The sequence below is a fragment of the Scleropages formosus genome, chromosome 11, assembly GCF_900964775.1.
Source record: "Scleropages formosus chromosome 11, fSclFor1.1, whole genome shotgun sequence".
Classification (NCBI taxonomy): domain Eukaryota; kingdom Metazoa; phylum Chordata; class Actinopteri; order Osteoglossiformes; family Osteoglossidae; genus Scleropages; species Scleropages formosus.
Genome location: NC_041816.1, coordinates 5,492,371 through 5,564,146, shown reverse-complemented (window position 1 = coordinate 5,564,146; position 71,776 = coordinate 5,492,371). Strand labels below are relative to the sequence as shown.

General features: G+C 42.5%; 3 protein-coding genes across 9 annotated transcripts in view; all 3 read right to left on the bottom strand.

Annotated features, from left to right (window-relative positions):
• The window catches only part of gcshb (glycine cleavage system protein H (aminomethyl carrier), b), an 11,544-nt gene extending 6,746 nt beyond the window's left edge, over window positions 1-4,798 (bottom strand). The window contains exons 1-4 of one of the 2 annotated variants that reach the window (XM_018752659.2): window positions 4,586-4,798; window positions 2,622-2,701; window positions 213-276; window positions 1-128 (exon numbers count right to left, since the gene is read on the bottom strand). The exon at window positions 1-128 is cut by the window's left edge and continues 4 nt beyond it. In XM_018752659.2, coding sequence (XP_018608175.1) covers window positions 1-128; window positions 213-276; window positions 2,622-2,701; window positions 4,586-4,712 — 399 coding nt within the window. In that variant the 5' untranslated portion in view covers window positions 4,713-4,798. The remainder of the gene's footprint in view (window positions 129-212; window positions 277-2,621; window positions 2,702-4,585) is intronic. The other variant, XM_018752658.2, reaches the window with a different exon arrangement.
• A 1,060-nt stretch (window positions 4,799-5,858) lies between these two features.
• kars1 (lysyl-tRNA synthetase 1) lies at window positions 5,859-13,320 on the bottom strand. Of its 2 annotated transcripts, XM_018752656.2 has the most exons (15): window positions 13,210-13,285; window positions 11,719-11,904; window positions 11,429-11,573; window positions 10,012-10,177; window positions 9,797-9,890; window positions 9,514-9,700; window positions 9,266-9,391; window positions 8,886-9,005; window positions 8,492-8,654; window positions 8,228-8,401; window positions 7,791-7,876; window positions 7,615-7,700; window positions 7,362-7,488; window positions 6,598-6,741; window positions 5,859-6,400 (listed from the first exon to the last, which is right to left on the bottom strand). In XM_018752656.2, the coding sequence occupies exons 2-15, from the start codon at window positions 11,856-11,858 to the stop codon at window positions 6,326-6,328; spliced, it is 1,833 nt and encodes a 610-aa protein (XP_018608172.1). In that variant the 5' UTR covers window positions 11,859-11,904; window positions 13,210-13,285; the 3' UTR covers window positions 5,859-6,325. The 2 variants fall into 2 exon arrangements, with proteins under 2 accessions (XP_018608172.1, XP_018608173.1); XM_018752657.2 differs by lacking the exon at window positions 11,719-11,904 and having other exon boundaries at window positions 13,210-13,320.
• Window positions 13,321-21,649: 8,329 nt separating this feature from the next.
• On the bottom strand, window positions 21,650-71,521 carry nfat5b (nuclear factor of activated T cells 5b). Of its 5 annotated transcripts, none has more exons than XM_018752677.2 (15): window positions 71,473-71,521; window positions 71,165-71,317; window positions 43,744-43,869; window positions 34,415-35,072; window positions 32,990-33,179; window positions 32,215-32,405; window positions 31,701-31,873; window positions 30,181-30,315; window positions 29,967-30,019; window positions 29,306-29,438; window positions 28,453-28,530; window positions 27,939-28,063; window positions 25,891-27,802; window positions 24,045-24,301; window positions 21,650-23,767 (listed from the first exon to the last, which is right to left on the bottom strand). In XM_018752677.2, exons 2-14 carry the CDS (start codon window positions 71,235-71,237, stop codon window positions 24,063-24,065), a joined length of 4,086 nt encoding a protein of 1,361 aa, XP_018608193.1. In that variant the 5' UTR covers window positions 71,238-71,317; window positions 71,473-71,521; the 3' UTR covers window positions 21,650-23,767; window positions 24,045-24,062. The 5 variants fall into 5 exon arrangements, with proteins under 5 accessions (XP_018608193.1, XP_018608195.1, XP_018608194.1 ...); XM_018752679.2 differs by having other exon boundaries at window positions 25,891-27,706; XM_018752678.2 differs by having other exon boundaries at window positions 71,410-71,509.
• Window positions 71,522-71,776: the final 255 nt, after the last annotated feature.

Here is a 71,776-nt window from a genome sequence, read left to right as displayed (position 1 = left end):
CTTGTAGCAGGATTTGTTTACTAGTCCAGGGTTCTCTGCCAGATCCTGGTTCACTTCTGTCACTTCTCCAGTAAGAGGAGAATAAAGCTCACTTGCAGCCTTTACACTTTCTAGAGCACCAAACTCATCTGAAAGCAGGAAAACCACATGCCATCAACATACAACGCAGGTCCTGTTGCACTGAAAACGATCAAGTGAAAACTGACACTTACCCATTTGGTTAAGTTTGGTCCCAACTTCTGGAAGACTACAGTAAACTACATCTCCCAGTGCTTCCTGATAAACAAACATGGAAAATGTAAAACTGGAACATGATCTTCAGGGCAGTACCGTTATTAACACTTGGTTTAAAGTATGTCTGACAGTATAATTTACAAACTTGGAAGCATTTCCCCATGACAACTTGTGCACTAACAATAAGGCAGCTGAGCGGCATTGCACAGTCGAACTGAGTTGTAGCCATCCGAGTTACAAGAATTCAGCTTTTACAAGGAGTTTCATTTAATACCCCTACTTTGGCTTAGGAGGCATTTATCAGGACCAAATCTGGGTTCTGTGCACCTCCAGATAGCTGAGCAGCACAAGACATCTACATTTATATTATTCACTTAGCAGATGCTTTTCTCCAACACCACTTAGCAATTACTAACAAGTATTTAACTGACACCTTTATGTAAGGGGACTTGCAGTACAATAAATTGACTACAATCAATCCATTAAAACCAAACACACACATCAGACCATTTAGTCAGGAATACATGTAAAGCACATCTTTGGACTGTGCAAGAAAACTCCTGCAAACACAAGGAAGACTTGCAGACTCCACACAGCCCAAGAAATAATCGAACCCACATCCAATCGCAAGGCCCAGGTGCTGAAATACAGCATGTGAACTTGTTCTACGAGTACAAATTCTGTTGTCCCTCTGTTGATGTAATGCACTCATTGCATTTGTCTCAGATGCATGTCACTTTGGAGAAAAGCATCTGGTAAATAAATGTAAATTCACTTTCATCTTTACCATTATGTCATTTATATTAAAGCTTTAACCAATACATATAGTGTCATGTGCACTATGTATGTTTTGGGAATGTTTGTTTTGTGTACAGTACATAAATGAGCTGGACAAGTGTAGACTGACACCCACACAATAATTAAAAGGGAAAAGATCTTGCTAAGTTGTGTTATAGCAACCAAGACTACTGAAACAACACTGTCTATATTAATGGAATTTGGTAATCTTTTAGCATAAATGGGTGTCATTTTTGGGAGCTCAGGAAAACATTTAAAAATTGACACTAATGGTTATTCTGTCTGAATTATGAGAATTCATTTCACGAAGGGTTTGTCAGCAGCGCATTACCTTCATAAGGAGGGGGAAGACTAAAAGAAGACCAAAGGAAAAAATTTGAGCAACTGCAGAAAGTTGTTAATAGTTTGTTACAGTTCCACTATTAAAGAACATGATCACTATTAAAGTTCAAGCAAAACAATGGAGTATAACAGTGCAAACGTACAGTTGACCCTTGAACAATGCAGGGGTTAGGGGCGCTGAAAACCGCATATAACTTTACGCAAGAACTTCACTACTTACAGCCAACTTGAGTGGAAGCCTTATCAATAAGTTAACATATTTTGTATATGTATTATATACTGCATTCTTACAAAAAAACAAGCTAAAGAAAAGATGTTAAGCATATCATAAGAGAAAACACTTTTACAGGACTGTATTTATCGATACAAGTTTATGTTGTGTGTTTACAAGATGAATCGTCTGTGTCAGTACCTACATCAATAGTCTTATGATACAAAACACTTTGAATGGGTCCCATGGTCATATTCAAGGTTTACAGTATTGCACTAAACGCAACGAAAAATACGCGACAAATCACTGCGATACGAAATTTAGAGGAGAGAAACTGCTCACGTGGAGATGATTAGCATCATCCTACAAACCGTGCAGAACCACAGTTCTTCTGTGGACTAACTTTTAAAAAGTTAACTTTATATAATGGATAAGGGTAATTGTTAGTTAATGAGAAAATAGACCAAATGTCAATATTTCATGCATTTATGGCATACAGTATACTGTACTTGACATTTTTTCTTTGGATTCATAGCCCGCTGCACACTGTATGCATTTTACATATGTGCATAAAATTTTGGAAAATGTTTACTTTTTTCTTAAGTGCGTGTAATTTATGGTAGTAAATGATAGTGTACTACTGTAATTTTGTCTATGTACTAGTTAGTTTTATGATTTAATACTGCATCTTTGTTTACATTTCTTGACTGTAAATGGCACCATGTACAGTCTATGTGTGGGTAAGTTGAGAAAATTTTATAATAGGTGTATATTTTATGGTAGTAAATAAGACTAGTATCTACTTTTTTTGCATTCATGACATACCTAACTTTTTAGATATTTCTAGGCTACGCAGTTTGTCTGCAAGTTCTCAAGTTGTCGCAAAAAAAAAAAAAAAGAATTCCAATACATTTATTGAAAGGAAAAAAAACCCTGCATATAAGTGGACCCGTGCAGTTCAAACCCATGTCGTTCAAGGGTCAACTGTACTTAAACGGGGAGAACTGCAGCTCAAAAATGTCGGAGCACTACCTACCTGAGCAAAATTGCTGATGCCAACGGTGCCGACTCCGTCCTCTACTCGTACCCACTCGTGCTTATCTGTGAATTTGAGGGCTGCAGGGAGAAACGGCCACAAGGGTTGAGGTTAGAAAAACACACCAAAGAAAAAAAAACTCAGGATGTGACAAGGGCAGGTTTTACACCAAAAGACAAATGTTGCACAGAACTGCAGACAACTGAGAAAACTTTACTGTAGAAGTACTCCAGTTTAAAAGCAGTACTACTGCCCCGTTCAGGATGAACATCACCTCTGTATTCCAGTGTGGTGTCAGTGACCCTCAGGACAAAAACTGTACTCAGCATTTATATTTGTGTATTTGGCACAACTCACCAAAATTGTGTACCAGAAAGCAGTAAAATACATAACACAATTTTAGGAATGCAGAGGTCCTATGAGGACATGAAGTTGCCAGAAGTCATTCTGCCAAGATCAGACAGAAAAACAAAAACTGTCAAAACAGTTACATTCTGGTAGCAAATTCACAGTTAAAGCTCAGTCACCACTGAAGCTGCAAAAATAATCCAGTTAAAATTTCATCACCATCCTTTTCCTTCTGCCCAAAAGAACCAATGACAGCTCCAACCAGATCTCTAAGCTCAGCCCCAGCACTGCCAAATGCCCCCAAGGGGCAATTAAAATGCCTCAACCGCCTCCCGCCCCTTATTACACCATGCAGAAAAATACAGGTTCAAACCAGATTGAGAACTGGGCCGAACGCTGAACCGCACAGTCTAAAAGAACGGGATCGAGCCGGTCTGGAGAGAGAACAATGATCAAACCGGAGCACGCGAACAACATGTGCTCAGGGTTTTACATTTTCACGCGTTTACCTGGCGGACTTTTCTTCAAGAGAACTTGAATTGATATTTATAATTAAAGCCATTTCTACTGCAGGGCAATTTTTACTGGAGCAATTCATGCCAAGTACCGTGATCACGGGTGCTGGAGCAGCACACAGGTTTTCAGCTTATAACCTCTCCGTCACAAGGAGACAGCTCGAACCACTACGCCACCTGCTGGTCTTGCTAGAGGTACCTCACATAGCTGCCGTGTGTCTGGTTAAATTAAGGACCAGAGGTAATCTGGTGCGATTTTTTTCCTTTTTTTTACCGCCAACACGGTAAGCAACCGCACCAAACCGTCACCTCATCTTAAAAGCCATCTCAGTCCGCACAATTTATTTAACAAAGGAAGAGTTTTGTACAAATAGATACCCGAATCCGTGCGTTATCGTCGAAGAGGAGGCAGACGCCAGCGTGGCGCCCCAGTCCGGCCGCAGCAATTCGCAACCCACTCGTGCGCAATTGGGAAAGAGACATTAAGAGAGAGAAAATAGCAGCAAAGGTGGGCAGCAGGAGGGTGTGGAGGGACACTGCTCGTAGAGACCGCGCACGGCAGACATGCTGAGAAACCTGCAGGTGGCACAGCGGTTAGGACTGTTGTCTTGCACCCTGAGGAGAGGACTTCCACCTCCCGCTCTAGAGCCAGGTAACTTTACCCTGAAGAGATGCAGTAAACTGTAAACTCAGCTGTGTAAATGACTAGACCCATTTTATTTGCCCAACACATCGTCGTACGCGTCCTGAACAAAGAAAACACTTCAGTCAGAATTAGAATAGGCCAATACATATAAAGTAGTTATAGTAAGACATTTTTTTTTTAAGGCAGACATTACAAACGACTCGGCCATGTCCAGGTCGCAGTTCTCGGTCACGCGCGCTAGCGCGCGGCGGTCAGTTAGAGTTAGTTAGCGAGCTGTACTCCACTAACTATATTTAGTAAATGGTGGTGTGAAAAGTGCTAGAGCGACGTGTCCACCGCTCCGTTGTTCTGTTACACGAGCAGGAAGTAAACAAATGAAATGAATTTTCAATTACTCCACCACCACGACGGAGAGTTCTCCTCGCGCTTGGCGGGCTGGACTCCGGTCTTCCTACCTGCGGCCGCGCGGGAAGACGTGCCCAGGGCCCGGCTGTGCGCGCAGACCCTCAGTGGCAGCCGGCGCGGCGTCAGCGCTGAAGGAAAGCTCGCGAGCATGCAGCGGAACGCCACGCGCGTCGCCATCTTCGCGTGCTCTACTGAGGCGTCTGGAAGCAAAGCGAGACCGCGGGGTGGAGCGCGCGCACCAGAAGGCAGCAACACGACCTTATTACGCAGCTGAAACGTCACAGGGCGTCGGTATAATATAATATAATTTAATTTAATTTAATTTAATTTAGTTTAATTTCATTTCATTTACAATAATATAATCACGCGCGTAACGGCATGTAAAAGACATTTTAATCATTAATGAATCACGCTTTCAACTCACTCACTGTGTTCCCTAAAAAGTTAGTTTTTAATAAGTTTTTGTTACGGCGCTATTGCGGTCCTCACTCTCGGTGTTTCTGAAAAATATTACATAAACCAGGCCGTGGCTATCTTTCTGGATTTCTGCAACGATGCCACTGCCCGTTCACCGTATCTGTTCTACAGAGAACATTTTTACATGGAATTGAACGTGTCGTATTGCCTGACAAACTCCAAAGGCTTTCGACCTGTACGAAAGTCAGGCTCGGTTCTTCACACATAGCTGCCACTTCACTGTGCATTATTATCATATCAAAAATAACTTCTGTAGGCCTCAGCCCTGTACACTCGCTGTGAACTTCACTGCTCTCTCACACTGTGACCTCAGGCCTCAGAGTCCAAGCATCCTGCGCGTGACTGCAAGAGCCCTACACTCCTCACTCCATCTGCATGGTAGTCCAGCTCACAAAGAGTCCAAAATTTAAACTTTACTTCGCTTCCTGGATTTGGCTCATATGTGCAACAATGAGCTCCCTCTCCCCCTCAGGGCTGCTGCATCCCTTTCAACAGTCAAGGGCCAGAAACCTCATCTGTCAGATACACTTCTCACCCTGTCTCCTTATGGCTTCACAAATTTGGATCACACCATTGGTCTTGAACAACTTATGTCCCGATTCTACAGGAAGCTGTTAATGTGCACTATCGGTACCAGGCAAACTATGCTTCGGTATTTATGTTTCAAAAGCTTTTCATCAGTTGATGAGCTTTAGTTTACATTGAGTTACACATTGCTTTGGAGAAAAGCATCTCCAAAAGAAAATGTAATTTTAAATTTACACACACACACACACACACACACACACACACACACACCCCAGGTACTGTCTTTTCAAATCAAAAAGACACACAATTTGACTCATGTCTTTTTATTGGACTTTATTAAATCACAAGTGAACCTTCATTTTTGGTCCATCTGTGAGGAAAAACAGCAGGATGAGAGAACTCCACACCAGAGACAACATTCTGCCCCATTGAAACTTCCGAATGTTACCAAACGCTGCATTTTGGTCTGGTGAACAGGGTCGTGTGCCCTTTGTTCCGATTATTATAGTGAAATTTCAGACCAGACAGAACATGAAAAAGATAAATATCGGTATTAAAAATGCACAGATTAATTTTTCCATTTATTTCACTGAAAAAATAGGCTGAAAGTAACAAATCCCTCGCCATTTTAGATATATCAGACCCTGAGCCACGTCCAGAGTGACAAATCGGTTAATGAAGATCAGACAGCGAGCAAGAGAAAAACAGTCAAAGAAACCAACAGGATGTTCCTTGGGCCAGACTCATCGCCCAGCATAGACGACTATCTCCGAAGACCCAGCTGCTTAGACAGAGGTTCCCTCAGCAGGTGCAGATGGCTTGTTCTCTTCCGGTTTCATGGCAGGGAACAGCAGGACCTCCTTAAAAAGCAAAGACCAACCAAAGTTTATATACAAGAAAATTACAATCACAGTGACAAAAGGAAACGAGTCCTTGCTGTTGTGCTGTAAGAAAGATATAAAGCAAGTGAACGATATGTATTCTGTGTTTATACTGGACACGCAAAACATTCAGAGGTGAAAAAAAAATTCTTGTGCGATGTGGCAGAAATTCTAACCTTGATATTGTTGGAGTCAGTGAGGAACATAGTGAGGCGGTCAATGCCCATTCCCCACCCAGCTGTGGGCGGCAGACCATACTCCAGCGCGGTGCAGAAAGTCTCGTCAATGAACATGGCCTCGTCATCGCCTTCGGCTTTGGCCTGCAGGAAGGAGTTGGACACGGTCGATACGTGATAGTTAACACCTCTATGGTCATGAATTTCTACTCAACCCCTTTATAAAGGCAAAACCAGAGCAGAAAACCTGTTTGGATGTAGTACACCAATCCCTCACAGAGCAGGGTTCATTTGTTCCATGTAATCACCCCGTAAGTTACATTTGTGTTCTGACAGGATCACATTACCATTATTTCTGGGAAAAAAATATGAGCTCCAAGACAAAATGTATTTCTATCATCTTTTTTCCATTTTTGCAGCTTTTCCCAATGTCTTTTGCACTTTTCAGTCTTTAAAAGAGACATTTGATCATTTGGTTCATGGATGTTTTGACGTAAAAAAGTTGAACTCTGCAAAGCACATGGACACTATATCATGGTGTTGTCCAGGATGCCTAAAATATTTAATCCTGTACTTTAAATATTTAAAATGCTGTTGTACATAATAAAAAGCCAGTTGTATTAAATACATATTTGTGTTTGTGCTCCGTGTACATGGTAATCAGTGGGACAAAGAATAATACATCATTTCAATTATAGCCTTCGAAAGAGTTTGTCTTGTAACGGCATCGTATCACGCAAATCTGCCACATTAGACACACGGACCTTGGCTTGTTGCTCGAAAAGCTCTCTCTGCCGAATAGGGTCATTCAACTCTGTGTACGCATTGCAGATCTCCTTCTTCATCACAAAGAGCTCAAAACGCTCCGTGAGCCCTTTCTGCGATCGGTGCCTGCAAGCAGAGGTGAAGAACAGTGGGTCCAAGTGGACTTGGGAGCCATACCTTCTCTTGACAGAGAATTGCATGAATTATTAGTTATGGATGGGTGTCATCAGCAGCGATGAAGCGGTAGCTCACCATTTGGCCAAGGGGCTCATAATCTGGGGGTGGTCACAGATGAACGTGGGACTGATACAGGTCACCTCCAGAAAATCACCCACAAGCTTTAAAAAATGGGGGTAGGAGACAAAGGTTGTCATATTTACACTGCTGCAGCTGCCGACTAGACACAACGTATGGATAGTGAAGGGTACCTTGTCCAGGAGGCGTGCTGTGGTTCTGGGTGGAGGACATTCCACTCCCTTTTCAGCACACAGCTCATCAAAGAACTTGCGGGTCTCTGGAAAAAGAACGTCACATGAGCAAGATCAGCGGAAGGCAGGTCACAGGGTAAAGTGACACACGTACTCATGGAAACTGCTTCAAAAATGGATTCTGCTCCTAGAGATTCGAATAAAGAATCATAGGAATGTATCCTTGGCATATATTGAGAACAAGTCCTCAACAATGATTGTGTTCCTTGAGATGCAAGCCCCTGCTTTTAGGACATCTTTTTAAAGTAATCTCTGAAAATGTATTTTGAGCCACAACTTGTTCAGACGTGACAGGAACGGGACAAAACGTCACAGAGCACCAGCGCTCTGGGTCCCAAGAGGTTTTGGTTACTCTCCTCTCGATCTTCTCCACTCACCATCGCTGTCGTAGGTGTCAGGGGAGGGAAACTTCACGCCTACCAGCTTCTCCAAGTCATGAACCATACTGACCCTCTTGAAGGGCGGGGTGAAGTCGATCTCATAGGCCTGACCCTCCGGCCCATCCGGGTGGTAGGTCACCTTGTAGCCACCCGCGATGTGCTTGACCATCCCTAAGGGCAGTGACATGGTGAAGACTTGTGAGAAAACCTACCAAAGCCATGAACAGACCAGGCCCCTTACCGCCACTGCCCACAACTGACCTGAGAGCAGCTTCTCTGTAATTTCCATCAGGTCATTGTAGTCAGCGTAGGCCATGTAGAACTCGCAGGTGGTGAACTCGGGATTGTGCGTGAGGTCGATGCCCTCGTTTCGGAACTGACGCCCGACTTCATAAACGCGGTCAATGCCACCCACCACCAGCATCTAGTTACACAGGGAGGGTCCAACATTTCAACCACGGGATGCAAAAAAACTGAAGAGTGCGATGGTGGTCATTTTGGCACTTTATACTTAAAAATTACACATTGAAAAATTCTAACAATAGATTCACGACTAACGAAAGGGGCAGTTTAGCCCCACGCAACCTTTTCTCCAACCATGGGCCACCAAAATCCCAGCAAGTGTCAAAATGAGTTGGATGTGGGGGCATGTCACCTTGTGGTACAGCTCAGGGGCAATCCTCATGTACAGGTTCATGTCAAGCTCGTTGTGGTAGGTGATGAATGGTCGTGCCACCGCACCCCCTGGGATGAGGTTCATCATTGGTGTCTCAACCTAATAGACAGAGAGATACCCTTCACCTATGCATCCCTTTTCGCAACACGAAATGCAGGGCTGGCAATACATAAAGCTGTGCCTCTTACCAACAAAATCAGTTTGGTTTGATATTTAAAAAACAACAAAAAGTTGTCCTACTACATTCTCCGAGTTCCTCTGCATTGCCCCTCCATGGAGCTTGTCGTAACAGGACAGAGCAAACTACCCTTTTTCCTCCCTTGGTATCTTCTCTGCCCCCTGTTTGGCACTGCTCTCACCTCCAGGAAGCCCAGCTGGTCAAGGAAGCCACGCAGGTATGTGATTATCTTGGCACGGGTCACAAACTTTTGCCGCACGTGGTCATTCAGAATGAGGTCCAGGTAGCGCTGACGGAACCTGGTCTCCTTTGGCGGGTAAACGGCACAGAGATTCCATGTGATCGCATGCGCTACTAAAATATCAACACTCATCTGCAAGAAAACTTGTACAAATTGCCGTGTTTTCAGTACCATCAGCTGAACCTCACCTTGTCCTTCAGGCCAAAATGAAGATGGGGCAGCATGTGGAGGCAAGGAGACAGAAGCGTCATCTCCAGTGGGATGATGCTCAGCTCGCCTTTCTTCGTCTTCCCAGGGTTGCCACGGACACCGATAAGGTCACCTCGGCGCAGCTTGGCATTGATCTTCACAAACTCTTCTTCTGATTTATAGTTTCTGCGTGGGATACAGGACACAGCAAGTACATTAAGACCCGAGATGAGTAAATTCCAATGTGAAAGATCACTGGTAGAGTCACTCAGAAAACCATACCTGGAGTTCGCCATAACTTGCAGCTTGACCCCCTCTCCACGCAGGTCGTAAAAGAGCAGCTTGGCACCCGAAACCCTTTTGGCATGAACGCGACCTATGGAATAGTTTCATAAACACTTTTAGCACAACTATGAGACGAAGAAAAGGACACTGACTGGTGCTGCTTGAATGATTCCAGGGCAATGTGACAACAGGACGGTCCTCAGAGTCCTTACCAGCCACGCTTAGCACGACGTCCGTGAGCTGGTCGCCAGGTTCCAGGTGATTGTACTTCTCGATGAAGTCGGTGAGCGACAGGTCCACGTGGAACTTATGAGGATATGGATCTTCTGCAGTGCCCTTCAGCACCTGAATGGCTTGAGTACGAATCTTGTAGTATTGCTGTATTGGCAAAGTTTTTATAATTGGTATCTTCTCTATACCAACCGTTTACATTTAGACGTTACGCTTAAGCTTCTTACAATTATTTACCCATTTGTACAGCTGGGCAATTTTACGGTAAGTACTATAGCTGGAGGTAGGATTCGAACCTGCAACCTTTGGACCCAAAGGCAACAGCTCTAACGACTATTCTAACAGCTGTCCCTACCCAGTCAAATCAACGTACCCCGATGAGCTTCTGAAACCTTATTTTGGATTAACAACAACAAAACATCAGTTAGGGTCACAATCATGTGAAATGTAAATGAGCTTTTTTTGAGTTTTTAATCTGGGACCAACCATTCGGCAGCGTGATCACAAAGCAAAAACTTTGTGAATAATGTTTAACAATTTATTGTACTGAGAATTCACAGAACACACACTGGCTCCTCATCTGACAAACATAATTGGGACCAAAAATTTGTCTGGAACTTTGTGAGTCCAAAGTCACTTCTAATCCTAACCCGCAATCAATTAAAGTTCAATAAGAGATTTACCTTGATTTATGTGCAGGTTAGGTAAAAAAAAAAGTTTGAGATTTAAGTTTAATACTTTTAATAATAACTTTGATCTACGTTAAAATTGAAGTACATTTAAAGTGAAATAACACAAAAACTTAACGCAAACTAATATTCACCACTGACTATTAATTGATTCGTGTTATGAACAAGTGCAGAATTTCTCTTGTTCCTGATCACAGACACAAGCTGTAAACACTGTGGATTTAAGATGAATTAATGTGGTCCCACACTCCTATTGCATTTGTACAATTACATTTATTCATTTAGCTGACTCTTTTCTCCAGAGCAACTTACAATGTTAAGGTACTTAGAATTATTTACCCATTTATACAGCTGGGTCACTTTTACTCCAGCAATTGAGAATAAGTACCTTGCTTGACGGTACTACAGCTGGAGGTAAGATTCGAAGCTGAAACCTTTGGGTCCAGAGCCAGTAGCTCTACCAGCTGCCCCACTATTCCTGGTACTACAGCCCTATATCAGCTAGATGCAAAAAAACAGTTTGCATTTCTCCACAACCAACTTAAATTCTCAAAAGTAGATAAGGGAAGGAAAACCAAATAAAAATAAACAGGGAAAAATGCATGCATCTTTGAAAATTCCCAACTTGACAGCTGGTAGAATTAGGATCCAGTGTATATGGAATTGATGCCTGCACCACTTCACGCACAACAAAGTGCAAATGACTTACGTTCGGGTCAAGGGTTTCCTCATCTGCGTTGCAGAGGTTCTCTTCCACCTTGTTATTGTGCTCCTTCTTCTGCTCCACCAGCTCCTTGGCCTTGGCCTCCTTCTCCACAGCCTTCTTCTCGGCCTTCATCCGCCTCTTCTGCTCACTAGGGAACACAAGAAGGCCGTGATGAAGACGAGCTTGGCTACAGCCTTTCCGTGCTTGGAGTTACAGAACATCCAGACTGAGTCGTTCACAGCGATGACAAGAGGTTGGTTGTTTTTCTCTGGACCAAGGGAAAAGCCACCAACCTTCTGTCACCTTTCGATCGAGTCCCCTGGGGTAACGACGGGATGGCAGCCGTGCTGGGCAGGGCGAGCTTTGACCTCTCGACCCCAACCCCCATGGCTCGGACCACTTGCTGCCTAGCAGCTCTAACGAGAGTCAGCATGGTGGGGTGAGCTGAGCTACAGAGCTACTGCAGTCAGTGCCCAGACCTAGAGGGACAGACACAGGTTCACTCAGCCAGACGAGAGGCCTTCATCTTTCTGCCCATCGTCTACCACCTTCTACATCCCATGTATCACATCAAAACAATTTGTAAGAGGCCTCAGTTGCAAAAGTACCCCGTTGTTGGTAAATATGTGGGTTGGAGGGGGCAAAGAGTCTTCTGATTTGTGCCACGTACAAAGGTCCTAAACCTTTTCTTGAAAAAATACCTGGTCCAAGAAGACCAGAGGACTATGAAGGTGTAAAGCGGAAAAGGGAAGAAGAGAACGCGAGAGGTTATTTGGCCCATGTTCTCTGGCCAACACAAATTAAAATACAATAAGGACAAGGCCGCTACTTTCACTTTCATTTTCTAGCTATGCTTCAAATAAGTCACCTGATCAAGGGAAAGATGCCGCCAGTTTCCCCAGTTAAATCTATTCTTTTACATGAATTTCATTTATCTATGCTTCCTTTTCTGAAGTATCTGTTCCACATATATCACAAAACTTCTGCTGATATACATGCACAGTTATATCTTAAAATCTTATATGCCTAACATGCCAGTTCAGACGTGACATGTGAATGTATAAATGAAGGTCAACCATCCAACCCTGGAGCAAAGTGATCCAGCCAATGAACCAGCTGCAGGTCCTTCACTCTCCCACAAACACGTATCACCCATTCCACTTCACAACAGTCCTTTTTCAACTGGGGAATGGAATGGAATGCAATGCTCAAAAGGAGGAAAATCAGCACTGGACCAACATCAACAGCTTTTATTTCAACAGGCTAAATGTAGCCCCAAACAACCGGCAATATCCCCAGCGTAGATACAATCCTACAAAACTTAAAGCGTGGTTCTGCCAGTCAGGTGAAGAGACTCTGGGTAACAGAGTCCCGATGTGCTGCCATTTTTACGCAGCAAAACTACAAGTTAAAGTCGCCATATTGATTTTCCATCGCAATGAATCAAGGGAGACGTGGTACATTCTACCGTGTACGACGTTTAAAGACGTGCCAAGACTGGAAATAAAAAACTACAAATCCTATCGTCCCTCAAACGGCGTAGTTACGAGTACGGTGACGGAATATGTAGGCGATTAGGCGGACGGTTCAGACTCGATGAACTCCATATCCCGTCGTCCTAACCTGGACATGATGCAATTTTTGTGGAACGCCATGTTCATTGAGCAGCGGCTTACGAGTTACATGTGATCACGCATGTACGAATGTACACAATTTTGACTCAACACGCTAAGTGTACAATGTAACCTTGAGGTACGTCGGAATGTACAGGTGATCGTACTCACTTTTTGCTGAGTTTGGGCTCGTTATCGGCGAGCGCCGGATCCGCCATGGCCCCGTACGTGCAGAGGTTCCACACACCGCTCTCTGTCGGACGTGTTTCCAGCCCGCTGCGTGAAGACCGGGAAGGGGGGGGTGGAGGAGGAGGAGGAGGAGGAGGAGGAGGAGGAGGAAGAAGGGGGGGGGGGGGGCGGTCTCAGCTCAAAAAAAAAAAACAAAAGTGAGAACGAAAAAAGTGTCGCACTAAGTAAACGGCTCCATCGTCAGTTACTTGCAGAACTGACTCCTCTGTGTCTGTTCTGTAGACACTAAGAAGAATATTTCGTCCGTTGACGCAATTTGGTATTTATTTTTTTTTGCTGTACTCATACAGCTCTGGTGGGACTCGAACCAACACTCTTCCGGCTAGAAATCCACTCCTTTGACAGCTACGTTACGAGCTCTCCCGACACTGACTGTTTATGCAAAATTGGTTCAGTGTGAATATTAAACCTGCAAACTTTGCTTTTGACTGCAGTTATTTTAAATATAACTGATTGGGGGCAGGGGGGGGGGTGTGCAGTGGCACAGCAGGTTTGGCCTGATTCTGCTCTCTGGTGGTTCTCGGGTTCGAGTCCCGCTTGGGGCGCCTTGTAATGGACTGGCGTCCCGCTCTGGGTGTGTCCCCTCCCCCTCCAGCGTTGCGCCCTCTGTTGCCGGGTTAGGCTCCGGCTCTCCGTGGTATCAGTCTGTGTCTGTGTGTGTGTGTGTGTGAGTGAGATTAGCCAAGTTTTTGATGCAGAGCCAGCCATCTGTAGTCTTCTGGGATAGGAGAAAGGGGCTGAAAAAGGTGAAGAAATCCTTTCGTTACCTCCCTTGGACGTCCAGAGTCACTCTGCAAAAGGAATTATTTCTTTCGGAGTGTGGAAGCTGAAGAACCAGATTCAGTTCAGCAGGAAGTTTCTTCTCAAGTGAGCTCCCATCATCACACTTGATCGTCAGCGACGCTTCAGACGTTTCTTTACCTCATGTCTTCGCCAACGTGGTATTTCGGGTGAAGCGACTTTACGGTGGGGTCCCCATTTATGCCGACAGGCTGTTCTTTATCAATTTTGGGTAAGTTCCTTGATCGGGGGGAGCTGAGATTTGAACCAGCAACCTTCCGATTACAAGAAACAAGCTCATATTACTGCGAGAGAACAGTTTACACTTCCCGTTGCTGCGGACTACGGAGCTCACGTACACATGGCTGCCTTGGGCCCCCAGCCGCCAGACACCGGCTCCACCTTGTTTTTACCGTATATCCCTGTCCCTTGTGATATGTCCATATTTCCTCTTCCTTCTCTCCTCATACATACCTTACGATCCTCTATCACAGTGTGGTTTGGAAGTTGCACAGTACAGGATCGTAAGGCGCTACGGCGAGTGGTGAAAGCTGCTCGAACCATCTCTGGAACGTCCTTACCATCACTGGAGAGCCTATACCTGGCCAGAACCATCAGGAGAGCCATTAACATCATCAAGGAGAACAGTCATCCCCAGCACAGCCTTCTCACACCCTTACCATCAGGCAGACGCTACAGGAGTGTTAGAGCCAGAACCTCAAGGTTGAAAAACAGTTTTTACCCACAGGCCATCAAGCTTGTGAACGACACCCATCCACTGCCTTTCCACCCATCACAGCAGACACAGTTCACCCTCTGAGCCTGAGAGGTGTCAACTACCCCCCATCCCCCCCCTCACTAATAGTAATTTTTGTAAATTTGTGATTTACGCCTTGTGTTTTTCTTTCCTTATGTCCTTAGAATTTCGTTGCATGGTGTAACAAACTGTTTACTGCACACATGACAATAAACTCTTGAATCTTGAATCTCTTGAATATACCATGTCCTCATTCTAAGCACTATGTTTCTGAACTAAATCATGTTATGCAAACATACGATCTGACCAGTGGGAAGTTCTTAGTGTGTTACAGACACTCCGGGTGTATTTCAGGAGTGTATTGCTGTTGTTCGGAGACCCTGCCTCCCCAGCGTTGCTTCGAGTGCTGAACTGCCATCCAACGATCTACTAAATAAAACATTATGATTTTTATTTGCTGAGTGGTGTGAAGTGTTAGTAGAATTCCCCAACAGTTTCTTGGCATCATGAGCAGGATCTCAATATCCAGTCCGACGTTCCCCGGAGGTCGCAACCCAGCTGCAGATGGTGGCCGGCCAACAGGTCAACCGGGTCAACTTGGCCGGTAGGTGAAGATTAGGGACATATTTTTGAAAAAGTTCCCATAATGGTCTGCTGCTGTTTTGCTTTGTCCCGAGTACTGCTGGTGTCCAGATTTAGGTTGGATGGGGTCAATGTAAAGTGTTTTTTTAATAGCGTTGTCAGTCATTGAGCAGCTCAGAAACATGGTTTCCTGAGAAACTCAAGAGGGTGGGAAGGGGGTTCGAGTCCCTCAGTCGCTCTGTAAGAGAAGGTAGAAACTGAGGGGTCGCATCCCATTCAGCCTTCTTTTTACAAGGTGGGAAGAGGATCGCAGTCCCTGTGAGTGAAAGGCGGTTTCTTCACCGGGTTACGAGACCCCGGGCGGGTCTGCATGCGGAAGATGAATGACTGTGAGTGTGAATACATTTCAGAACGACTGGAAAATCCTGTCTTTGTCTGACCCTTGTTGTTCTGCAGAAACACATTTATATGTAGTATTACGTTTGACTGACACTTTTCTCCAAAGCGACTGACAACTATTTACCCATTTATACAGCTGGGTAATTTTACTCCAGCAATTCAGGGTAAGTACCTTGCTCAAGGGTCCTACAGCTGGAGGTGTGGATCCAACCTGCAACCTTTGAGTCTAAAGGTAGCAGTGCTAATCACTTCACCATCTGTCCCAAATGGTCAAATAAATGTGGTCAACAGTGTGTTTCCAGGAGGTTGAAATGGGAGAAGTGGACATGGGACACGGGACTGTCCTGCACTGTGGCCCACTGATGGCTCTTTTGACCATCCGCCTGTGGTCATGTTTGACACAGAAAGTGGTAGAAAAAGGAGTAAAGGAGGAATTTGTGTCATGCATTTGGAGAGTATTGGGTCTGGAGGATGGATGTTAGAGGCAGACACACTCGCACACACAGTCTGAAATCGCTTGTCCCAAGCGGGGTCGTGGGGAGCCGGAGCCTAACCCGGCAACACAGGGCGAAAGGCTGGAGGGGGAGGGGGCACACCCAGGACAGGACGCCAGTCCATCGCAAGGCACCCCAAGCAGGACTCGAACCCCAGACTTGCAAGAGAGTGGGACCTGGCCAAACCCGCTGTGCCACCACACCCCCCCACGTCAGAGACAGATTAGTGTAAAATCCTTGGTTGCTTAGCAGGTTATTTTAATTCGCCATGTAAAAGGGAATAAGACACAATGGGTTCTAATGCTAGTAAGCAGAATAAACGGGGTCCAGTTCACCGTGGTGCTCCAGCATGTTGTATACATGCTAAATATAGCTGGTAGTGTAGTGGTTAGAGGGGTTGCCTTTAGCCCTAAAGGTTGCAGGGTTAATCTCCATCTGTAGGACCCTTGAGTAAGGTACTTTACCCTGAAATTGCTCCAGTAAAATTACCCAGCTGTATAAATGGGTAAATAACTGTAGGTAGATTAACACTGTAAGTTACTTCGGTGAAAAGCATCAGCTAAATGAGTAAATATAAGTAAGGGCCTGAAGTGGTTGGATGCAGCTGAACGATGACCACGTAGTGGGAGCTTTGATTGAGTTACTTAGAGTGTTTCCAAAAGGATTTTGGACACAGAGGGAAAGAAAGGGGGAAGGAGTCTCAGTTGCGTGCAGTGAAGATGCGGTAGAGAAGGGGGGTGAGATCGAAGACTAGGTAGAGCAAACGTACCACCTGGTGCCTGTTTTTATTGTAGACGAATGGGTGACTGGGCCAAGGACTGCCCCTTTCCCAGAAGCCAGGGAGAACTTTTCCTCCACGGAGCGCAGCCCCAACAGGCCGCTCAAGCCGCACAAAAAATTTCAAACTTCAGTTATATTAAGATTAAAGTTTATTGATTACAAAAATACCTCTAGTTTTTCTAGTGTCACTTGTACTTTGGAACTTTACAGCCATTGGAAGATTCTAGAAGGCGGCAGAACATTCTAGAAAGCATCAGATCCTAAAAGGTACTGGAACATTCGGCGCTTGGAACCCGGTGCCAAAATTCGTAAATTTCAAGAATGTATAATATTTTTCTAAAAACAGACATACAGTGCAAACTAATGGCAAAAGTATGTTGAACAAAACTGAATGCAAAATGCAAAAAAAAAAAAAAAAAAGAAAAAAAAATCAACAGAAAGTTTTTTTACATTGTGCAATCCTTTTTGGGGAAGCATGTGGTTCTGAATAGGGTGAAGACCGGGAAACATTGATGGTGCAAGACACTCCTCTAACCGAGCCTTATCTCCAGCTTCAAGTAGGAGGTACCAAGCTGCCTTTACTGTACCACCAGTACCACCCTTTACTGTGCTGACTTCCTGGATGCTCCCTCGTCCGGTAAGGTTATGAAAACTACTGCTATTTTCACGACCTTCGTCCCGTGGTTTACACACCTCCTACCGACCAGCTGGTAAAAGTCAGGGCGGATGGCAGTGTGCCTGATCTTCTACAGGAAGACCTTTCTGCGGTTCCCTCGTGTCTGTGGAATGCCCATAATGATGATTTCAGGGCAATGTGTTCCGCCACTCCTGTAAGTATCAGCGTCGACCCCTCTAATCCTTTACCCTGGAAACCGCAATACCCCCCCGAGTCCCGAGGCCAGAAATGGCATAGCTCCGGTTATCTGAGCCCTTGTTGGCACAATAGATCTCTGCTCTGCATTCTTTTCCATTCCAATCCAGCCAGACTCCCAACTTCCCCACCCAGTTGAAACTCCTTTTCTCCGTCCACCGACTCAACATCTCCCTGCCTCTCGTACATCCGCATATGAATTTATTTCGCTCACGACCCCTAACCTCTCCATTAAACGTTGCTCTCCTTCCAACTCCGAAATAATGGTGAAACCAACGATCGGGTTACTTGCTACTGACACGGCGCTAAAACCACGTATTCATTCATCACACCAGCCCCCCCCCAAACTCTGACCTTGTTTCGTCTCTGGTTCTTCCTCTCGTTCCCTTCCTGGTGCTTCAGATGCTGGTAACGCTCTATGCACCCTTTAAAACGCACTCGAGGCTGCCCGTGCACCTGATACATGCTCCACCCAGCAAGCTGAACAACTTCCACTCAACCGTGCCTGTATTTTAGCTTGGGATCCGTCCGCCACGATTTACCCCGATTCCCGTTATGGCTATGGTGTTCAACACAATTTTGGGATGCTTTGGAAACAATGTGGTTTCCTTACTGGTGCCGCTACTCCTATGTTCCACCATGTACTTCATGACGATCAGAACCTTCTCACTGCTGTAGTTATGCCCTCTTGCATTGCAGTTGTTCAGTATGCGACCCGTACTAACCTCTCTGATGTCTCTTGAAGGACTGCGCGTGCAGATGCGGCGGCCAAGGCTGCAGCCCGCCTCCTTAACCTTATCTTAGTGTTTTGCCACACGTCCCTGGGCGCCGGAAGGCAATGTCCTTCCCATCTTTCCCCGTAACGCCCACCCACACCTTCGGACTGCTCCAGATGGCCGTTTTGTTGCCCCATCCTCCCTTGTCTTGCACGCATGGAGTGTACCACGCTTCCAAAAGGGGATCAGCAGAAGCGTTTTGTCCTAGTGGTATGCCCCGAAAAAAAACGTGCTGCAGCGAAAGCTTAATGTAATGCATGTCAGATTTGCCAAAAGCATAACGTGATCTAGTCTGAGAAGACTGTAGAGACAGTACAGCCCGCATCCAAGGGCGCTTTCTTTAATCTGCAGATGGACTTCGATGTGCCGACTGGACCCAGGCATATACCGATGAGACAAGAGTACCCAAGTGACTATTGACCAAGTCCCTAGAATTGGGATACCGACTTAACCGTCTAGTGATCAAAGGTCCCCACTTGACTGGACAGGTAGTGCAAGAAATGTGCAAGGCACTCCAAATTGGGGGGCAATGCAGTCCCTGGTCATCAGCCTTAATCTGCAGGAGCTGTTCAAAAACACAACAGCACACAAGATCTGTGCCAGCACAGGACTTGCAGTGAGTGGTCAGATGCCCCGTCATTAGTATTACTAGCCACGAGAAACACTCCAGATCGATGGCATGGACAAGCACCTTTTGAAATTTTTAACGGGCAGACATATGCAACTTCCTCATTCATCTGGACTAAGTGAAGGAAGTGGACAGCGGACAAAATGGATGATGACCGGATTTGCCTATTGCCTAGGGCTGACCTGAACCCTGGCATGGTTTCACGCTTAGGTCCGCTGTCCTTAAGTGGTGCATCAAATTTGATTATTTGCCGAGTGGCGGTGTTACTAGCATCCCTGACACTACTGTGCAAGAGTTAAGTCTAGCAGAGCTGAAAAATAAAACTGCTGTGGTGGCCATTAACAACACAAGATGAAAAGGAAAACTTAAAATCTATTTTATTGATATAGATAGCAGCAAGTATACAGAAATATAATTGCAAGAGTATACAAATGCCCTGACAAAAGCAAAATACATTTGTTTTTCAAATTTAATAATTAGTTGTTCACCTAAGTAGACAAAAATACATAGGTAAACTGTTCTCCCCAGACTCTTCCTACATCAGTGCCGAAGCCCAGAAACAAAAGGAGACACGCAGAGGTCACGAAGCTGAATTTCACGTGAAAACGACAAGCGAACACATTAAAGGGACACACAATGAAGACGCTGTGCAAAGCTGACTGGTATTACTTCAAAGAAAAAAAAAATATATACATTGAACAAAACTACATGAACCCACTAGGCAATGGGTGTGCTATGAATTAAATAACATCAGTCGAGTCGCCTCCATCAAAGACGAGCCCTTTTCACAGAAACACACCTACCTCTGTGGTGCAAAAAAAAAAAAAAAAAAAAAAAAGGAAAAAAAAAAAGCCCAAACAAACAACAAAGCTGACGCAGTTCTAGTTTCCCCTTCTTCTAGTAATGAAGAATCACAATTGTCAAAGAAGAAAGTAACAGGTAAAATACAGAATCAAGCTGCATAGCAGTTTGACACGAGACTTCAGTTGCTGTGAAATGTCAGGACATCAATGAGATTGTTTAGTAAAAATGAAGAATGCAATAAAAATTCACAGAAAAAAAAAGCCATTTTGGGTCACAGAGCTTCAGGGTTTGGTCAGCTAGTGTGCCACAGTTATCTGATGCTGTGCCACACCAGTCATTACTCATCAGCAAAAGGTAAAATCCACTGTGCACTACACTGTCATACAGAAAGAGGCAGTACAAGAAATATGTCTGATTAAAAATACAAGCTTTGTCAAGGCACACACGTCTCAAATGATGTTCTCACCGATACTCCTGCTTCCGCCTGCTTCACATTTCGAAATACAAAAGACTTACACAACCTCGCAGTGTAGATTGTTAAATCATTTAAACATCGTCAGGTGCACGTACACAAACGTGTCTCGCATGTTTAAATCATGGTTCCATATAAACATCCAATAAGGCCATCAAGGCGAAAGAAAAATTGTTGACAAAAAAAAAAAAAAAAATTGGCCCCCTAACACACAAAATTCAATGTCTTGTAACATTGTAAGATCTATAAACACAATTTACTGTGAGCTCGAGTCTGGAAAAAATAATTTAACTGGGTTTATTTTGTAACAAAATGTAGCAAATCCTGCTGCCAAAATATTCTATGAATAAGAATATATAAAGAATGTGTTTTAATTGGTCCTGTGTCAGGCATTGGAGCAACAACCTACACCTTTTATGAGGTAATGTACAAAATGTACATAATGCACACATCTCAAAATTATCCTCTGAAATCAGAGCTTTAATAGACCATGCTGAATGGCTTGTATGGCTTCGTTTGTCACTGCTGTTCCGCAACTTGTGAAAATCAGTGCTTTCTGCTCTCAGGAGGCTTGCACAAGTTCCACACGTTGCAGCGTATGGTAGAATGAGACAAACATTATTGATTCTTCTTTGGGAAACATGACAATTGATCTCCACCAAGTATAAACAATTTATATCGAGCAAAAAAGTATGTGTACCTGTACATTGTACGAGGTACGTTTGAGATTTTCATGGAAATAGTAATACAGTTATCTTGCCATTACATGAACATAGAGGAAAAACAAAATGTCGTTCTACGCAGGAACTGCAAAGCTAAATCTTGTTTTAATCAGGAAAAAATATGGACACAGTATAGAAGAGATATGAACGAAACCCTTGGAGATGAAGGCTTATGTACCAAAAGTATTGCTGTACAATGCTGTCAGTCTTTAAAAGAATGTATCTGGCTTTCTGAAAAGGTGACCATGGCCAAGAATTAAATCAGTTACAAAAGAGATTTTTTTTTTTTTAAAAAAAAAAAAAAAAAAAAAATAAAATAAAATGTTTTTTTAAAAACTCCATAACAGGAAAAAGTGCCAGTATTTCACGAGTTGGGAAAAGCGTAATACAAGTAATTTCCTTCAAGACACATTCGCAGCTCATCCTTCTGCAGTAGGTCCCTTTAAATATGTAAAACAGGTTACTGACTGAGAAATGGGGGAGCGCGGAGGACGTGCAATTCCTCACCGGTTACCGTCATACGAGAAGATAGGTTACGCACCCTACAAATAAAGCTTATTTTTAAAACTAGTGAAAGTGTGATGACACTAGTTGAAAAAGGGCAATGACAACAATTACACGGACACACAAGCAACGAGGAGGCCCGGAGGCTTCACCGAGCAGCTCTCGTAGTGAGGGAGACCAGTCCCCTGGGTTTAGCAGAGGCTCAACTGCGTGGTGTAACCACGGTCAAACTACAGCCCTAGTGCTGTCTGGTGGGCATGTGCCACAGGCGTCTGCGTGGAAAAGAAAAAGACGCTCGTTTTGGCAGCTTCGCAAAAAACGCCTCACGCGTTGAGATTTACGGCTTCATACACAACCGAGAGTCCGGAAGAAAACAAACAAACAAAAAAAAAAAAAAAAAAAAAAAAAAAAGAAAAAACAAACTGATCATTTATACTCTCCCCCTCTCAAAAAAGCCCAGACTAACAAATGCAGATGTACGCCCACTCAGGCCATAAAATTGGCAGCGTACTGAAGTGGGGTATAAAGTGGCGACTGACTGTAGCCTGACGTGAGATGTGGCCTGGACTCCTGAGATCCTGACATCCGCTGGCCATCCAGCTGCACACAGAGTCAGCACAAGGCGAAGGCGTTTTAATTTTTACAGTAAATATTAATACAAATGACAACATGATTAAAAATTCCTCATCCCTCCTGTGTGTAGCACCACGTGGCAAGATAAACTGACAAAGGGTGAAATGAGATTGAGCGGCGAGAGACGCTGCCTTCCAGTCACGTCACGAGGGAACTACAAGAGGCTGGACCCTCCCAGGACTTCAACATCTATTCATCTATCAATAATACACACATCAGACACTGATCATCACAACACCCACCTCAGACACGACACTAAAAATAAAGTATATACACATGTACACACAGTACAATGAACAATATACACCAAATCATTCCAAAGAGACGCACACACAATTTATGTATATACTGTTATATATGACCATGAATATGTATTCATGTAGACACACATTCACATCAAAATATCACACTATATATTATGAATGACCTAAATTCTGGCCTATGCGTTTTCCCCCTCAATCTCTGCAGCCCCCTTGTCTTCATCTGCTTTCTGATTCAGCTTGAGTGACCAGAGAAAAAAAGGTAATATTACTTTAAACTTTGGGTAAAATGGTGAAAAAACGTTTGGGGTAAGGTGGGTTAATGAAACAACCTCATAAGAAAATTCAGGTTACAAAAAACATGCATGAGTAAGAAAATACATGGGTAAAGGTATTCAAATATCAATGAAAAGACTTACATTTTCTAAAAATGGCAATAAATAGCTGACAGCTGAACCCATGAGGAGACAGGGAGAGCACTGTAGGTCAGTACACAGAGTATCTTGTCACAAAGGAAAGTGTTATAAAGTGCTGAAAGTCTAATGTCAAAAATATACAATTTCTCTTTTTTAGATGTCTTTTTTGCTATCTTTTACCTAAAAGTTATTTTAAAAAGAGAAAAAAGTGTTAAGGAGTCACAACCGCACACAGGTGATGCTGTAGAGCCTGTAGGATTTAAAACACCAGTGCGGGAACCATCTAATCTTTGAGGGCTGCGCAGAGTGCCGCACACATCACGTCCAACACATCCCCCCGTGATATGTGCTCACAGCTGTAACACAACACAACAGAGCTATTCAACAAAGAATTGTGACATGTCTGGGGAGCCTTTTGTTAAACTACAAGGGTAAAATAAGCTCACTGTACAACCCCCAAAGTCCAGTCTGAACGAAGAATGAATCTAGAGCCATGGACAGGCGAAGCCTTGATGAGACTTGTAGTTGATACAGGATCCCGCTGGTGTTCTTTCAACATCCTCTTCAACGGGGCGTCTACTGGGCTACTGTTCTCCAGGGTCCTGGGTGGAAAGGTACCAAGGACACAACAGAAATGACTAGCTTGGCAGGAGCACCACCTTGTATAGAAACAGAAGCATTTATATGGAAATAAAAATGTTGGAAAATGAAACAAGTAAAATGATGGGGCACCCTCTCCACAACATCAAGCTATATGGCAAATCTGGTTCTCAGGGGAAGCCATAACTCAAGAACCACATTTAGACACAACATGTGCTTTCTGGCCATTTTGAGCAGTGGTACATCACAAAACCTTGAGCAGCTTTCTTGATCCTCTACCTGTATCCAAAGGTGTTTCTAGTAGGAGCGCGACAGGTTGTTGCCCTGCTCCTGAAGGCTCACGAGAAGGTCGTCGATTTTCTCCATGTTCTGAGAGGTTGTCATGCTGTTCTGCATGTTCCCAGACTCAGACATGGTCTGGTTAAGCAGTGACTGGATCTGAGCGTCGTTCTCACGCTGGCCTTGGCCCGACTGGCTCAGGGCAATCAGTTGTTCGGACAGCATGGGCCCAGGGGAGTCCATGAGCTGACCGCATTCTGGGAGGAAAGACAGGACGGCAAGTCAGGCACCAGTATCAACGGCTCAACACCCTCATCGAGATTAAGGCCACTTACTCTTACGTCATGGGGAAATAAGACTATCCTTTTAAATTTGACAACAGGAATGAATAGGTTAAAGTGCTGATGTTACCTGTAGGGTCAGTATTCTGGAGTCTACAAGTTATATAACTTGATTTTTACTTGGGATCGTTAATAATTAAATGATACGGCACAGTATCAGTACAAAAAAAATGTAGCAGTATCATTAATGGTATTAATGTATACCTTATGCATAACATATTAAATACTTGATACTAATAATGAAACAAACTGAACAAGCAAATGTGTTTTGTTACATTTAAGCAGGACAAGTTAATGTGTTTTCAGTTTTAGTTACTGCAAATATTTAATCTGCATTTTTGAAGTGTGAATTAATGCCATGGTTAAATCAAATGAGTATCATTTTTAATATCAAAACCCACAGGCTTCCTCGGTTGGTGTCAACTGACTGGGAGTTTTGTACTTCTGGATTAAACCGCTTCGTGTGGGACATTGGTTCCAACGTTTCGCTTCTCCTGTTGGAAGCGTCGTCAGGGAGCTGCGACATCTTGTAAAGGTTGGCTCCCTGACGACGCTTGTAAAGGTTGGCTCCCTGACGACGCTTCCAACAGGAGAAGTGAAACGTTGGAACCAATGTCACATACGACGAGGTTTAATCCAGGAGAATCATTTTGGTCACGTGATTGTAGATTGCCATCTTAAATAAGCATGAATTTATAAAATTTAACAAATATCCTCTATTTTGTAAAATTTTCTTTTGTTGGGAGAACAATATAGAAAATAAAGATTTGTTGGGCTAAAATACCGAAATTTTTACTGGAAATGCATGAAATGGGCATTTACAAGTATAAATTAAAACTGTAAATGATATAATACTGGATACTGGTGTGCAGCCATACTGAAAAATAAATGTTCTGTAACCACAATGTCACTGTGCAAGGCTCCAAACAACAGCATCAACTTCGAGAACAAAATGCAACAAACAAATTTGCTCTGGGGGGGGAATCGGAGATAGAAGTAGACATCTCCATTCTAGCAGAAATATGTTTGTCCTTCTGTAAACAACTGGATTCAATCTTTGCTACATAATCATTACTGCATGTCAACTAAACTGTGCATATAAAACAGTAGGTAGCCATGACAACTTTAACTCCTTACAACCACAAACCTCATTTAAAACACATTCAAAAGCATGTGGAAAAAGCTGGTGGCAGCTGCAAGAGAGCGAGCTCATATGAATGCATTATAATTATTCTAAGTAACACTTATGACAGCTGTTATAACATGGCATGATCTGTTTAAGGCCTACATGCTATGTTTATAAAAAGTGTTATGAAGGCATTACACTTTGGGCTTAAATAATTCTAAAAAAAGGGATGGGATGGAATGAACGTATTAGTCTAAGTTTCTGATTATTTCTGATTTCTGTTTTGGTTATATGGTTATCATTAGCATTTTGACTTGCAAATATGTATGAATGAACCTGCTTCTATTCTCTGCTCACATCCCATTCAAACGGGTCTCACCGTTCTGGATGCTGAAGAGAAACATGCCCGGCTGTTGCTCTTGGCTAATGGCACTGCTCACGGCTGTCTGGAAGAGTGAGCCAGGCTGCTGCACAGGGGAGGAGCTGGTGGTCTGCAGGCTCCCATTTTGCGTAGCAAAGATGGAGGCCTGGGGCAGCTCTTGGGAGCCAACCCCTCCCTGCAGAGCTGTCATGGTTGCCTGCGGCATGAAAATGGTGATAGGCTGCTCGGCACCGCTGCCGGAGGCAGACACCAGCTGCATGGGCTGCGGGTCCTGGAAGAGTCCCTGCTTGGGCGGCTCCACTGGGGATTGGGTCTCTACCACAGAGCTCTGGTCTTGGAAAGACATGGGCTCTGATGGCTCCTGCTGGCTCAAAGACTGGGGAAACAAGAGCGAGGAATTCTGGGATTCCTGCGAGCCGAGGCTCCTGCTGCTCAGCTGGGCCTGGTTGCTGAAGAGTAGGGCTGGGGGCTGTTCTGGGGGGTTTAGCGAATTGCTGCAGTACAACAGGCCAGCCTGCTGCTGCTGCGCTGCCTGCTGTTGCTGCTGGCTTGGCGAGAGAGTGCCACCAGGGGCATGGGGGGACAGACTCTGGAACAAGGAGCTCTGTGGTTGCTGGGGCGACTGCTGCTGCTCCATAGGGGTGCTCTGCTGCAGACCAGCCAGCTGGGGCTGAGACTGGAACACAGAGACTGACTGTGGCTCCCCAGGTGATGCCTGCATGGATGTGAGGAAGGCAAGCTGCTGCTGCTGCTGCTGATTAGTGTCAGCAGTGAGCTGGCCAGGTAGAGCACTCTGGGAAAGGAAAAGGCTGGATGCAGCAGGCTGTTGCTCCTGGGACAGAGAGGAGCCTGTAAGCACAGTCAGGGTGTTCTGGAATAAGGCTGCTTGGACTTGCTCCTGGGTGGGCTGACCCTTTGGGGAGTGGAAGAGAGACCGCTGTGGATCTTGCCCATCGGGCAATGGGCTGGGGGTATGGAACAGCTGCTGGGTGGGGGAGGGGTGAGAGGGAGTTTGCTGAAGAAAACTAGATGTCTGGATGGACAGGAGCTCTCCTGCTTGCTGGAAAAGTGCCACCTGTTGCTGCTGCTGTCGCTGCTGCTGAGAGGCACTACTCATCAAGTCTTCGGGCGACTGGAAGAGAGAGTTGTGGCCCTGCACCATGGGCTGTGGGGAATTCTGCTGTTCAGAGGTCTCATTTTGGGAGGTTCCCTGGAAAATGCTGCACTGCATGGAGATCTGAGGCTGGAAGAGCTCCGACTGGAGCTGCTGCAGGTTCTCTAGGACTTGCTGCTGATGCTGCTCTTGTTGCTGCTGTGGCTTGGCAAGCTGCCCGCTGGATGGCTGTAGCTGTAGACCAGTCATAGTGTCCTGGACCTGCTGTTGCACACTTTCTGTGGAGGGGGCTGGGCTATACAGCACAGAGTTGAGCTGCTGTTGTGCAGCCACCTCCAGAACCTGCTGTACCAGGCTGTCGCTTGCTGAGCCCCCTGCTGAGAAGCCACCAGCCTGGAGGTGACGCACTGCCCTCTCGAGCTGGGCAACCCCGTCTTGTGGGAAAATTGAGAGTTGAGGTTGTTGGGCTTGCGCCTGTTGTACTTCCACTATTTGAGCCAGGCCCACTACACTGCCACCAGCCCCCTCCCGTGACAGCCCATCCCCGGCCTCTAAAAGGAATGGCTGGGACACCTGTTGGAGCAGGGATTCCCCTGAGACCGGAAAGGAGCCACCAGCAGTGATGTCCTGCTTCTGTATCGTGCCCATGGACTCAGTGCCAGTGTAGACAGTGGACTGCTGTTGATCCGGCTCCCCCTGCTGGTGAGTCATGGTGCCAGAGAAAGACCCACTGTTAATGGGGATGCTGGAGCGCACATCCATTGCCTGCTGCTCTGCTGTGATGGCATCTGACGTCTGACAGGTCCCCACCAACCCCCCCCCCCAAAAAAAAGAGAGGTAAATTATGTGGGTTTGTCCATCAGATTAAACTGTTTGGATGGACTGAATCCAACACAGTTGGAAGAACGTGTTTGTCATTGAGTTCCTTTACCTTGAAGGCAGCAGCTTCTGAGATATTGGTTGAGACCTCCATGGGGGTTGCCTCCTCCCTCTTCACCAGGGGCATCATCGGGGCCATCAGGGTGTTCTCCAGGGTGCAGTTTCCACTTTGTATTACTGTGGGTGTCCCAAAACACAGAGAAACAAAAACAACAAGTTAAAAACAATAACAAAAGCAAAATCTACACTTAAAAAACCAAAGACAAACCCACAGGAAAACCAAGCAATGGTGATATGCAATTTGGTTATTTTCCTTTCTTTCACTACGCCAGTGAGATGTTGGCTCTCAACGACTGAGTTTAAAGTAATCAGTGTCCTTACTATGAAATTAACATTACAAATATATTGCAGTACAGTAATATTTTACTTGTATTATTTAGCATTTTTAATTTTCAAAATAAAAACTAGTTAAAAATTACGTCACTATATCTTTCAAAGCTCATGTAGCAAAGGAGAAAAAAAAAAGATTAAAACCGAAAAATGCAGGTTTCCAGTGTTCAAAATACCTTTCATCTGTTCTTTAAAAGAGCAAGGTTTGGCTGGAGATGATGTCTCTTTCTTAACAGGCATGTCGGCCGCTTTCACTGCACAGACAAAGGGACACAGTCACAAGACCTGACATTAGGACCACATTTACACTTACTCATTTAGCTGATGCTATTCTCCAAAGCAACTTAAAACGTTAAGCTACTTACAATTATTTACCTATGTATACATCTGGGTAATTTTACTGAACCAATTCAGGGTAAATACCTTGCTCAAGGGAACTACAGCAATAATTGAGATTGGAACTGGCAACTTTCAGCTCCAAAGGCTGCAGCTCTAACCACTACACTCTGAGACCACATATCATCCACCTCTCATGTTGTCAAGTACTTTGCATCAGTTATTCTTATTGTCCAGGGCAGTGAAGAATAAGCAACTGTGGTTAAAAATCTTGCCTTAGGAAGTAACAGTGACTGTGTCATAGGATGTAACTAAATCCTTCACAATTTCAGCTCCACCAACTATAAACTACTTCCTGCCAATTCCTCATTTTGTTTCATCTGAATCATTAAACATTCAGCCTTGGTCTCATGTTGAACCTGTACTGGATAAACTGGTATTCAATATTTTGTGTCTGTTCAGAGAACTCAAAATTAACTGTTCTTGGTTAAGATCAAGGAGAAGGAAGAACTAACTAACTAACTAACTAACTAACATATACAACAGCATAAAAAGTCTTTCATCAGAGGCACCTTGGTTGTAGAATACATGTAGTGAATGGATAAAGCGGTGTAAGTATGGGTAAGAGAACCCCAATTCTGGACCAGGAGGATGATAACTAACAGAAGCAGGCGCTGCAGCACAGGTGCATACCTGGTTCTGGAGTATAGGTGAAAGGCTGGATGTCATGGGATCGCCCAGCATTGGTCACCACATAGATCCCCACAGACACTGGAGTGGAGATGGCCAGGTTCTGATATGGTGGGACTTTCACAATTAAATGATTCTGAATAAAACCCAAAGAGGAATAAAAGATTAAATTTAACTGAGGGATTTGTATGGTCTTGCCCTTCTGGTTAAGGTACTCTGATAAAGAGAGAGCAAACAGACCGCGATACAACATAGGAAAGACACTAATTTTTGTGTAAGACCAGGTTAGTGTTGAACCATTTTTAATTTGACCATTTCACAAAACAAGTGGATAAAGGGGGGGGGGATTTAACAGGGGTGTAATAAAATGTCAGGAAAGTACTCATGGTTCAAAACATACCTTTGCATTTAAAAACATCAATGTGGGTTTAGCAGAATATCAATTTCAAACAAAGCCCTGCAGATTCCCCGCCTGACAGAAGTTTGCAGAGTGGCTTGTGGGCTAGGGACCCAGTCCCATCAGCATGGGAGAGGTTCCAGCACAATGAGCATAATCAAATACAGAATGATCAACATATCAGGAAAAATATCGATCCAAGACGAGCAAAAGCTACTTGTTTTTAATACTTAAATTGAACAGTTCCATTCAAAATGAACTACATACCTGATGAAACAGTTCCATGTCAATCTCAGCCTCCGCTTTCCAAGAATTTTCATCTTAAAAAGAAATTCAAACCATTTGTCATCCCACAGGCTTGATATATATATATATAAAAAACTAATAACTGAATGGTAATGATATTAAAAAAGTGCACTGAAAATGTGAAGAGTGTAAGATGAGAATTTAATCCTCAATTTATGTCGGTCCCTGCCTCTACCTGACGCATTTTCCTGGAAAATCACTTTGGTTCCTTTTAGGAAGTTCTTCCCAATGAGGAAGACCTCCTGGCCTCCCACTGCAGGGCAGCTGTGTAGACTCTTCTTCAGAATCTCAGGCACACCTGCTGGCTGGGCTGTATTAAGACCACAGGAGACCAAAAAAAATGAATGAAAGCCTTCAGAAAAGGCCAGGAGTGTGGCACATGGGCATCCCAACAGAAAATAAGTAAAATTAATTGAGCATGTGAGGAGTATGCAGGCTGATGCCTTGCAAAACAACTCAAAGAAATTAACACATTCAGTACAAGTTCTGACATTAAGGAGCTTCATTTAAATGGTACTTATAAAAATGCTAAGACATTTTGCATGGTTATAGACACAGACTTCTTTTGGGTGCAGGTGACTTTACCAAGTTCCCACTTGAACCCATTCCTTCTCAAAATGCTGTGCAAATGTTGACAAACCATCATGATTCTTGTTTTATGATTCCACTCTTCATTTACCAACAGTATTCCAATGAAATGTACTACTCAGGGTTTACAGAAGTGTATTTCTCAGTAAAAGACTTTAGACACGCAATCACAGAATACTAGGATAATATCCTACAGAGTTGAAAATCAGACAGGAAATATGAAGATAATCATGAGACAGGGTATGATGCTCATTTATGAATCAGAAAGGTCCAAAAGAGATGTGTTCTAAGACCCTGCTTGAATGCAGAAGGGGGTTCAGCAGTTCTGAGGGAGAGAGGGAACTCATTCCTCATTGCTGACAGCACTGAACTTCGGTAGGCCAAAAAAAAAAAAAAAAAAAAAAAAAAAGCCTTCCCTCTGATTTTACCATCAAAACACTGCCAATAAAGCAAAACAGGCTATTTTTCAAAGACCAAGGTAAGTTTGAGACCTTTATAAAAATTTTTTTTGCAGCATTGTAAGGTACTGACTTTATTAGGGAAGAATTAACTGCAGATCATGCGACTGGTTTATCTAAATTTTACAGATCACAGTGAACAATTTCTAAACTTAAGATGAGTCATGACTAATTTAGAAGCAGTGCATGAATTACTGGGGATTTTAAAACTATTTAATTACACAGAAGGCAGTTTTGAGCCCAACACTATATCTACACCTTTAATTACATTGTCAAGATGGTCCTTGTTTTACATGAAATGCCAAAAAGTATTCTGTAGCATTGTGTCAGTAACACAAGCAATTCTGTGAAACAGATGTGAGTTTGAGTGTTGTATTCCAGCTGCACTATAAGTGCTAAATTCAGTTCCAGCTATTTATATATGGCAATATTTTTCTCCACAGGGCAGAGGAAGACAGAGGAAAGAGACAGAGAGAGAGAGACCTATTTCAGAGAACCAGCCAGAGGTAGTCTCCTGCATTAAATCCCTCAGTACTCTTTCACTACTCAGTGATGTGGCAGCCTGATATCCTCCCTTAATATCCCACTACAACTCTCCCAGGTGATGCAACTGCCCACTGTGATAGCCAGACCACAACAGAACACTCACTGCAGAGGATTGGAGATGAAGGAGCCTGCAGGGTGAACATGGAGCCATCACTGCGGGGGATGTTGACCCGGAACACCAGGCGGGCTCTCGTGCTCTTCTTCTTGGAGCCTGCCACTCCAATACGAGCCTCCACATCAGCATTGCGCAGTTTCAAGATGCCCACGCAGTCCACCCTGTGGAAAGATGTGCTGGTGAGCTGAACCCAGGAACGACATGCCTTTCAAGGCAAAGCCCCAGCCCTGCTGGGGAATCTTACCTGTTCAACTGAACCACCATGTTCTCCAACCTTAAAACAAAACATTGCACAAAGCCCTTAATCTCCAAATTTGTACTGATCTAGGAAGGCGCCAATTTCCATAAATACCATATCTGTAGGGACAAAGTGACAGCATTATGTCATCAGCATGTGCTTGCCACGGCCCATAATTCACACACTCCATGAAGGCAGTGAGTTATTGTGTTCATTGTATTGCACAGTGTGTGCTGCTCAGAGCAGGGAAGACCAGGTCCTTACGCCAGTGTCATGTTGCTGCTGGGGTCCAAGCACACCTCGATGACTGTGGTGCCCTCGATATCCACCTCCTTGCAAGCAGTCGTGTTGCGGCCTGTCACCCTGCAAGCCTGGTAAAAGCCATGTGGCTTCACGCGACCTGTGTCATTACCCACAAACACCTGCAGGACCACTGGCTCGTTCATACCCTCCAACTGGCGAGACCAAACAAAATAAATAAATGAATAAATAAATACTCAATGTTGTTCAGTAAGGAGTACAATGACATTTCAAGCACAAAGTCACCATTGAGCTACAGTTTGGTTTTATAAGACTTGGTTTTCCCTGCATCCCTCTGTCTTGGGTCACAAAAGGGTCTCCTACAGAGTTCTCATGACACAACACTTAAATTACACTGAAGCAGACTGCCACTCATGCCATGGTAGGATTCACATTCAGAAGATGTTTTAAACCTGCAGCACATAAGATTGTGAAAAACATTTCATCCATACATGTTATTTTTTCTGCTTCCAAATGTAACAGCACTAAAGTAAAGGTGGATCTGTAACAACCTACATATTGCTGATAAAATATTCAGGTATCTGAAAGACATGTTCTTTGCACAAGTCTCAGCTGCACATTTAGAAATGCTACTAACTTCACAAGTGATTGGCACAGCTGCATTTGTGAGATGTTGCCTAAAGTTCTTTAGTGGTAGCAGCAGCACAACCTGAGCACAAGCCCGAGACTCCAAACACATGCAAAGCAGCTATGCAGGGGAGCGGTAGAGATCTGTTACCTTGACAGTGGGGAAGCCCTGCTGTGTGCGATCCTTGACTGACCCCCGACTTCCTTCTGTCAGGTACCGTGCCCGGTGTTGGGTCTCAGGCTGGACGAGAATCTTCAACTCCTTGCCTTCGGCCTTGGAGGGGTACTGGCCTGACAAAGTCCCACCTTTTTGATTAGATGACTTTGGACCTTCAGTTGAGCTGCAAAACAGGGAAAGAAAAAACTATTACAAGACAGATCTGAACCAATCTGAACCAGACACTGGTTCAGCCACCATATGATATTATAAAATGACTCCGATATGACAACAATGCCATCATGCTGCCAAGACACGGCAGGAATGTTGAGGGAAAGTTGTGGTCAGTGTGTGGGCACTTCCAGCACATTCTTCTGATGATGTATTCCAGGCATACACATTCCAGCCTAACAGGGTCATATTGAACCCAACATCAGTAAGAACCACATAAAATGCTATATTGGTTTGTGGCGTATAATGCTGAAACCCCTTTAGAGATTAAAAACACACACATAAAAAAAAAAAAAAAAAAAAAAACTGATTGGTTCAGACTAGGTACATTGGTTTCTGTATTGTAGACCCCAGGCAGTGCTGAGACTGAGAGGAACCTAATCACCCCCCTTTTTTTTTTTTTTTTTACTAGAAGCACTGGTCTTGGCCCGTGAGCCACAGTGACCCTGAAGGAACGAGGAGCTCATTTACATTTATCTGCAGAGGAAGGATTGGCCTGGGGCCTGGCAGAAGAGCCGAGGGTGGGAGCTGGAGCACATCCACTTTACTTCCGAATTGACGTTCCATGGGAAGACACGACTCCAGCCCTGCGTACGGGGTGCCCACCCTCATTTATGGGGCCACCCGGGGACGAACCTCTGCAGAGGCCTGGCAAAGCACTGAAGCCTTAGGGCCAATTTTATCAGCTCTCTTTTCAATGCTTTTGTGGTTCACCAGTGAATCCATGTTAGTGCTGCTGTGATCTCTCCCATCCTCAACTATCCTATCTAAAAGGGGGCTGCTACATCAGTGATGGGCTCAATGCCTTTTCCTGCAGCAGAGTATGTGTCTCCTGCAAACTGTGCTGGACGAAAGCTTTGACATTATAGGAATGTTATGTGTAACAATCATTGTTTGTTCTGAATGAGTACAAAGTAAAGTGAAACAACAGAAGCAAAATGAAACCCACAATACATAAATAATAAATGGACTGTCTTGGACCGCAAAGGAAGACAAATCCCCTATCCATTCAATAAGAAGTGATAGGAAAAAGTCATGCTTAAGTCAGAATTTCAAGGGGTTCGTGTTGCAATCCGACCAAAATTTGTGTTCAAACTGTGCCCAAGCCAATATTAGGCCCCTAACAGAAAGGACAGAGGTACATGGGGACATTTAAATGTTACCTCACAGGAGGACAGACACACCCACCTTGCACAGGGCTTGCTGTCTGGGCCCAGTTGGGAAAGGACAAAGTGGGGGCCCTTGGCACTGTCTGCATCGAATACGTCCATGCTTGCCTCTTCGGCAGGTACAGGTTTGGGCCCTGGCCTCTGTCGTGTTGTACGTTTGCGTGATTTGCGTGGAACCTCAGTGTTGTCATTGTAGGAGCTGGAGCTCATGAGACTGAAGTTGGAGGCCGAGTCTTCCATCCAAATGCTGCTACTCTGCTCTGAGTCTGGAAGCAAGTCCTCCTGGCAGGACATGCGGCTGTCATCCAGCAGGTCCTCCGGCGGAGGAGAGATGTTCAGCACCGTCCGCCGCTTTGACGGTGTCGTCTGGTGCTGGGCACTGACTCCTGCTCCTGCATTTGACGCTCCTCCAGTCCCACTGGCCCTGCTACTGCCACCAACAGCACTACCAGTGCCACCGCTGCTTCCGCCTCCTCCAGCCGTTCCAGCTCCTGCCGACTGGCCCTCCATGCCAAGCATCTCCACTACCCCTCGGCTACTTACCACGTCACCCGGAGCGCAGCTGTTGTGAACGGAGGCCCGGTCAGTGACTGAGGTAGAGGAGTGTATGGTGGGGCTGGAAGAGGCAGGAAAAGCACTGCGAGGACCTCCCATGGGCATAGAAGAGGAGGTGGCATCTGCAGTGTGTACAATTGGACAATAAATAAAGGCATCTCCACTAGCATTGGCTAGCAGTCCCATTCAAGCAGCGAAATTTGAGCATGATTAGGTTTTTGTTTCTTTTTTTGTTCATCTGTCACCAAATTTTAAATTCAACTTTTTTTGCATCATAATTTGTGCATGTTTATATGTGCCGACAAGTATTTGTATGTGAATGTGTCTTAATGTATACGCACCTGTATAGTTAAAAAGGAGGGAAAAAAAAAAAAAAAGTCTTTAGGCAAGATTTTTTCTCCTGTGTATTTGTAATTAAGGTTCAGATTGTAGTCTTAAAAAAGGTAGCCTCAGTTACAAAAACTTCATTTAAAAAATAAAATCAATTTTGGTGGGAAAATTTAAAAAAAAAATGATCCAACGTAAAAGCTTAGGCATTGTTTAACACTTTTACAGATCCATCATTAGGTAAATCAGGTGGGGAAAAGAAAGGAGAAAAAAAAAAAAAAAAAGGGTCCTTAACTGGTTTTCAAAATGTCCAGATGAAATGACGATTATGTGTCAGATGATGCATGCCAATTGGAACCTCCCCCCATACAGGTTGAAACAATTTGGTTGGGACTGAGCGTAGCCACGGAATCAAAGTAAACAAGCTTCTGACCTATGAAGCAGAGAACTGCAGACCATTTTATATGCAGACACTCCCTGCTTCAGAGGGAACTTCCTGGAATAAAAACGAGACAACGAATGAGCAACAAATGCTGATCATTCATGATTTATTCTTGTATAGAACTTTAAAAGAGGTTTTAAATATTTTTTAAAAAAAAGCTAATTTTGTGAAAATGGAACTGACACCTGTTATCTGAAAAAAATCTTCCACCCTATGTACACTGGACGGTCTACTGGAAGCCCTGAAGGAAGCGTTGGAAAGTACTTCAATGCAGCAAAGGTTGACTACAATTCAAAAGCATTCTTAAGGAAGCCTGACTTTGAACATTGAGTCACTGGTGGTTCTCATCCATCACACTAGCAAAAAAAAAAAAAAAAAAAAAAAAAAAAAAAAGGTGGTTGATAAGAAATGGAAGGAAAGAGGATGGGAATGGGAAGACTTACCCCCACTTTACTACTATGTGCCTTAACTTTATTAGAGGAAAACTGCAGGAGCTTTACATGTGTCCTGGCATCCTGTGTTGTCTGCAAGTTAATCACCTTTGTCCATTTGTAAGGTATATAACAGAACAAAATGTGTTTCTATTCCATGGTTTACAGGTTGTAAGGGAGTCTTATCAGACCATGGAAAGAGGCTTACGGAAGGGATAATTAAAAACTGCTTGAACACTCTTGATTCATTCATGGCGGTTCATGAAAGAGATTAATTAGAACACTTGCTTTACATGTTCTGAGTAAGTGCTGGACTTTGCCCTGGCATGTTAACAATGTAAAGGGGCACCTAAGAGGTTCTCTTAAAGTGTCACTACCATGCAATGGCACAGGAAGGTGGAAACTGCAGGGAAGCCAGCAGGCTAATGCAGACAGAGACCGAGTCTTGGATGAAGTGTTTTAAAGGGAAGATAGATGGGCAAATAAAGGCCAATTTGACTAGGCTCAAATGAGGGGCAGTCCAACAGCATGAGACAGGACACAGACAATGTCTCCGATGAGAGCAAATCTCTGATGGAGTTCTCATAGAAAGCAAAATAGGGTGAGGCGCAACTCTCCTATTTCACAGGTGTAGAACCGCATCAAGGAATAAGTGGCTAAAAGGTTTGAGATAGGACTGCCTTTCAAGTTTCTTCATACAGAGACTTTCTAAGGGCTTTGCAGTGTGTCCACACTAAGGTTCAGTCATGAACCAATTCCTAAGGGACAAGGCAACAAGAGGCTCATTTTCTTTTGCTGAACAGTTGCTAAAGGACGGATACATGTGAATGACATGAGCAGGACCACAGAAATAAGGGACACTTTGTTCACACAGCATGGGAGGTGTCACTGCTGACAGAACACATTTTTTCAGGTGTTTGTGGGAAGCAAAACTAAATAAATGCCTTGAACATGAATGCATTTTGGTGTAGTGGGGTTTGTGAATAAAAGGTATATTGAATCATTTGATTTCGATGTGGTGACCTGTCTAATTTTAATAAAACAAGGCCCAAGTCTCCCTTTGTACATTCCAGTCAAGGTTTTTCCATTCCAAATGCTCAGATATGTGGGAATAATGACATGCTGCTACAGAACGTCAAAGCGATGCACCTCTCGCCTCATCTCGGTAAAGCTGAATGCTTTGCAAATCTCTAAACTGCACGTTGTTCACGAATGCTACCATGACATAGACTGTTGTTCACTCCATCAATGACAACAATCCCAGAATTCCAAAGTGTGACTCATGGTTGTGTTTGCAGGAAGAGGTGAAAATGAGAGGAAGAGTTAAAATGAATGGCACATGAAAATTTCAATAAAACCACGTACAACATAAATGGAAAATGCAATTACAGAACTTCCCAGATTTCACATCTGAAGTCTAAAATACTTATGCTGGGATAGATGAATATGCAGTATGTTTCATCAGAAATGCTCAGCATGCAGGCATTTGTACCTTCTATATGGCTGCACGGAATTGGGATGAAGCGCTGCTTTAAAGTTGATCTTTGATAAAGGCTGTAAAGATAAGGTGTGTGAATGACGATGTGTTCCACTGATGTATGGATGAGTGACCCATTGTCAGTAATGTATCTAGCAGTGTAAGTCACCACGGTGAATAAGGTATGTGGGCTGATAACACTACATGGAGTTCATTGGAAGCTGCTTTTGGAGAAAAGTGTCTGCTAAGTGAATAAATGTAAATAAGGCAATGCAGGAGAGTTTGCTTTGGAACCCTTCCATTGCATTAGAAGTAACACGTACGCAATTTTCTCAAAATTTAATACATTCTTCTTGACCAGGGTGTTTTTATATGGCATATGAAATTTTGACATTGAAAGGCTTGCTTTAACTTATTAAATCACAGATTTTTGAACAAGCAAGATATAGAAACCATTTGTTGTCAATATATGCCCAGAAAGGGATACAGATGTGTTAAGATGTGGAAGAAAGACTTCCCCTTTAAATGAAAACTAAAATAATGTTCAGGCTCCAGTAATGTTGTATAAAACACAAGTTAAATCTTTTGTCCTGGCTTAAGATGCTCTGAACATTACTTTTTCATGTTTTCAGGGAAATGTGCAATACTATACATTATATTCACAGATCGTGGGAAAGGCATTTAACAGAAGAGCCACAAAAGAATGCTTTCAAATTGCCAATCACCTTGGGTACCTTACTGCTGTTCTGACAGATGTTTTGGTTGAGAAAGGTGTTCTGTACCTATAAGGAGCATTCCACAAGACAGACACTGAAAGAGTAGATTTATGCTTTGCTGACTTATGTCTGCATACATCCTATTGAGGCTTGAGTAATGTATTTCAAGTTTACATCAATATACCTAGATGCCAACACAGATGCAGGCTAGCTCCTTATAGGCACAGGGCATCCATGAGAGCTGTTAAGATTTCCTCAAACCAAGTTCCTTTTGGTATGTTTGACTTGCTCCAAAGAACTGCCTGATCCAGAAAGCACAAATGGAGCTTCCCCTTCTCAACTTACATCAATACACAAAATTTTATTCTTAATGAAGAATCTCAGTTGCCGCTGCAGTTGAGATCTCTCAGAACCCATGGATGGCTCACCCTATGTAGACCCATTGCAACACACCCTGCAATGCCACCAAATAAGACACTGAACGTGGTGGAAGACCTAGTTCCATTTTCACACATTTCAAATCTGAACCTTATTGTAAAAAGAAATTAACTTTTGCGCTTTATGGAAACTTTAGAAAATAAATTCATTTCCCCCAAAAATATTTTAGAATATTTACCATGCAAAAAAATATTTTAAAACACACCTATCTATAAATATAAAAAATAAATATAAAAACACTGGAAACACAGTGATATGGTTTGCAACCACTCCAAGCCCTATCCTAAGCTACCACTGTGCTCACATGGTTTCAGAGTACATTTCTGTGCCAGCACTCAAATTGCTTCCATGTGGCTCGGACTTTCAAAAACACACGGGAAAGGCTGTTCTTTCCAAGATAGCAAGCATCACTGAGCGAAGCCCGCTTATTATAATCCCCCCTCTTTGTTTAGATTCCCCACTCTTGGCTTTGGCCCCTCTCGTCTTGTTGTTACAGCCTAAGTACTATTTGTAGGCCCATGGTGGGTCTATCGGAGTGTAGCTGTTATTCTCCCCACTGGAGCACCATGTGATGCTGAAAGAATTTCCCCTATGACAACGACTGTCTGTGCACCACAGCAATGTGAAGCACCTGGAATTTCAGGTCAAACAACAATAAAAACAACCATGGAAGAGAGGGGCAAACAGCGGAAGAAGGGTTCCGGCCACTGGAACTAATGGCTGGAATGTGGAACAGGATGCAAAGCTTTTTCGCCTGCTGATCTTAAAACTTGTTCACCGTCACAGGTTGTGACATGCTGGTCTGCTTCTTTCCAGTGAACTAAGAACAGGCACAAACCTACTAATGACCAGGAATTGTGCTGAATAATGACGGTATGGCTGTGTATTTATATATTTCTGAGACCAGTAGAATATGTTTAAGGGTTTCCCCCCCCAAGTTCCCACTACAAACCTTTGGCATCATTTAAGAACATACAATGCCCTCGATAAGGTGTGTTTTGATTCAGCATTGCACCAGCATTGCTTGGGAAATAGAGAAAAATCTATGTTCTCTACACTGGACAAATAGACAAAAAGAAAATGAAGTCTATCAAGTCTACCTATTCAACATTTTATCATTTTTTCCTGAATATTTTAGACAAGGCTACTATCCTTTTTATGCTAAAAAGGTCCAGGTAGTTAATGATTGTTACAAATACATGTGGCAACAATTTTGGCATTTGACCTTCAGAAGCACAGCATAGTTTGACCAGATTTCAGTGAGCTGGTTCCTTCTAATGTTGCACCAAACACTAAACTGAGTCAAAGCTAGCAGCTACAAGAATATATTCTAGGTACACTAATCGAGCTGTGTGCAAAGAATTAGACCTAGAGAGTGAAGAAACATGACCACACCGAAAAGAATAAAGAACTAAGGTTTTAATTTAATGGCCAAGTTTCTATCAACGGAAGCTACCAATGGACAAGGCACTGCAAGAAGGTGTTTGAGTTTACTTGCATCTTACATCATTACAATTTAACTGCTTCAAAATTCCAATAAAACTAAATAAAAGCTTCATGTTAACTGTAAAATAAACCCCGTGAGCTGAAATAAGCCAATGTTATTTGCAAAGAATTTAATCCTAATAAGCTCAAAGTAGCTGCAAACCACAGTTTTAAAATGGGCTGCTGGTACAAATTTTATTTAACCAAGAAGTATTGATAACATGTAGGTTATTGCAATTGTCCCAGAAGATGGAAGCAACAGGTTACAGTGTCAGGTCAGGTTGGTCTCCCATAGTTTGAAGCCAGATCTAAACCATCAATCCAAAACTTTGATCCAAGTCAAACTAGAGGACCAAATAAGAGAAACTAGTTCTGCTCAGCCTTGTGTTTCGGGTGTGGCAGACCACAAATATGCAGTATGTATCTGTCAGCACGAGCTGAGCTGAGCCCCTGGATTGACGTGTCCCAGAAAACCATGCCTCCATTTGTGGGACAGGGAGATGGGACCAGGGAGGGGAACAGAGCCAAATGCGGGGTATTCCCCTCAACCTGCCCTCAGCGGCAGAAATCACTGCCCACCTAACAGCCCTCAGATCACACACTGTGTTTCGTACTGCCTACATAAAATAGGAATAAAATAATAAAACAAGCGTTATTTAAATCACTCAAAAACAGCAGCAATAATATGCAATCAAATTAGAAAAAAGTAACAAGAATTCTAAAAGTTAGACCGACCTACACGGTACCCTGGGTGAGATTTGATGGGTTAAGTGTCTCTGGGACTAAATGTCTTCACTACTGATAGACAGACACTGTCACACAACCCACCACGAGGTCTGTGTCTGAAGGGTGGAGCTAGAATGCAAGTCAAGTGCATTAATAGCAAAAACAACTAGCATCCCAGCAGCAAGTAAACAATTCAATCTAAAGCATTTAAAGTTCTTTTAAAAACAAGGCAGTTATTAATGTAATGCAAAGGTAATAAATCTATCAGTATAGTTAACTACTGCTTTGATGTTTATCATTTTAGTGTTGCTGACGTTGATCTATGTCACAACCATCATGAAAATCATGGTGATCACTTGGAGCAGCAACTGAATTTGCATTTTGTTCAAATAAAATTTACTGAGCAGAACCAGAAGTCTGATCTTTCCAGAAACCCCTGCCTAACATCAATCAAGCCCTGTGGTGCCATAGTGGCAGGTAGGTACAGACATAAAGGAAAACCAAAGGAGAGCACAGGACATGATGGGCACCAGGCTAAAAGAGAAGCAAGAACTGCTGTAACCAAGGGTAACGGCAGTTAGCTCATTGCTCCAAAACCATGACAACGTGGTCAAGACACAGCCAATCCAGCACACAGAATTATCAATTCACTTGTGCTGGACTGCAATTTGGTTTTTTCTGTAAACACTTCAACTGAAAAGGATCGAGAATATGAATTAATACTAATTTTAGACTAGTAATGTAAAAAGTAACATTTATCAGTATTGTAAAAATAAGTTGGGTAACAGGAAAGCCTTCCATTATCGCGAATGCAAACGGTATAAATGTGACAGAGAATGAAGTGTGCTAAACACTGCAACACAACTGAAAAGCCACAGCAGGCACAGCTGAGCATTATTAGTCATTTCTCTGAGGGAAGAAGAGGAAAAGAGCATGACCTACAATCAAGTTAATGAGAAGCAGGGACAAGGATTGGAGAAGTGGCTGATGGGAAAGAAAGCAGAAACCATGGACAGCTACATAGCTATTGAGGGCAGCCATGGGTCTGAGGCAATCAGGTGAGGTCACCTAAAGCAGCTTTTGGTGAAGCACTGGAGGGAGAAAAACCAGTGGTAGACAGATCTGAAAGTAATGTGGATAGAACAAGGGTGTGACTGGATGTTCCAGACAGGGTCATGGGGGGAAGAAAAAAAAAAAAAAAGACAGGAGTGTGACCACCATGGCATGCTGGGTCCTGAAAGGCACATCACACCAATGTGCCAATGCAAGGATCCTGAAAGCTACAGTGAGTGTCCCATCCTGCACAAAACAGTAGCTGGGCACTAAGCGAGGTACTTTCAGTGGAAGCAGACTTCTGGTTTTGCACAAGGTCACTCCAAACCCATGAGTGAACGCTACAGTGAACTACATTTTGAGTAGCCAAAAAAGGGTTTTTTTTTCCCCTCTTTTTTAATTAATTCAAATTTATCTGAATTTTAACAATGTTAATGTTTAAAGGAAGCCGAGTGGAAAGTAACCACCATGTAGCCAAAATGTCAATACTTGGTTTTCTGGATGTTGGCTCAGCAATGTCACTTTTGTCAGTAATTTAAGTGAAGAGGGGGAAAGCAGGAAAAAAAAAAAAAAAAAAAAAAAAAAAAAACAAAACTACCTAAAGAACTCATTTAACAGATTTAACATTTGGTACAAAACAAATGTGAGCAAGCTTAGTGATATTGGGTCCCCCCCCCCAATTATACCTTGCAAAAGTTTACAGCAGTATTGATCACAATTTTCTGTGAGCAGTACTGAAATGGTTTTGATCTCAGTTCAGAATGGGTTATATTGGGCTGAGTCAGTGCAGACCAAACACCTCTCTGCAGTATCAGGGGCTTTTTCATGCGACATCCAATCGAAATTGTTATAGGTTATAAAGGTTGCAAAACTGTTATATATTGTTATAGCAAGTAAATTGTTGAAATTTGCATGCTGAAATATATTTTTGCTATTGTTTAAACCCCCCACTACATGACTGCTGGGAATACACTGATAGCCCTGGGCATTCTTGTAAGTGGGCCTCCAAACCCACAGATGTCCTGAGTGGGGGAGGTGGAGTGGGTTCCTTAGACTCCAACTGCAAGGCACAGTGTTCCCACATGAGCTCAAGCCCTAGAAACAACATACCACCATTCACTCTGCGTTACTTATTGTTGCAATGTAGGTTTACTAAAATATCCCCACAGACATGTATGCCCCAAATGGTCTCAATTTTGTTCAGTTCATGTGTTAAACTCTTATGAACAATATAACCATACCAGTACATAAACTACGAGTGTTAGACCTATGATTCACTACAGAAAAAAACAAAAAAAAGACTAGTTTAGGTAAACCGGTGATTGGAAAACTCTGCTTGTTTTTAATAGTCTCTTTCTGAAACGGGTAAATAAAGCCAAGTTCATTTGCATGTCCAGAGTCTGCTTGGCTGGCTGTGTAGAAGGTTGAAAAACAACTCCATCTAGAAACATGTACCTAATATGAAATGCATTCCAGCATATGGGCATAGAAGGAAAAGTGATGGGGGGGGCACATGCACAGTACAATCTGGGTGTGGTACCTGTCCTATACTCAGAGAGACTTGCAGGTAGCCTAAAGACGACCAGACTCCAGAAGAGGATGAAACCATTAACAGCACTGCTCACTGCTACTGAGGGGTACATAGAAACACTGGAGAGCGAGGGAGGAGTAGTAGTGGGGGGGTGGGTGAGGACTTACCTGAAGCGAGAGCTGCTGGAGGTGGGGGGCCTGCCTCTCCACCACTCTTCTGACTCATGGTTATGGGGTCACGCTCGCTGGACGATGGCAACTGAAGCTCTTTGGGGAGAAGGTCATAGACCGACTCTGAGATAGTACCCAGGAAGGAAAACAAGAAGACAGAGAGGGATCCGAATTAGCGTCTTTGAACCAAAAAGTGCCCACATCCTCACAAGACAGGCTACTTAACCCAAGTGATGAGGGTCCAATTGCCTATCTTTCACCAAGTAATGTGTGAAATAGGATATTTGGGGACTTTTTCCACATTAAAAGAAAAAATTATACCGCTGAAGAAGCAGATGTACTTGGACGTAATGTACAGCGTGATATCTGCAAGTTCTTTTTCAGAAATATCCACAAATGCCCCTGACCTCCTGGCCAATTTCATTTCATTATGCAGCATATGGAGCAAATTAAACTGAAGCTCTGGGAACTTTTCATAAACCTGGCTAGTTAATCTTTTAACCTAGAGGCCAGTAACCACCACCATGACTTTTGACTGCTTATTGAATGGTCTAGGCAATACTCTCAAAATTTAAACTGACCAATGGGAATAAGCGAAGATATGCTCTGCCACACTCCAGATTCCTGTCATATCACTTCACCCCAAAGACTGCTCCACCAACTCCCCTCAAACAGCTCAGTGCTATTTTGAGCAAGTAGAAGCACAATGCCCTCTAGCCACATTTGGTGTGCCAATGAGCAGCGCGCCCAACACGTGGAAGGGTGAGAAGGGGGAGTTACCAGCCCTGTTTGCAATGCTTAAGTGTGGAAACTGTTCACGGCACCTCACAACCCACTTCACCCATGCTTATAACGCCTCATGATGATTTCAGCTATGCTCACAACACCTCAGCGCTATCTGCCAACCATGATGAGCACCTCACAAGCAAAGCTGCTTGCAAAAAATGCTGATATGTTGGTGTTCATAAGACTCAACCATGTCAGCCATGCTTGTAACTCATCTTTTGTCAGTCATGACCGCTATATCCTTACAACTGTGCTCAACCAACCAATTTCTCACAACTGATACCTCATCACCTCAGTCAAAAAAAAAAAAAAAAAAAAAAAAAAACACAGAAAGGCATTATGTTTGCTGCAATGCTGCACCATTCTATAGCCAGCGGAGGGGAGCTCTGAATGTAAAGGCAGTGATACCACTGTGCCAGGTACCCTGCAGATTCAGGTCATTTCACAGCATTTGGTAATCTTGTGCAATGATTGGACTGGCACCCCCATCAAGGTACCGCACAAAGCCAAACCCAAATCCTCTAGCATCCTCTGAGTTAGGCTACTTCTATTTCTGTGGGCCGTGTGTCTCGTGCCTTGCTGACACAGGCATGTGTGAGTAAGCACTGTAGGGCTCCGGTGAGTGGGTCTTTTTTGGAACTTATGGCAGCTGTCTGGATTTGCAACCAGAGAGGCCCATACAGAGTTTAATGATGTGTCTTTAACAATCTGTTGGGGACAAGATAAAACATCCCTTCTATGAACTACCCTTATAACAAAGTACAGAAGCTGGTCCCTTCGAAAATTTGAGATCTTAACGTGTTGCAGTTTTGATTAACTGGATAAAGATTTCTAAATTGCATCCACTAACAATGTATATGATATTGGACTTCACGAATATTCACTGATTCCACTATCTTGTGCATGTCAGCACACTAACATATGGGTGGTGTTCCTTAAATTATTTTCAAATTACACAACATTATAAATCACTAAAATAAATGTAAAGCTTCTTAATCTTCAATTTGACCTAGTGTTCTTGTCAAGTATTGCTGCAATGGTACCTGAGCAGTGTAATACAGAACAACTAATCTTACCAGTAAGAAAAAAGCCTAACATGCAAAGCAAGTAGGTTAGGATGGGAGGGGTGCAGCTTACAACTACAGCTCATGCTCTTAAATACCTACTCTCAAGAACAAGAACAACAAGAACATAGAGAAGTTATCAGCTCTCTCCATGCCCATCAAGAATAGGTAACTGATGAAGATAAACTACTGCTTCTTGGTACTGCAAATGACAAACAATTCAGGGCGAGGGAAAACTACTTTTCAAACATTGTATCAGAAGAGAAAATAATGGCTAAAAAATTCTGTGGTTGAAATGTTAATGACAGAATTAAGTTTCTTTTTTTTTTTTTTTAAACACAAAGCCTTCCCAAACTTTGCATTCAGACAGATGTGAGAAAAAAAAAAAAAAAAAAAAAAAAGATACGATGGCCCCTTTTTTTGATGTGCAGTTGTGACATTGACTTGAGGAACTTTTAATACAGTGTTTATAATCCTTTTCTCTTTCCTCTCCCTGATTCAATGTGCCCATAAGTCCTCCAATATGACCAAAAAAAGCACTCCCCACAACACTCAAAGCTTACCGTGACACAAAAAGTGCAACATATGAAAAATTCAAATACTATGTACAACTACATGATGGTACTTCTGCTGCCATCAAGATTCATCATATAATTATGGTTGGCGCCAACTTGCAGCCATCACAGCCTCTTGTTGCTCTGCCAGCCAGCAGCTTTAATTACTCACATTTGGCCCCAGTGTTCAGTGATACTCTTGCAGCCTGTTACACAGGGGCCCTCAACTGTATGGACACACTGATCTCTTCACTGCCATGCTGATCTTCCACACTTCCTGGCACAGATCTTTGTCAAGAAAATTAATACATCTTGATGAAAGTGGATAGAGTAGACCGAACCTCAATCATTGTTACCACGGGGGGGGGGGGTGCTTGCTATACTAGAACTACATTTATTTTCATTCTATCTTCCACCCTGTCCCCCTTTTAAGGCTGCTCCTAAGGACGGAAACACGTGCACACTTTGCAGGCCCCTCCAGTAAACAGATCACCAACCGCACAGACAGAAAGTATGCGCTCGGCTTTGGCTTACAGCGGCCCTGAATCAGAGGCAGTTTTGTTCAAAGTGTTTCCATGGTTCTGGCGTTCAGAAAAAGGGGAAAAAAAAATTCTTGTGCCTGTACATTATTCCAGTCTCCCCAAAAGAGCAGTGTTTTCTGATTGTAAAAATGCAACACAGGGCTGCCTCTTAGAAAGACTGAAGGTCCTGCCTCCTTTGATATACACAAACATGTTGTGTATCAGATGTTAAACAAGTGCAACTAACTGAGCTTCTGTTTGGCTGGTTTTATTACACTTATGCAAACAGACCTTGTAAAAGTGAGACATGTCTTTTTCAAAGTAGTGAGATATGTTCACTAAGAGCTACCATTGGTCATAGTTGTTTACATTGTATTTTTTACTCAGTCCAAGCTGATATTATACCAAAGTTCAGAAAATGTGAAAAAGACAAGCTCATAATGGGAAGACCAGTGACTCCGGACAGCTCAGCAATGTAAAATGTCATAATCAACCGATTATATCAAGTTTCCTGAGAAGTCCATAAGCTTTGGGTTAGTTGATACAACTTTGTGGTAGCAAAATAGGCCAGCTGTGAAGAATTCTCTTGTTCAATTTGGAAGATGATCTTTAACCCACAGGAGGTCAGCAGGAGTGAGACAGTGCTTAGTCTCATGTCTTTCTCACATGCCTTCATTTTGGAGCATTTTAACCTCAATATGCCACTTGACCCACCAGTGTAGAATAGCATATTCAAGACAATTGGATTCTCTGCAAAGGCCATTAGAGCAGCAATAACTTCCTGTTTTTACACTTGAATTTGCACCACTACCAACAAGATATTCACAACACAACCAAAAAGTTCATAGCCAAATACACAGCAGCTCATATAACTAAACCATGGTTGAGAATTTTTCATTAGCGTATTCTAACAAGTCCAGTCTATGTGGGATACTGCTTGTCCAAGTTGGCTTTCTAAAACCTGTATTATGTTCCAGCACAGGCTGAACATAAACCTATACATGAAAAATTATGTCAGTACTTTCCATGAGACAGCAGTGATATGCATGGGACCATACAACATTTTAATGGAGTCTATTATTTTACGATGCAACCATAAGATCAACAGCCCACACAAAAAGGTAGAAATCACGAGATGTAAATCCAAAAATCACCATTTTGCATTAGGTACTGCAGCATAGAAATAGTCATTTCATACTTTATAATTCAATATGGATGCAGAAAACAGCTGGATCTTATTTCTAAAGACAATAATTACATACACACCAAAAAAGTACCAATTAAGTATCCACAGACCATAAACAACTGATTTTCATTCACAAAATATCGCTAGCGTCTGTGTTCATAACCTGCAATTATTTTAAAACTAATTTTCCCCTAACAAAGACAGCCAGTTTCAAGTTGAAAATATATCATCTTGGCAGGATTGGGTTAAGGTTACCTTTCTGTTCTTGGGGAAAACACACAAAAGCTCAGCAAAAGCTTTCTGCACAAGTACACACATTTTGGACTAGAATGACACTTATCAGATGGAAAATCACATAGTGACGCAAGGACTTTCCGAACTATTCAGAATGTTGTTGTTTTTTTTTTTTTTTCTTTTTCAGAAATGTCCCACTATCATAAGTGCACAGTATGACTGGTGGAAATATGTGCACCAGTAGCCAAAGAGCTGAACTGCAAAGCCAAGCTGAGATTGCTAGTCTATACCAATATGATCACATCACGCAGCTCACTGTTCACTGCTGTGCTGACTGGCCTAAACAAAGCAGTCTTATCAAATTTATTAGTGATAGTAGAACCACACTAGACACCTTTTTAGGCTAGCGCCATGCCAAGACAGTAAAGTGTTCCAAATCAACCTTGTACTGCCTCAATGTCAATCTCACACAGGCAGTGGTAACACTGATATAGGGAGCAATCTGCCATGAAACAAAGACCTGGAAGCAGTCAGGTTTTTCCGAATTGCAGATGGCAGTTCTGTTGCACCATGCTTGCACAGTCCTACAACTGCCTACACGTACGTTAACCAACTTCACGTTTCAGCTCCTGTAATGCGATGCGAAACATACATGAGGTTCTGAACTACATGTACTTAGCAAGTCTGTACTGTAGAGTGAAGGAACATCTATATTTCTGATAGAACTTTGAAATACAAATGAAGAAAAACAAGCTCATTAAAAGTATGGCTTTAATCAGACAGCAAAACTATTTCTATTGAAAGTTGAGGTTTAAGTAAGGTGTAAACAACACACAAATCATTCTTAGCCAACCTTTCAGCACCTTTCCCATTCCTGCCTTTTAAAAATTCACTTTTTAGCAGATTTCATTTCTTACATGGTAATTTCCCAGGGGTAAACAGAACAGGGAAAAATTAAAAACTCATCCTTCCGCACTTGCTGCAGAATTCTCCTCAGGTTAAGCCTATCTGGATGAACATTAAATTGGGCAGCTAGCACAGTGGGCTCAGACAAAATTGAAGCAATTTCAATATACGGTAAGTACAGCAATACCTGGCAGCTGACAACTTAACAGATGATAAAATAACCACCTGGCTACCCTTAACCAGAATGATGTTAACAAGTGAGCAAAAACAAAATGGTTAACAAAGAAAAATGCTTATACACAAAACTCCAGTAATTTGTCCTACAATGCAGTTGAGACAATAAAAAGAGTCAATAGTAAAGCACGCAAGGTTAAAAATCCATAGATGTCCCTTTTAAACTCATTCCTATTCAAAGTACACATTTTTTCTAAAACCTGTACAAGAAAATACATTAGATACTCAATACCTAAAATCACAATGTTTAAGATCTTCAATGCTGGTGGTTAAAACTATTATGCAAAAAAGGCTGCTTCTACTGAGTATAAGGATAGCAAAGCTTAAATGTGATTAAGCTATTAATTCATTCATACTCTCAGCTGAAACTAAAGATAACAAGAATGACGCCAATTTGTTAGCTTAAATAGCATCTTCTTGTTTTTTAAGACGCAATCTATATGGAGCGTGGATTAATCATAGCATCACAGTGAGCGCTAGTGCTGTTCCATGTGCAAAGGATCTATAAAGGAAAACTTGACTGAGGAACATTTTTCATATCAAGAAGAACGAATATCTTCAACTACAATGAAGATGTCATTGAAATCACAATGTTATCAACTGTGAGGCTGCTATTTGAAAGGAGATAAATTTCATAAAGAACCCCAGAGTGGATGGGATTAAGGCTGATGACAAATTACCCAGAATTCCCTGCAGGAAGAAACAGCCAAATTTACAGAAAGGCTGAAGAAAGGCCCACTTTGAAAACCAGTGCTGGGATGGAGAGCACCAAGGGATGGGATGTTTACTTCGTTCCTCAGTAACCAGCATGTGCTTCTCATTATGTGTAATCCACCCCATATAGTATGGAAGAAGGCATTACAAAAACTAAAAAAATAACTCTGCCTGTGCCCTTCTGAGGTCCATTAAATGCAATACTATTCAGGGGGTTTTCAGTGGATATATGAAATAATGGCAGGATATCAAAAACACACAAAAAAAAAAAAAAAAAAAAAAAACAAAAAAAAACACTTCAGCTTGTTAATGCTTGCATTTGAGCTGGCTGACATCTTCTGGAAATGGATGTTCCACAAACAAAGGGCAGCCCACTACACAACTAGAATTATAGCAGCATTCTTTTACTGTCACAGAGTTAAATGTTCAGGGCCAAAATATGTCCTCCTCGCTAACCCAAGGATATCCCAAAACCACACTGTGGGATAAGATAACATTTAAGTGACTGAAAACAAGCCATAATTATTGGTTATTAAGTCAAGACAGAAGAAGGATAACAAAAACAAATGAAGTGCTGTTCCTTACTTTTCTACTACAGTCAAATAAGGATATACACCGATCAGGCAAAACATTAAAACCACCTTCCTAATATTGCGTAGGTCCCCCACATGCTGCCAAAACAGCTCTGACCCATCCGAGGCATGGACTCCACAAGACCTCTGAAGGTGTCCCGTGGTATCTGGCACCAAGACATTAGCAGCAGATCCTTTAAGTTCAGCAAGTTTCAAGATGGGGCCTCTATGGATCGGACTTGTTTTTCAAACACATCCCACAGATGCTCGATCGGACTGAGTTCTGGGGAATTCGGAGGCCAAGTCGACACCTTGAACTCTTTGTCATGTTCATCAAGCTATTCCTGAACAATTTTTGCAGCGTGTCAAGGCTACTGCCATCAGGGAATACTGTTGCCATGAAGGGGTGTCCTTGGTCTGCGACAACCTTTAGGTAGGTGGTACGTGTCAAAGTAACATCCACAGGAAAGCCAGGACCCACGGTTTCCCAGCAGAACATTACCCAGAGCATTACACTGCCTCCACCGGCTTGCCTTCTTCCCATAGTGCACCCTGCTGCCATCTCTTCCCCAAGTAAATGATGCACATGCAACCGGCCGTCCACACGATCTAAAAGAAAACGTGATTCGTCAGACCAGGCCACCTTCTTCCATTGCTCCACGGTCCGGTTCTGGCGCTCACGTACCCATTGTAGGCGCTTTCGGCAGTGAACGCGGGTCAGCGTGGGCATTCTGAGTGGTCTGCGACTACGCGGCAAGCTGCGATGCGCTGTGTGTTTCCGCACCTTCCTGTCATGGCCAGCATTAAGGTTTTCAGCAATTTGTGCTACAGTAGTTCTTGTGTGGGATCGGACCAGACGGGCTAAGCCTTCGCTCCCCACATGCATCAATGAGCCTTGGCCACCCATGACCCTGTTGCCGGTTCACAAGCTGTCCTTCCTTGGACCACTTTTGGTAGATACTAACCACTGCATACCGGAAACACCCCACAAGACCTGCCGTTTTGGATGCTCTGACCCAGTTGTCTAGCCATCACAATCTGGCCCTTGTCAAAGTCGCTCAGATCCTTATGCTTGCCCATTTTTCCTGCTTCCAACACATGAAATTCAAGACCTGACTGTTCACTTACTGCCCACCCCTTGACAGGTGGCATTGTAAAGAGATAATCAGTGTTATTTACTTGGTTTTAATGTGGTGGCTGATCAGTGTATGCATTTTCTCTTGAGAATATAACCTGCACAGTGCGAAGAATTGGTAATAATGCAACAGAAGCAAAAAGACATTGACCCACCCGTTAAAATACCATAGAAGCAGAAATAAATTCTTAAAGAATTCACAGATAAGCCAAATTCCTGCCTACTGGCAACTATTAGTCATTGGTACTAGTTTTCATACATGGTTTGTCCATAAGAAACACCATGCTCAAACACAGAGATGCTCATAAGTGTACTTGGTACCAGAGCTCCTTAGGCCAAAGGTCAATGACTGACTTTGCAGTAGTTTCATCTAACTTGAGGCCACATGTTCTGGACACTTGGGTGAAGAGAGAGATGCTGAGCTGTCAACTGATCACCATCTGGCGGTGAGTTGGATCAGATGGCGGGAAAAACTGACGGACAGACCCAGTAGACCCAAGCGCATACTGAGGTTGTGCTGGAAATGACTGTCGGAGGACCCTGTCCGAAATAATTTTAACTCCCACCTCCGTGAGAACTTCTCCCATGTTCCAGAGGCGGTAGGGGATATGGAGTCTGAATGGACCCTGTTCAAAACCTCCACTGTTTAAGCAGCCAGGCACAGCTGTGGCCAAAAGCTTGTTGGTGCCAGTCATGGCGGCAACCCAAGAACCTGCTGGTGGACACCACTGGTGAGGGAAGCTGTCAAGCTGAAAAAGGAGGCCTTTAGGGCCTGGTTGGCCTTGGGAACTCCTGACTCCTCAGATAAGTACCAGCAGGCAAAAAAGGCAGCAGAAACTGTGGTTGCACAAGCAAAAAATCAAAAGAATGGGAGGAGTTTGGAGAAGCCATGAAAAATTATTTTTGGTTGGCCTCAAAGAGGTTCTGGAGAACCATCCAGCAGCTCAGGAGGGGTCGGAGGAGCTTCGCTCAAGCTGTGCTCAGTAAAGGTGGAGAAACTGACCTCAAATGAGGACATTGTTGGGAGGTGGAAGGAGCACTTTGAGGAACTCCTAAACCGGAGAGTTATGTGTCCCTTACAGGAGTCAGGGACAGAGGCTTCCAGGGTATCAGAGTCCATTTTCCTCGTGGAAGTCACTGAGGTAGCTGGGAAGCTCCACAGTGGCAAAGCACCAGGGATGGATGAAATTTGCCCAGAACTGCTTAAGGCCATGGACGTTGTGGGACTGTCATTACTAATACGCCTCTGCAATGTTGTATGGACCTCGGGAACAGTGCCTTTGGATTGGCAAACTGGGGTGGTGGTCCCTATCTTAAACAAAGGGGACCGGAGAGAGTGTGTACCAACTATCGGGGAATCACACTTCTCAGCCTCTCTGAGAAAGTCTATGCCAGGGTGCAGGAAAGGAGGCTCCGGCTGACAGCTGAAGCTCAGACTGAAGAGGAACAATGCGGATTCCGTCCTGGCCGTGGAACAGTAGACCACTTTGTCTCCACTCCTGTTTGTGGTTTTCATGAACGGGCTATCAAGGCGCAGCCAAGGTCAGGAAGGCATTCTATCGGGGGCCGGAAGGTCATGTCTCTGCTTTTTGCGGATGATGATGATGCCCTTTTGGCACCATCACATGGATGCCTTCAGCACGCACTGGAACGTTTTGCAGCTGAGTGTGAAGCGATTGGTATGAGGATCAGCACCTCCAAGTCTGAGTCCATGGTTCTTTCACAAAAAAGGATGACATGACCCCTTCAGGTAAGGGGAGAAAAACTCCTTCACCTACGGCAAATTAAGTATCTTGAGGTCTTATTCACAAGTGAGGGGAGAAGAGAGCGCGAGGTCAGCTGCAGCAGTAATGTGGTCACTGTACCAAACTGTGGTGTTGAAGGGGGAGCTGAGCCATAAGACAAAGCTCTCTATTTACCGGTCAGTCTACGTTCCTACCCTCACCTATGATCATGAACTCTGGGTAATAACCGAAAGAATAAGATTACAAATACAAGTAGCTAAAATGAGTTTTTCCGCAGGGTGGTGGGACTCACTGTCGGTGACAGGGTGAGGATTTCGGACATCCGGGAGGAGCTCTGAGTAGAGCAACTACTCTACCGCATTGAGAGGAGCCAGTTGAGGTGGTTCGGGCATCTGGTAAGGATGCCTCCTGGGCGCCTCCCTTTGGAGGTATACCAGGCATGGACAACTGGGAGGAGACCCTGAGGTCAGCCCAGGACCAGCTAAAGAGATTATAGCTCTGAGTTGGCCTGGGGGTGGCTGGGGATCCCCTGGGCTGAGCTGGAGGAACAGGAACATCTGGGCTTCTCTGTTCTCCCTACTGCCATCGCGACCCTAGAAGGACAAGCGGTCAAGAAAATGGAGGAATGGATACTAGTTTTCGTATTATCAAATACATTTTGGCACACAGACGAAATACAGATAGGAAAATTTGTGCATAAAAATGAGACCATAGAATGCTGAAGTATCCATTTTAACTTTTGTACCGTTTAGATGATTTCAACTGTCCCGCTCCACCCCTTTGCTGGTCAAACACAGACGCATACTGGCACACTGTATAGTCAGCAGGACAAAGGACCTGCAGCCACATAAAGTCATGCAGATGGACAGAAAAACTTATCTGCCAAGAAATGCATCTCTGTGGTGTTTGTGTCTGCATCCACATTCTGCCAGGAGGAACAGATGCCTCAGCTGAGATGAAAGCAGAACCTCAGAGCAATGAAGAATTCAAGGTATTGACTCAAGCGGAGTGGACACGGACACGCGCACACACGGACACACGCCAGGGGCCAGAGAAACACGGCAAAGTAAAGAAACTGTTCCAGGTGGGAAAACAGTACAGCCAATGGTGACAGTAAAGCAATACCATCACACAGGTGGCAGGAGACCCTCCATTCCCTTGCCAAACCCACTGCTATTTACATGGTTGCCCCAGTAGCACAGGGATGCAATTTCATAAGGTGCTGGGTGTACCCCTCAGGTATTTATGCAGCAAGTGGGAAAATGAGTTGGGGGGGCTTGGGTCCTTTAGTCCCTCATGTTCCAACTGAGTCTCTTGCACAGCTCAGCACCAGCAGTGGAGATCCATCTTAGGGTTTGCACAAAGCACCTTTTGTTTCTCAACTAGCATAGCAAATGGAGAGCAACAGCTCCACATAGCCAGCTCATCATTAAAAAACTGCTACCAAGTCAAATCACAGCAAAAAGGTTAATTTCTACTGACTTAACTTAAAATGGACTGAAGCCAGAAATGTAGTATTACTCACAGCTGTCTTGGCCAAATGAAAGTCCAACAGAGCCATTTACTTGGCTTTAAATTATCCAACATAAATTGCAGATATCAGACAAAGATGTTACCATCCCATGTAAACATTATGGAAGTCATCAATGTTGAGGGGCTTAAAATGCGTTATATAATTAACATGGTCACATCTGAAACTTCCATTAGGTTTTCCTTGATTTACTAGTACAGCTTATTCAATTTAGTCATAATTTTAGAATAAGCTGATTAAAAGAATGCACCTAATAATTAGGAGTACAAGGAGCTATTTCTGCCCTGCAGTGTTTTCTGGGAAAGAAAAGAACAGTAGAAACAAGAAAAAAAAGGGTTTTGGTTTATGATGCTCTTTCAGCCTTTTCATTTTCGGTGTGTAAGCAAGCATGCATGATGGAGAGTGTCAGTACCCAGGGATGTTGCATGTTAAACTTCCAGTGTATTAATCATGTAAGAGGACTTCATAAAGACTAATTAAAGCTTTAGCCTTTTGCCAGCTTAACAATTAGAAATGTGAAGTGTGAAACATCCATCCAAGAACGATGACAGGAAAACAAGAAGTCACTATCATCACAGAACTAAATAGGTCACCTTCTTCTCCCTCTCCCTGACGGGTTAAGAACAAGGAACCGTACACCAAACACTCAACCGGGAAATCCCTTCCTGAAACGGAAAATCGTACACCAAGAATCATGTCAGAAATTTAAAACGTGGCAAAAGTGGCAGGAAGCAGCCTAGACTCCACCCCGACCTCCCAGAGTGACAGATGAACTTCATGGGGACAGTTTATGAGGGATCAAACACCAGGGAACAACTCAGTTAAACATCCCTATAAAAGAAAGAAAATTAAACATACACAAACAAAATTGCTACAACCGCCTGTCCCGAGCACGGTCTTGGCGAGCCAGAGCCTAACCCGGCAACACAGGGAGTAAGGCTAGAGAGGAAGGGGGACACATCCCGGACATCGCAAGGCACCCCAAGCAGGACTCGAACCCCAGACCCACCAAAGAGAAGGTCCCGCCAAACCTGCCGCACCCCCTGAAAATTAAACACTGTGGCAATAAATGTTAGTCTTAGTTTTGAGGGTGTGTATGATTAATGTGCAACTGACCAGTGGATGGTCTCATGTCCCTTCCAAACGGTAGTCTGCCTCATGCCCTATGCTTCCGGGACAGATTTTGCATACTCCATCCCTGCACTAGACAGGCAGTAATTGAAAACAGAACTATGGATGGTTGGCCTCGCCAATGATTTCCTGACAATCCGAGTTCTGTTGTTAAACGCCATGTTTATTTTCTCAGTTATTTGGTAATTTTATTCTCTTGTCAGAAGAGAATGTGGCACGGCGGCACGGCGGCACAGCGGCACAGCGAGTAGTGCTGCTGTCTCACAGCACTTGGGTGGTGCAAGAGGACATGGGTTAAATTCCCATTCTGTCTGTCTGGGTTTCCTCTGGGTGCTCTGGTTTCCTCCCAGTCTAAAGACATGCTGTTCAGGTTCGCCAATAGTGTGTGTGTGTGTGTGACAGAGAGAGTGTGTTCCACTGATGTGTGGATGGGTGACCCATTCTAAGTAGTCTATCTAGCAGTATAAGTCACCTTGGTGAATAAGGTGTGCGGGCTGACGCTACATAGAGTTCATTGGAAGTCGCTTTGGAGAAAAGTGTCTGTTAAATAAATGTAATGTAAATAGCCATTTCTGTCATTATTCATCTTGAGTTTCATTTTTCTTTTGATTATGGCCCATTGCTGTCACAAACTTGTCTCCTTGCAGACCTGAGACACCCTTGCACATCACATTTGGTACCAAAACCCAGAAATGACCGACCACTGACAGAGCATGGGGTTAGGGATGCTTTCAAAATGAGATGCCAACTAATGGTACAATTACCTGCTATCTTAGCAGGATTGGTTACAGGAGCAGATATGCATGACTTCCTATGAGATCAGCCATGGATCAGATAACTGTCCCAACATTCAGCAGTTCTGGCACAGTATTGTCTGGGTTACATCTACCTCTAGATCTAATGTAACCATACATAAAGTATTTCATCAGTATGATAAATTTTACACAGTCAAATATTTGCTTTGCTGGATTGCTAAACCTACTACCAAGCCAAATGTTAAATTTGGCTAAAACAGAGTTACAGAAAAGACATGAGCAAGCACTTTAGTGCTCTGAGTGTTTGCCATGCAGCTGGTAAACAGCAGTACCACCATCACACTAGGAAATTCATAGCAATTGCGCATAAATAAGTTCATCTAACCATTAAGGTAAAAGGGAGAAGCAGGGAATTAAGAGAATCATAATATTTCACTTTGAAAATTAGTACAGTATCTTACTGCTACGAGCGCAACTCATCAAACTGGTTTTTTTAAGTCCTTGTATAGTCACAACTCATAAAAGAATGAATGAATGAAGAAACAAAAGATTACAGTTAAACAAAATAAGACTTTGGTTTATGGGCAGTATACAGTTTTAATGGTGGAAGTTCATGCAAATTTACTGTCCATCTCTAGTATCATTAGTATTCTGAAATGTAACAATACAAGCCATTTGTGTGATGGAAATTAGGCATCTGCTGTTAGTTATGACATTAACTAATGCAAGCTACTGTAATTTAGCAAAATGGAGAACCTACAAAGCTGCATGATGAATAAGCACAGATACTCTAAACAGAAAGTCTGAAACAAAAATGTACGCAAGTGAAAACATCATTATAGCAAGGACCTGCTAGGATTTCTCACTAATGCCTTGTTTAGACAAGCCCATTGAATCTCAGGAAAGAGATAAAATTAAGCAGTACATACACCAATGTGTACTGAAAGCTTAAGAGGCAGGCATGATTTAGACCCTCACACATGCAAAGATTACTTCAAACAGCAAAGATAACTGCTTCCATCTGCTTCAATGTAGAATCAACAAGATGCACTCCGTATTTTGCATATACCCTAATACAGAAGTAACATTTCTTCCATGCTGTACAAACAGACTAGCCTTATGCAATTTTGAAAAGTGCATTTCTTAGGTATTAAAATAATGGAGCCCTCATGCATAAAAGCCTTACTGCACATGTTATCAAGGGGACTTTTTCAACATTCTCATTTTCAAAATTAGTAATAATGCTGATGAGGTCCACATCTGTTAAGTAGCAGTGCCGTGCTTTGTGTGCCAACAGCATGAGCTCTCTCACACCGAAATATTGGCCCCATTAGCAACAAGTTACCTGACAGCATTCAATTCAAGGATATTTCCCTCATTTCGACATAAGACTTCGCAAAGTTGCAAAGGAAATCACCACAACTGGTTAGAATATAATATTTTTGTAACTGCCATATAGTATTTTCACTCATTTTCTTGATGTGATCTTATTAAAAATCATGAGGTCTGACTGAACTTGAGAAAACCAATATGAGAATAAGCACATGTATTCTAACAGCTTAAGCACATTTGACCAATCCACTCTATTGTGTCATGTTGTAGTTGAAGAGGGCATATATTGATAGCTGTAGAAGCCACCAAAATACCTTTCCAGTAATTTGGAAGTCTGTGCAACCTGTGCTGTAGGGGTGAGACTGAGATGGGGACCAAGATAGCTCCAAGAAAAGCCCTTTTACAACATAGAAGCAAGGAAATCTCAGTGAGGCCCGTGCTTCTGCAGCATATCACCCAGGAGCAACATGACCGTCCAGATGGCAGCATACGTAGGCAGCGACATATTAGAAACAATCAGTAAAAATAAGTCAGAGGTAAAAATAATTCCCAACCCACATCTCTCCGTAATGACAGGTCCTCTTTCTAAACGGTGTTTGGTAGCAATGCTGAAAATGGAACACCTGACATGTGGGGGTAAAGAGGGGCAGGATGGCAGTGAGTAAAATCACGAGTAGAAACAGGGAATCACCACGGGTCACCATGGTGTTGTAAGCCGAGCTGCGTAACCAGGTCAAGCCTTCACATCTCCCACAGGTGTATGGGTTCATGAAAGCTCTGACTCACCTTCTAAATATTTCATCATTTCAATGGCTTTGGAGGGAGAGAGAGCAAGAAAGCAACCCATATTGGACACAACGGCTTTATATTGTGTTTTTCAGCACTGAGCAAGTATGTTCATCTTAATAGATTAACACTATTTATCTTAAAGCAGTTCATACCACATTTCATACCGATTTGATCCAATAATGGTAAAAACAATATGCTGTAACGCTATCGGATCTCCTGCAGTACCAGAATAATACCAACTATACCAAGTCACAAAATGATTAATAACTGATTAAGAGCTATGTACAATTCTTAACCCATCATTACTCCTGGGTAATTTTTACTGTAGAACTTCAGGCCAACTGCCCTTGATTAAAGTTACCATAACAGAAACTGAAGATGAGCTCAGGCCCTCCCACTGCAAGGTGGCAGCATAACCATTACGTAAACTGTTGGAAATTAGTGATCATGCTAAAGTCATACTCTGATACATTCACAAAGTTCATGGTTATGTCAGTAATAAGGTGTGGCAGATGAACATACTACAGTATGTCAATACAGTACTATATACTGAACATGATACTTTCCAAAGCTGCAAATCTGATATTTGTTGTGCATTCTAGGAAGCAAAATTCATTGCCTTCATTGCAGTGCATAAGCACATTTGCTCCACCTCCAGGCAAGGGTGCTCATGAGCAGACTTTTTGTCATAAATAAGTTCTCACATCTTCAGGCCACAGCTTTAAAAGCAAGATGCCAGTCAGGCAGACAGTTGACTAGTAAAAGCTTGCCATTGTGGAAATTGATTTTACACCATGGCCAGAAAAGCAAGCCAAGCGTTTATCAATATCCAATACAACAAACAGTTAAATACATGTTTCACAATATGTAATATTGTTGATGAAAAGGGTGGGGAGGTCAAATTAAATAGTTAAAGATCTAATTGGAAAAAAAGCACACATACCAGTGCTTACTGAAAGCTCAGACAGTTGTGTGTGAATACTTTGGAGAAAAGAAAAAAAAATTTAAGTAATAGAAGGTGTACTTAAAGCTGGTAGAAAATATCATCGAATACAGGGTTGTCCAGTTAACATTTGGCTGCTTGCCGCCTGAGTTCTTAGCAGCCAGCCACTTCCAAAAGCTTAAAGGTACTAAGCATATGTAAAGAATTTAAAACACAGCAACAGTACATACACGCTTCACCAGGCATTCAAATCACAGTGTACAGTTGATGTTTACTGGGGACAAAATCATTTGATTTTAGTTAATCTGACAGTAAAACAAGTAACTATGTTGACTGGTGATGCTGACACTGCCAGTAGTTACAGGTTGAAAACCTGTGGGTGACAATTCTCTGACCTGAAGCACACACAAGCAGCAAACAGGAACCCTCCCTACCTGAAGCCCACCAGTCAAATGCAGTCTAGTAAAAGTTAATCATTAACCAGCTGTAAAAACTTAAGAGTAAACTGAAACCAGGACAATTTCAGGGACTGCTTGGTTAAAAACAATGGAAACCACGGCACAGTTATATACACTGAAGTTACACATAACGTTACATGAAAAACGGATCCAAAGATTAATCGGCCACCACTATGTTTGTTTTTGAAATTCAACTTAAATACACTTCACCTGCTACAACACAGTCAACAAATCTGTCACAAATAAGTCTTGGCTCTGTAAGCCATGTAGTGGCAATATAGTCTCAGCGTGCTATGTACAGTGATCAGATTAAACAGGCTGCAGCATGGCCACACTATACAAAGCAGCCGTCACACTCCTACTCAGGGAACTAATTTCTCCATGTTGACCAAGCCACTCTCATGCACTGCTTTACTTAACACTGCACCCCTCTCACGGAGACTGTGCCTCTTGTTTCCACAGCAACAGCACGTCCAGGAGACACAAGAGCAGCTCTTGCTGAGGCCTGTGACCAGCAAAACGAAGGTGACCGAGATCATGGTCACATTGAACGTATGTTTATGCTGAACATGTAGACTGGTGTACAGATGGACCTTCGTGTAAATGCTCTCAGAGTCACCGGCTGCGTGTTTGCAAGGACATCTCAATCTAAACAAGACTAGTCTACAATCTGCAATACCACGACAAAACAAAACTAAACAGCTCCATACCTTATGTTCAAATGATAGTGACAACTTTTTGCAACTTGGTTAGTTAATTTGGCAAAAATGCAAGAAACTCATACTCAGCTTGTGCAACAGGTAGACACTGGCAATAATCAATACGGTTAAGTCTGTGGAAAACACAAAATGACCCTTGGTACCGTAAACCAGTACAAACAAAAGCGTAATCAGCTTTAACTTCTACCGAAAACACTCAGCTTTGATTTGCTTTATGGAGAGAACAATTCAAAATGCTACAGATTTAAGAGCAAATTCACTTATGATCACATCCATTAATGCTTCCAACTTAAGACATGGTATTTGTTAATGCATGGTATTTAAAACTTCATGGCAATTCTCTGTTATGTGCTCTATACTTTTCTATAAATTTTTTGTGATTACAATCATGAGTGACTTTTTCCACATGGCCACAGAAGATTCATTTGTGGTGTAGGGAGTGTCATACATCATTTAGTACATAAGTTAGGTTCAGTACCATTTCAGGACAGTCTGCTTAATTTCTAATTGCTTGAAAGCAGTCTGCACTCCATACATTATGCATGAGGGCCTTTGCAATGCTAACACTAAAAAGCAGTAACCAAGCAAATACAGCAATTAAGTATCTACAGAGAAAAGTGATTTAGCAAAACTTGCTTACCATTTAAACAGAAAACCATGTGCCTGTCAAACAAAGCTATATTAAGCAACTTAATTTTATTTAACTTTCTGAGGAAAAATAATTTAAAAAAATTAATCTCTCTTGCAATTACAAAAACAAGGAAGATGACAAACAACCAACCGACAATGGCCAAACACTTAAGCAACCATAAATGGCAAAAGTGCACTGAAATATGTTTACTCTATTTACATGTATAAAAGCCAAGGAAGAAAAAAATTAAGAATAATAAGTTGAACTGCGCTATGTATAAATGAGCAGATCACATGGCAGGTCTTAACAGAAACCAAAGCTGATGCTGAAGTGAGTGGGGCATAACTTGGCCGTGAGGCAAGTATTTGCTTGAGGGAGGTTATTTTCATCATACACTCTGTGCATGGTGTCTGTGCCTCTGTGCTCATACTTATACCCAGACCTGTTGCATCCTTTACCACACTATACCTAAAGCTTACAACATCACTACACAGTGAGCAAATATGTTCCCATGCGTGGAGCAGCCAGGGAGGCCGTTGACAGCACTCAGTTAAAAAGACACTAGTAAAGCTGTATCCATGCTCAGTATACAGACCGCCCCCCCCCCCCCCCCCAAAGTGTTTGAGGTACACTTTTCCCTGATGACACTGAAGTTGTAAATCAATAAGTGCAGACTTCTCAACAATATGCGATAACCTCCTCGTTATTTTGCTTTGTCTTTTGAGTTTTGTTCAAGTACCTCTTTACATTTAAGAGGGGTCTCAAAACTCATGTCTTTCAGACTCATTTTGCCCCAGATCTCATAAGTGCTTGATAAATGTGCACGTTTCATGTTTACTAATGTTTAATAATGGGAAAGCATATATGCAGGTACCTGTGTAATGTATACTGATTTATATGGCAGAATGTGAAATTTACTGTACTCAGAAATCATGTATGCATCCAAATCTCTCCTTCTGTTGATGGTCAGCATTTATTGTATTGTTCTGAGATGTAAATCATTTTGGAGAAAAGCATCTGCTAAATGAATAAATGTAAAGCTATTCTGTGTTTTTCATATGTTTACGTGTATACTTACTGTCCAGTAGTTTAATAATAAAACCCTTATTTTAGTTTTTAATTTCATTCTTGATTGTTATCTTAATGTTTTACCATTTCTTCAGACTGTTTTTAATTGTTTGTAGAAATATTACTTAAATTAATGGTGAAGGAGTTCCCTGTTTACAGACTCTTGGTATATGAACCAGTTTCAGGAATGAATTAAGTCCACGTAATGATGATACCTGTATTTATTAAAGAAGAAAGAAGTGAGAAGAACCAAAAGACGAATTTTAGAATGCAATAAGGAGAAAACTGAATGACATCTTAACTTGGGGCACTGCTGAAGTGCTCACTTTGTTTGTTTACAGCTTAAGGCTATTTTGTGGAACTCTGAGTGGGTCTTAGAGCATGACACAGACTCCGACTTGTACTCCGATTAAAACGCTAAGCAGCGTGCTCAGAACAAGTCATTTTTACAAAAATAAAAATGTGTTAAGGCTACTTGTTCACTTTAAATCAGTATTAAGGACTACATTTGAATGCGTGAAGATGCCCGAGTTCAGCATTTTTCAACATTTAAAACCAAAACTTTTTATAAGCTTTTACATTTTAAATTACTGAAACTTGAACTCGAGCATGAGTGAGTCAGAGTCAGGCAATGATCCAGCCATTAATTCATGACCTAGGCTCAAACCTTGTGCCCAGTCATATGGACTCAGTAACATGAGACTCAAACTCCACTCCATCTGAAAAGTAGAAGACTTGGCTACAAACTTAGCTGAAGAAATAAAACACTGGAATAAAAGAAAAACTTCAGTGCTGCACTTGTCTTATTAGAGCTGTAAAAATGGTATATCTTCATTGCTTTTGACAGATCGATCTCTGGCTAGCAAGGAAATTGAGCAATTTCAGTAAAGGGTAAAGGTGCACAACGTTTGTTGAACAAAGCAAAGTTAATATTGATAGAGTGCATGTACCGATTTACATACCACCACAGTCCAGTTGCCATGCAAAGGCTAATGAAAAATTATCTGGGTGCTTCAGGAGACTAACTATAGCACCAAAGGAGCATTCGGGGATGGAAACAAATCACAATGAGACATAAGCCAGCGACCACAATCCAAGGCCTTAAACAGCTGGCAACATGAATCCTTCTGCCTCAACCATCTGAAAGCAAGCGCAAGATAGCAAAGGTACCAGCAAAGGTCATGGGTTTTAATGCCAAAAACCAGTCAGGCACTCTTTTGATTCAAAGCTCCCCAGAGGAATGAGCTCGTCAACTCCATTAAACTGCAAAATACAAATTCTTTTGTGGTTATTTGGGACCTCCTCCTCTTGGTTATGAATGAGACTGGAGAATGTTTACTAAAAGCAGCATTACAGCTCAAGCCCTCAAGTGAATTAGTGATAAAAATAAATCCATTAGCATTTTCTCAGGGGCCTTTCCCTACCATTTACAACAGTAGTGAACATATGGCTCTGCTATCTCCCATAGTCCTATTGGCATCATAGTCACATGAGCCTATGGTTCATTAGTGCACAGCATCCCCAGGGTCTATGCAGAGCTACTGCTGGGTGAAAACATAAGAATGAAAAGTTAAAAAAAAAAAAAAAAAAAAAAAAAAAAAGAAGAAGAAACTCAGCAGACCAGCTAAGTATAAAGAAACATCCAATTTATTTGACTCCTGGATAATATCTGCTGAACACTTAAGATCATATACGCCTAAAACAGGAACTTAAATCAAAATGTATGATTTGATACATTGATAAGGAACAATGACTTCTGAGTGAGTCTAAAGCGTAGCATTTGCACAAGCACTCAGAGGTTACCTTCTCCAACACGTGGGAGATCTGGTGACGCCGTGTCTGCTGTGACTCAGCGGACAGCAGTAGAAAAGTGGGATTGTCTGACATTAGCAAAAACAAACAGTTATATTCATAGAGTGGTTCTGAGTGTTTTGAAAACACCATTTTTAATTTCTAGAGCACAAATACCTCACTGTATTCAGTGTACAAGTTGGCACCATTTGCAGTGGAGACGACAAAGAGGTTTACTCCCAGATGTACATTAGACCATCATCTATTACCAAACAAAGACACAAAATGAATGATTTAGACTTTTTAAAACCAAAGCTCACCTTAAATGTTTAACTAACAACTGCAAGTGGACACCAGAAAGAAGGGTCTTAAAAAAGGCCAATATATAGTGTGTACGTGCGCATGTGGGTGTGTATGCACGTGCGCCTGGGTGAAAACAGATACTGGACAACACAAACATTTGAAATTTGTCTTAAAAATCCTGAAGATTTAATCCATGAATATTAATCGATCAGGATTTTAAAATAAGTTACATTTGTAAAATCATTTCTTCATTTAAATTGGATTTATGTAATGCCAAATGTAATTAAACAGAACTGGAGAAATCCATCCAACATGTAAGGCTGACTTAAGAATGAAACTTGGAACAGCACTTAAATTCCAGGCTCTGAAAGAGGGCAAACTTCCAAAAATACCATAAATAACTTAATTAGAAAATACTGTGAAGTTTAAAGTTGGCAGGATTAATCTGTAGGATCAAGTGTTCCAGAACAACTAGTATTTGCATGATGATCTGGGGCTCCTTTGAAGCTCTCAACTAGACAGATCACCGTGCAAAGTGAGACTACTGTGTGAGAGTATTGGATCATGCTCATACCAAAACAAAAGTACGTCAAATATTTCATAGTGACTGAGTAAAACAGGAGAAACAAACATTCAAAGAATCAACTAACACTTCCATGAAACTTCAAACACCACCACTTCAGAAAACAACATTTTCAGGACAAAATTACAGCTTTCGCCCTGGAGGGTACGAAAATAAATTCTTTTCATCCCACAAAGGGCCTAGCCACATACTGTACCATCGGTCAGTCCACAATGTCTCTGCCCTCACTTTGCTAAAACTGATGTCCACTAAAATGTGGTGGAAGAGCACGTTGCTGCTCCTGATCCACAGATGCTTCTCACCTTCATGATAAATATTTTGTGAGAGCAAACACTGCACATCAGATTCTGAACTGAATACAGGCTCTCATAGCACTACGGTTAAGTGAACATCAAGCTTTCTTCATTTGGATAGCTTTTCTGTAAAGGCTGTAGATTCAAGAGCAGCATTCTGTGCAACTGCAACCCCACATACCAAGTAGCCTTTGGCAGAGAAAACCAACAAAAGCCACACCGGCTAAGCTGTGCATGTACTACAGAAGCTGAAATATTACTGAAACAATACTTTTTCCTTAATTAATTTCCAGAAATAAAAGCACAGAATACTGGCAAGAAACTATTAAGAGTCATGGACTAAGGTATGAAAACACACACCACTTTGCCAAATTAACATCTGGTTTAACAATGTGGACAAATGGACCAATGTTTAAAGCTGTTAACCTTTGTTAAAACTATCCTCTTGGCCTCATTCACATGCACCACTTGATTGCCTGGGTCAAAGATACCTCCAGCTGAGTGTGTGCAACCAACATGTCAGATGGCTCATTGCCATGGTGGTTCCACCTTGCTGCTTCTCACCACGAGCTCTCAGCCATCAGGTTTGTTGCTGGGTGCTCAATTCATGACGCAAAACCTGTCAAACTTATCCAAGGACACACTATGCCAAGCTGTAAACAGACTGCTGCTTCCAGTGGAAACAGCATTATTTTCATTGACACCATCCACTGCATGCACAACAGGATCTTTAAAAAACAAGACTTTTGATCAATATATCCTTATCTCTAAGCATATAAATATTGCACCTTTACTGGGTGTTGCCTAAAACAAGGGACCCATTAAGTACCAAGAGCAGATGCTTTAAAACCATATTTCAACATGGCAAAAATTAATCAGACTAAACCACTGACTAAATAAAAACACAAACTACAAATCCTCAGAGGGGCATGTTGCTTCTCTATCCCACAGTAAGATTTAAAAACCAATTACACTAATGAGAAACCTTGACTTTAATGTACAGTATTAGATTGTCTTCTACAATTCGGAAGATATTATACAAAATTTGGTACAAATGCAGATAGGCATCAAGTAAATACTGAAAGCAAGCAAGTTTATAACTACATGTATTCTTAGCCAAGACAGTCTACTTCAAAGTCACAAGCACTTCTAACTGAAAAACAAAACAGAATTTAATTCTTTCCATTATAAAAATGGTTGCTTCTTTATTGTTGGCAAATATTTTCGCTACCTATTTAAACAGATGAAGCAAATAAGAAAAAATTAAGGGACACGAGACTTGAAGCATAGTTAAGTTGTTTGCACACCTGCCCTTGTAAAATATAACTGAAGAGGCTTTACCTATAGAGGTTAAACATCAGCAAGAGTGACCTGGTTGCAATTTATTACTCTGCTGTCCATAATATAAAATACATTTTTAGAAGAGTAAATTTTACTCGTCAAGCCTTGACTACCCAGACTAACAAGTGCCTGCTAACAGCTTGAAATCTGTAGAGCTACGCATTTGCTGCAAATCCCATACATGTCTAGTACAACATGAAAAAAAGTCTACACAAAATTCCTTTTGTTGGTTCACGGATTGAGGGGAATAAAACCTCCAACTTGTGGAACAAAGAGTGGACCACTAGCAGCTGAGTACAACAAGGACCATTCACTGCAAGATATGCCACCATATTATCAGTAGCAATTAAAAAAAGCCTCAACAACAGCAGCCACTAAGGAGCAGGTGTCCAACTAGCGCGGATTATCCACAAGATTACTTCTTATGTAAACTACAGTGTGGCATGATAAAGACATGGCAAACTGAGTAATTAGGCCAACACATTTTCATTTAGAAATGACGATTTTTGCTGGCTTTAATTCCATATGATAACCTCTTTAAAAAACATACTTCAGGGTATAGAGAAACTTAAAACATGTTTAGTTTATTAATCATAGTTACACTGAAGATGGAATAGTTGTAGTGATGCAAAGGGGTTTCTGGAATAAACTTTTCTAATTCAGAATACTACAAGAACAAGAAGTGAAAATAATCCAGGGGGGTTAGAAAATGTGCAAATAGTTGTGTTAGAACAATTCACAAGTATAGGTCATGACCAGAAGTGGGCTTTAAACATGAATCACCATAATCTCCAGATTTCATTTTGGCATCCAGCAGACACAGTCCACGGATACCTAGTGAGATTATCTCACTGGCTTCGACCACTGAGACCAACTGGTCTGAAAATACAGGAGTCCTTTTCAATTAGACGTTAAACTCCTTCAAATACACAGGAAATTGAAAACATATCCCCTACAACAAATTAACAGCAGAGTACAAACTAATAAAAAAGGCTTTGCTATAAACAAGATGTGGAAGACCTTGAAAATTTGACGACATAATTCCAAATGTTTAAACACTATAGTATTAAAACAACTCGAGTTTTCACTGACAATGGAAACTGGTGTTTTTTTCCTTAAGGAAACTGACATGTAGGTCATTAGCAACCTACACAGGAAAACAAAACTGTCTCAAATGTCAGCACTGTCTAAGGGCCTTAGTTCATATCCAGAACTGAAAATACAGCTTTAGAAAAAGCTTAAATGTAAATGTACAGCATAATATTTCTTACCACTTTTAGAAAATAGTGTACACTATGTACACTTTATGTACCCTTAAATGTAGAGCGGAACATTTCTTACTACTTCTAGAAAATAGTGCAATATTTTTCCAAGTAACTTCACTCATGACTACAGCATGAGGGAGAAAGTTCTACAGGCTAAGCTGGTAAATCTTTTTGGCTGTACTGCTGATATTTGTTCAGCATGTTATTTCAGTGTCTGTAACAGGAGTCCTTTTACTATTTGTGTGCACCTATACAAGGAATTGGACAGCAAGTTCTAAACAGTTTTAATGATGAATTCAGCTGAGGATTCAGATGTGTTGCCCCTCTTTTGTACAAAGAAATGAAATATACATGAGAAGCTTAACATAGGAATTTCATTGTTTGCCAACTATCTTTCAGATCTCAACTGCTTTAAGAAATTAAATTAATTTTTGAAGTGCTTCCGTTCATGGCATCCCTCATCCACTTTCTCTGACCATCGTTTCTGCACTTGGGATGTATGGTCCACATGTCAACTTGGGGAGACTTTAATGACATTGCGTTGGCTCCTTTGTGAAACTTTACATGAGGCGAATACAAAATCGTACAGCAAAAATAAAATGTTGTAAACCAAAAAAGAAAACTGTAAAAGAACAACCAGTCAGCTTTCTGGTGTTTAAAGAACTGGACTACTAAAAGAAGATTACAGTATCTAGCTAAAATGCATATTACTGTTACAGAAGAAAATGCTTCAGTCACAGAATTCAGCCCCGACTTTACATCAGTTCCATTCTCCAAACATATCTCAGGATGCCGTTGTTCCATCACAAATATGTCCTCTTCAATCACAACTCTCCTTTTACATTAAGACAGAGAAAAGTGAGAAAACTGACATTGCAAAGATTTTTTTTTTTTTTTTTTTTTTAAAAAAAAAAAAAGGGGGGGGGGGGAGGGGAATTACCCATATAAAATGAACAGGGGCAGAACCTTGGACAACATTCAGACAGTGACCCGTCTCTTGTATTGCTTACTAACGTCAGTTCAATTTAAATTTGATAACAGATGTACGGATTAATAAAATCAATAATGTCTTGCCCTAATGCAGAGACTATCCTGGAAGTGACAGGCATGAGATAGGGTACAGCAGTCCATCGCAGAGGAATCACAAATCCTCATTCTCTTCCTCTCATTCGCATACCAGTAATTTAGAGTGACCAGTTTACCTGAAACACATATTTGGTCTGTGGGAGGAAACTCAGGCAAAAACGGAGAGAACATGCAAACTCAGCAGACGGAGCCACATAGAAACCCATATCCAAGACCACAGCCCAAGAGGTATGAGGCACCAGCACTACCATCTGTGTGACCATGTTGTCCTGACTGCTTTGAAGGAACTTAATTTACAAGTTCATGCACAAAGTTCTCAATCCTTGACTAGTGCCAAGCAGTAGTTTAAAACAAAGTTCCAAGTTCAGACTTCACAGTGTCACCATTTAGTGGCCAGGTTTGGCTCCAGGACCCTTTACCAGTCACACTGCATTGGAAAAGTTGTGACTATAATCACTATAATCACCTGTATAAATAGCCCCACTACCTGTAACTGTTATCCAAGATAAGATGGTCACACACTGCATGTTTGAGTGTGTGTGTTATAATTTGCCCTTTCTGTTTGATTTTGGAGAGACAAGCATGCCAAGATAAAAGTAAAAACATCCAGGTTTAAATTAAATAATCCACCTATGCTGCATTAGGGGGACAGCTGGTAGAGTAGTGGTTAGAGTTGCTTTGGATCCAAAGGTTGCAGGTTCAAATCCCACCTCCAGCTGTAGTACACTACAGCAGGTACATACCCTAAATTGCTCCAGTAAAATTACTCAACTGTATGAACTGATAAATAACTAAGTAGCTTAACAACAGAAGTCACTTTGGAGGAAAGAATCAGTTTAATAAATGTAAATATAAATGCATTTTACATAAAGGTAACTGAAAATTATGTCTTACTGTATTATAAAGGAAATGACCACTGTATATGACCTTTTGCACCACTCATTCCAACAGAATTTTTTCAAACTGTGGCTACTGGGTCATGGCTAAAAATGAGTCAAGACTTTCAAACAAACATCCCACAAATCTATATATATATAAGTTCACTGGCTCAACAACTTATGAACAACTGAGACAAGTCGTTTGTTCATAACTCTGCAAAGCCACAGTAAAAAGAGGCTAAAAATACATAGTTCTTGTGGGTCAGGTTTTGTAAAAATCTGACAGCTTCGATAAATAAGACAGGTATGTAAGACCAGGTAGGCAGACAAATTACATTCATAATAAATTTTCAGAAGTATTTCAGAAGGAAATACTGCACAATTAAGAGCTCGAAAGACATTTTTAAATCTTGGAAAATTCACTGCAGGACTCAGTGGGTCATAAGTTCGCAGTGCCAACCCAGTGCTAGCTAATAACAAATACAAGTTTTCTACCACTGTAAGTAAATTGGACAGTAACAGTGTTGTATAACACAATAGAGATTTTATTAAATAAATTACCAGTACAGTCATCTAATAACTTACTGACTGTCCTGACTTTGTCCTCTGGACACGAGGCAAAATAAATCAATGCCCCTCAGGTGACCTTTCTTTCTTTAACTTGCAAAAAAAGGTTTAATTAACATACATAAACATTGTTTTTTTTTTTTTTTTAAAGTACCACAAGCTCTTGCCCGTCACACGAGACGAGAGAGAAGTTCACTTTACCGTTGAGATGAACGGTGGGAACCGTGGTGCCCGAATTAAAGTTCCCCTGCGTCGGGGTCACCCGCAGGCTCCTGTCCCCCCCGGCACCACGGCGGTTTTTACCTTTCGAGTAGAGCGATTTGGGGGAATTGAGGTCGAGATCAGCGCCGAGCAGTGAGATGAAGTCAGAGGGCATCGCAGTGCCTCCGAGCGGGGCAATCGTCGGAGCGCCTTCTTCGCCCACGAGCCTAGCTACCTAGCCGTCCACGAGTCGCGCTAGCACAGGGGCAACACAGAGCAACAAACAAAAGTTGACGAGAGGAAAAACAAAAAAAAACAATGGGCAAAAAAAAAATGTCTTCGCAAACCTTTTTCACTTATTTCAAGAATGTGACGTGCTTACTACCCTCTCCTTTTACTGAGGACGTTACCTAGCAGCTCCTCGCGAGCGTCCACTTTTTCTATTTCTTCGGCGGCTCCTCCCACTGGACAAACGAGCGCATGCGCGTTAGGCAACGCCGAGCTTGTCACATGACCCACGGAGACCCCCCCCGACCGGGAGTGTCGTAGCTCCTGTTTTTCGCTTTAATTCATCTTGTAATTCTTCACTTGTGACATTGAAAATGTCGCTACCTCCTAGTACCGAAAAACTTTTACGGCTCTAAATCTAAATAAGAAACCTGAGGTATAGATATTTCGGTAGAGATGCCTCTCTTGAGTAGCAATACTACTACT

Excerpts from the sequence above, each read along its gene's own strand:
- nfat5b (XM_018752677.2), bottom strand. The coding sequence starts at position 71,237 with ATGCCCTCTGACTTCATCTCACTGCTCGGCGCTGATCTCGACCTCAAT. Across the intron at positions 31,874-32,214 it reads AGCAGCAACATGACACTGGC|GGTGGACTGCGTGGGCATCT; the intron begins GTAAGGACCTGG and ends ATCTTTCCACAG. Across the intron at positions 24,302-25,890 it reads TCTCTTCAGCATCCAGAACG|AATGCGGTCAGCTCATGGAC; the intron begins GTGAGACCCGTT and ends CTTTCCTCCCAG.
- kars1 (XM_018752656.2), bottom strand. The coding sequence starts at position 11,858 with ATGCTGACTCTCGTTAGAGCTGCTAGGCAGCAAGTGGTCCGAGCCATG. Across the intron at positions 11,574-11,718 it reads CGATCGAAAGGTGACAGAAG|TGAGCAGAAGAGGCGGATGA; the intron begins GTTGGTGGCTTT and ends TGTGTTCCCTAG. Across the intron at positions 9,891-10,011 it reads CGTCGTGCTAAGCGTGGCTG|GTCGCGTTCATGCCAAAAGG; the intron begins GTAAGGACTCTG and ends ACTATTCCATAG.